Here is a 52537-nt window from a genome sequence, read left to right as displayed (position 1 = left end):
CAGTCTGCTGTGTGTGAGATTCACTCTTTGTCTTAAACAAGTCATCATGTCTTTGTGCTTCTTAAAGCAGACAACCAAAGCGAATCATGGACATGTGTTCACAGAGGAAAAACGTCTGTTTGGTGGTTTTATAGGATTTTATAGTCGTTGCAATCAACAGAAATAACAGGAACTCTTTAAATATTTACATTATATTAACATTTTCTTTAATCAGACGGTGATTTTAACTTGTTTTTAGTTTAAATATAATTATAACAACATGAATTTTGTACACCAAGCACCCTCCAACATTGGTTTGTTGATACTGCCACAAAATGGGCAAGATGTCTCCAGACACACAATCCTGATACTTCAAAGAGGCTTTATTTGATCTTTTGTCGTATCATTCCATCATGATGATGATATTGTTGACGTTGTGGTTAATAATGATGATAACAAAATAAAAAAATCTGCTTTTATAAGCCCTGTGCGTCGCCTCTGTTCACTGTCACAGTGTCCCACCTCACTTGAAGCTGTTTGTTGGCACTTACTGACTTTGTTCCCTCGTGTCCAGATCCTTGCTTGCATTGAACTAACTCTCAGACGTATGCTGCTTTGGACAAAGGCGTCTGCTAAATGAAATTGTCACATTGTAACATGGTAATTGTAACATATCATTATGTCTTTAATGTAAAAACTGATACAGCTATAATGTATGACAATAAGACAAACTCGGCCTGGGAAGGCCTCGGGATCCCCCAGGAGGAGCTGGAAAATGTAGGGAGCGGGACGCCTGGGCTAACTTGCTTAGCCTGCTGCCAACCCAGGATAAAGGGAAGAAAATGGATGGATGGATGGATGGATGGATGGATTTTTAACATATTTGAATTTACAAATGTGTGTATTATAATGGGAATGTAATCAGATTTTACAGTGTTAAAGGAACTGCCATATTACCAAGACTATTGGTGAAATAGTCTCTCTTTGTGAAGCCTCTTTGTACCCCTGAAGCCGTGTGTACAAATCTACAAACTTCATTCAAAGTGTCCACAAGCTACACATCTTTAATGGCTGAGTCTAGATACCTTTCAGTTAAAGGCCAGCATCATCAATTGATCATTCAAGTTGCAATTTAAGGCGGAGAGTTTCATTCAGAGCGAGGCGGTGTGTGTGACCTTGTGTCAGCAGCGAAACATCCACCTGAAGCTCTTCTTCTTCTGTGGTGGTCCAGGATGTGGTTTTGGAGGTGCAGACTCTGAGATATGGGATATGCACTGCTGCCTACAGTGTGTGTGTGTGTGTGTGTGTGTGTGTGTGTTCAGACCTGGGTTGAGAGTGCTGATGGGGCTGATGCTGGGAGAGAGAGGGAGTTGCAGTTTGTTCCACCATTAGACAGACAGAGACAGATGTCAGCACCAGCAGCTGCTTTAGTCAGCACTTTGAATACACACACACTCTCTCTCTCTCCCTCTCTCTCTAACACACTCATTGACAGTGAGGAGGGGGTGCTGTATGTTTTTACATACAGAGAGGAAATAATGACACGCTCTTTCTGCCTCTCGTCGTCCATTCATTTGCTGAAATCAGAATCTGAGTGAAACCCGAGTCTGACAGCCCGATGCACATTCAATCTGCTGCTGGCTCGACTGGTGGAACAAAAGTATCGATCGCCTCTCACCTTCCTGTCAGGGGACAAACCCGAGCTGCTGAGTCTGACCGGGAGGCAGCAGCAGGTGGCAGCAGTCAGTTACACAACACCAGCCTGAGTCGACACAATGTGTGTCTGTGTGTGTGTCAACTTTCTGCTGCAGAAACCTCTGCATCCTCCATCACCTCCATAGATGGAGATTATATAAAACCTGTGGAAAGTAGATCGCTGATTTACACTATGACACATCTTGAGGGCAGCTTTGAAGGCTGCAGACGTAACAAAGAGCTCCTCACCACCTTTCTTTGTTTTCACTGATCTCCCCGTCTAGACGCCCCCTCTTGTCTCGCTCTATGTAATACACAGGTGGCCATGACAACGCTAACTGCATTAAACTGGATTACCTGAGGCCTGCTGAGCCTCAGTGCAAGCCAGGGATTCCTCCTCACCACAGGCCTCACACACGCATGTAGACAAACTCTGGCCTGCTTCTGCACTAATGATCTCCCTGCGTTCATTTATTCAGCTCATTTCTCTGCGGTGAATTGTAATCAATGCTGAAATGAAGACGGACTCATGAATGTGCAGCAGAATGTAGGACTAATACATTGAGAATATTGGACACACATGTCGATACATATTCTCTTGTGGGCCTGGCATGGACGAGAAGGGAAGTACCAGAAGCTGCTCGGCCTCCAAGCCCACAGAGCCCAAAGTTTTCTACCCGCTTTCGTGAGAGATGGATCGGGATGAGAGATAGTTTGGAGACTTCGAGAGGACTAGTAGGACGCGCGAGCTGCCAGACTCCAGGGTTATATAAGGACAAGAGTTTTCCATGGAAAAAAAAGGGCAAGAAATGCTGTTTGGAGTCAGTCATCCTCAGTGACGCGTGGAAAAGTGAGGAATGCTGTGCTGACGCAACTTTGGAGCAGCGGGAGAGTGTAACGAGCGTTTCAGATGAAAGTGAGCAAAAAGGAGCAACACAAGGAGAAGAAGAAGAAGAAGAAGAAGAAAGTGGAGCATGTTGTGGACATGTGTGTGTCTGTGTGTGTACAAGTGGAAAAGCGGGGAGTGAGCGAGCGCTGCACTCTGCTGACGTAACACTTCCTAACTGTTTCCATATAGACGGCCTGCGAGCAGGCGCCAGGCAGCCCCTCAGCATGGATACGTCTGGTACCCATCAGCCCTGTAAGAGGGAGGATACACACACACACAGACGCATGCACACAGTCATTAACATGCAAATGCTGCACACTTCCAGTTTGAGTTAAATTAGCTTTAAAGGCATGAAAAACAACATGCAGATGCAAAACATTCATTACGTCACATACACACACAATGTGAACGCGATGTGAAACACTTCCTTGTTCCAGCTTCCTTATATGAGCCCGGCTGCTTTCCTCTACTTCACATTGAATATCTTTAATGACACAAAACATTTAAAGGCCTCACCCAGACTTTCGGAGGTCATGATGGGCCGTTTCAGACCTTCTGATGGTTTATAGGACATACTATTGATCAAAAAAGTAAGGTAGGCTTATAGATATAAGGGTTTCCTTGTCAGCCATCCACATGCACATGCAACTCATTTGTGTACAAAAAATACATGCAAAAATGTTGTCAAAGGATGCACACATAGAGACGAAGCCACACATACTAACTGTGTGGCCACACAAATGTGCACCCTTTCCTGCAGACTTTCTGGCTTCCTAACCTTCCCATATAATTGCTGGAGACAACAAATGAGAATTGACTTAAGAAGCTGTTACTAAGGTATTAGTATGAACTTAAATAAAGGGGATAACCGTGCAACAGAGAGCTATTTCAGGCCTCTGAAGGACAACAGTTCATTGGCAACAGGAAACCTGCAGAGAAGTGCAGACTTCAGCACAGCGGAGAGGAGACTGTAGACGGCAGGTTACCTGAGATGCAGATCCATATAATACAAGCTGAGGGCACCTTGAAACATTAACACACACACACACACGCTCACACACACACACTTCTAAAGAGGAAGCATATTGTGAAAGGATTATCTGTTATGATCCGGGTGATAAATACACACACCAGCATGCAGCTCATGCTCGAGAGAATGAAAGAGAGAAAGTGGGATTTACTCTGTATTCCGTTACCATGGGGGTCTCGTCAAGGGGGATTCCCATGATGGTCATAAAATACAGAAACACACACACAAACACACACTTACGTGCGTACACACGTAGAAGAGCAGAGGGGCTCAGCTGGAGATGCTGGTAATGCCATTACGTGTGCCTGTCTGCTATTGGTCTTGGTAAAACTCTCATTAAGACAGCATTGTGCTCACTGTAAATGGCTAAGGGCCATCTGGTTTTACACGCATGTGTGTGTGTGTGTGTGTTGGAAGGTTTGCTCCATGTAGTTTGCTGCTCGTCCTGACCTAACTCTTCTATCCCGGAACAACACGCTGGATGTTCTGGCAGGATTAAACCAAATGTTGGTGCTTTGTTGGCGGGAGGATGTTTAAATGTAAGAGGTGAAATTCCAGCATGACGTCATGAAACCAAAACTACCTTTGTAGTCGAGCCACCATTGAGGGGCTTCGATGAACTGGCCCCCCTGCGTTGGATTTGGACACAGTTTTATGGTAACATCGTTACTCTCTGTCCTCTGGGGGCAAATACCTCTCTTTGTCTTCCTCTTTCTCACACACACACCACCACCTCACCTTGTTCTCTCCTCCCCTGGAGGTAAGCTCTGTTCAAACACATCACATCATTGGCAAACAGAGCACCCTCACCACCTGCCCCCACCTGCTCTGTGCCCGCAGACAATCAGGATAAGGAAGAGGTGGAGCAGGCAGACTATAGGAACTGAAAACCAGTCATGTATGTGTGGTGGGTGTTGGAAGATAAAGCAGAGGGATAAAACCAGACATTGAGTCAGTCTGAAAGAAGACAGGAAACAGCAGGGTGGGTGACGTTCCTTAAAGGTGCGGCTCACAGGTCTCTTCTCCAGTCTCAGACGCACATTTATCTATATTGTTTCATATTTGCCTGGGGGTCTTAATACACTGTGGTTTCACTGATGTAGGCACAGGGCAGACGCCAACGTGTTGTATTTTCATATTTCCTTTGGGAGCTAGCTTTAAGCTAGCACTGTCAGAAACCTTTGTATTTCTGGTTTTATAATGTGTTTTTTTAAAACCTTCTGAATCATGATTAAAGCCCTAACTCACTTCTGAATGTCCAACATTTTCAGTGACCATGGAGTAAATTACCATGGTGCAAAATTAAAGTACTTTACTTTAGCATTTTAATTGTTTGTTGCACATTTACTTCACTTCCTGTCTGAGAGAAACATTGCACTTTTATAAAATATAAGCTACTAATTTACTGACTTGCCAAGTTAGACTAGATTGAAACTGCTTTTATGTCTGAAAAGTAAATATGAAGCCTTAGCCAGCTGTTAGCTTAGCTTTAGCTTAATTTAAGGACTGGATACAATGAAACAGCTAGCCTGGCTCTGTTAGCTTCCCCCATAAATTAGATTAGATTAGAAACTCTATGTCATTGTCATAAAAACAAGGGGAAACAGTTTAGCAGCTCTCTTGGCACTAAAGATAAATATGCAAATTTCGCTTTTTCGAACTTAGTTTTGTTACAGATTGATGTGACCGAATATTATGTGTTAATTCATTGGCTCTAGTGGAGCTGGTGGGCAGATTTAGTCACTTGTGGATGGACACTAGAGAGCCAGGCTAGCTGTTTTCAAGTGTTTCAACTCTCTAAGCTAGGCTAAATTAAGCTAACCTTGTCCTTGCTGTGGTTTGAAGTTCATTAAGCTGATAAAAGTTTTGTATTTCTACTGTGGTATATTTTTTAAATGCACAGCTGTTACATGTTACTTTGTTGTATTGCTATTTTTACTGTTAGCACGTGTGTTGAATTGTTGTGAAGTGGTTATCTCAAAGATCTCAGTTTCGTTCTCTTTGGCAGCACCTATGGTGATAAACGGTAATTGTGGAAGCACACTTCCCAGGTATCCAGACAGTGTTGCATGTGTGACGTCCACGGTTGGCTCCGGTTGTAACTCTTGATTTTCCTCGTTGACAGTCTCTTTCCTTTGTAGACTGTTTTCCTTCATCTGAGCGTCACATTTGTTTCTTTTTCTTTGGATTTTCACTTATTTTTGAAGTTGTATCTGTAGTCAGCGATCTTTTCTTTGTTTGTTCAGCCATAGTAGATTACTGTTTACTCACAACACTTGCAGAGACCGGAAAAGCAGCCGCTTAGCTCCGCCTACCCTCTCTGACAGACCAACCACTGCTGGCTGATGGAAACACGTCACTAACTGGGCGCTGCTTGTGATTTTCTGTGATTCATAGGCTCAATCACCATTGTGTTATCTCATTAAGCAATAGTGACTTAACAGACATTTAGTTACAAGAAAATCTTTGAGAATATTACTTTAACAAACTATATTAGCAGTAATTTGGTGTAAAGTTCATAATAAGGCAGGCATTTTAAATTATTCATCGGCCCATCAGCATATGGCAGCATGTGGCTGTCTGAGTAAAAAAATCAATGAAGCTGTGTTGTGTGTGGTCAGAGTGGAGCTGTTTAAACACAAAATCAATGCGAAGACTCCAGGATGTCGTAATGTGTTGTTTTTCTGTTTGGTGGAGTTCCCTCCCCGGCCCCGTTCAGGCACCCACACAAGCACACAAGAAGAAGAAGCAGAAGCAGAGAGGAGTTTGTATTTTGTCATGTCTGTATTTTTGTCTCATTTTCACAAAACATGTACAGGGGAAGGAAAAGCCTTTCAATAGAACCTGAGGTATTTTTGCGTCAAGCAGCCTAAGGTATCAGGATTTTCTTTTAAAAACTCATCTAGTCATCAGTGTTCTCTTAGATGCGTTGCTATTTACACAACATAATAATAATAATAATAATAATATAATAATAGTAATAATAATAATAATTCGATAACAACAATTTAGCAAATGGGACAGCCTGCATCATCTTTGTTACATGTCATAAATAATTCTAACAACATTTCTGAAAAATATAGGGAGGAGGGGGGAGGCTGCTTGAGCCTCGAGGGGGGGATACGGGAATCTATCTGAACTTACTGTAGCTGCAGCAGCCCAAGGTCAAAGGTCAGAAATCACCAGAGAGAAAAGCTAATGGAGGGTCAAAGGAAAAATAAAACACATTTTTTTACATTATAAATAAATAACCATCTCGCACCAGGAGAGCAACGTTTTCATGTCTGTCACCTCAACGTTTGAAGATCCTCTTTTTTTGTCTTTCCGTTTTGTTTCGCTGTTTTTATCAAAGCTTTGGAAAATAAGGAAATAAGAAAAAAAAAAAGACAGAGAGAAAGCGAGGGAGCTTTTCGGACATGCATTGTGCTGATGTACCAGCAGCGGTGTACCCTGCGCCGGGCTTGGCTCACTGAAAGATCCCCTGAGAATGAACAAAAAGATGTGTGTCCGGCCTGTGTTGTGCGTGTGTGGAAGTAAGTGTAAGTGCATACAGTATAGGGGGTGTGTGTCGGTTTGTTTCAGCTTTGGTGGGACGAGGATGATGATGCTGATGGCTCGGAAAAGTCTTTAAATCTCTTGTGCAGGACCCAGCATCTGTTTGCATATAGTTGTTGTTATGCTACTCTCATGAAACAGAGAGATGATGTTTTACTGTATATGAGTGATCAGTGCGTGTGTGACTCCTACACCAACCTTTTTAATTCACACTTGAGTCCTCGATTGTGATAAAACCATGAGATTCTGTACAGCTCTCACTAGCTGGGTGTAGCATTCCTAATTTCAAAATAAAGGCCCTTTATTTGTACTTACTGCACTCACTTGAGTATTATTTTGAAAGGGTGTGAGGGGCAACTGAAAGCAGAAAAGTGCATTTCAAAGGTCATTCATCACTCTCCCCAAAGAAGGAACAGCACATATTGCTTGCTTGAATTTGTTGAATGTGTGTATTTGTTTGTGTGTGTTCATAAATACCATACAGCAAATAATAATAATAATAATAATTCAACAAAAGAAAAAAAAAAGAAATAAATCCACAAAACATTATATTATTTCTCATTACCAGAATGAACCAATACAATAAATTAAAACTATAACTGAACAAAAAAATGTCCATTAGGAGTCCATTAAAATTGCTATATATATTCATATTGTATATATAGTATTTGTCTGTCGTAGTCAGCCTTTCTGGTGCATGCTCAGTGGTGACTGGGAGCAGTGGGAGGGGGTTTAAAGGGGTCTATAAAGGATCCCGAAACCTCAGTCCCATCACGCTGTTAACACTGGAAACAAGGGAGCCAGAGTCAGGAGAGACACGCTGTGCTTTATGAGGGAGGGGGAAGAGACACTGTCCGTCGCTAAGAGTCTTTTCAGCAACAAAACGCTGAGGATCGTTCATCGTGTGACTCAGTACCGCCTTTAATTTAAGTCCGTGGGATCACGAGACAGTGCTGCTGCAGAGCTGGGTGTTGTTGTTGATGCACAGTCTGTATTAGGCAGAGCCACTGGGAAGGGGAGGGGAGGAGGGGACGTAGCCGTGCGAGGTTTGAGGCTTTCCGACACATGTAGAGAGGGGGCTTGGTTCAAATCACAAGCTGTACACCCACTGAAGCACACGACATCTGACCGCAGGCAAGCAGTGTCCAAACTCTGTCAAAATAAGGGTTTGCTATATAGTAAGGATGCAACATGACACTCGCTCTGGGTTGTTTCTTTTTATCTGCGACAGAGCTCAGAGGAATTAACAGTTTCAGTACCTTCAGTCGCCCCCTTCACCCCAGACCTCCCAAAGACTTATATTCTGGTTTGTGCGACAGTTCTGGATGGTCTGCTAAGCACCGTGTCACAGGCTCTGTCCACGTGAACGCTAGCTCGCGGGCTAACTTTTCACATTAGCTCTCTGCTCTTATTTCTATTTGTCCATTTCTCAGTGAGAGTCTTTAACACTGTCTGTGAGGGGAGCACAAAAAAAGCCTCGTCACATGTCCTCTTCTTGCACTCCTTCTAACCAGGTCCATTTAAGGGACAGCTCCGGTCATGTCCATTATCTGTCAGGATACCTCGATGATCTCCATGCTCCCAGAGAAGCTTGACTGTTTCCCGATTTTCCCCAGTTCTTCCCGGGATCGCGTCTCGGAGATGCCGTCCTCGAACTCCATCTGACAGCTGCGTCTCTTGAACTGCTTCTCCGATGCCGGCCCGCTGTTGTTCGCACTGTTGGACGACGACTTGGACTCCCGGTGGTCTCTCTGCGTCTGTGGCACCGAGGGCTTCTCCCTCTGGGATTTTTCTCGTAACCGCACACCTTCGCTGCACCCAAACGCCACATACGCCGAGCTGCTCCCAAACCTCACCGACGACTCCTCTCCTCCTCCGCCCCTTCCTCCTCCCAGCTCCATCCCTCCCTCACCGCCCTCTTCTACCCCGAAGTGCCAGGGGGCGTCTGTGGTGGGGGTGACGGGAGTGACGGGAGTGGTGGCCTGGACAGTGTCTCTGTGTTTGGTCCACATGGCCCCGGACCCCACAGTGGGCAGGGAGGGGAGCGACAGGAGCAGGGAGCCCTTCAGGTTCTCGTCCGGGCTGGAGCTCTTGTGGTCCAGCGACAGGCTGAGGGTCTGTGGAGGTTGGTGCGGTTGGGAGTGGATCGGGGAACTACCGGAGTGCTTGGGTTTCCTCCTGGGTCTGGATGAGGAAGAACCAGAGCGATGGACTCCTTCACTTCCTCCAAGCCCACCAATGCTGCCCCCGCTGCCTGGTGAGGGGAACGGTGAATCTGAGGGGCTGGGGCTGTCGAGGACGGGAGACTGGGAGCAGACACCGTTGGAGGTGCCTGTTCCTGGGCTGTCCAGCTTGCACAGCTTGGGGACGTCTTCAGAGTGTGTGGGCGCCATGCTGGGGCAGCGGGGACTGCTGGGGGAGTAGACGGACTTAATGTCCAAAGAGAAGGAGCGCTTAAGCCGGTTAGTGTCCATGATCCTCTCTGCGGAGAGGTGCAGGCCGTTGAAGCCTTGCTGGAGGGAGGTGGGTGAGGGCAGCTTGGGCTCCTGGGGGATGTGAGGCTCCGGTACAGATGAGTCATAGCCGCTGCGGTGGCCGTTCATCTCGAAACCCGTGCTGATGCCGTTGACCTCCGAGCTTTGCTTTTCAGAGATCTTGTCATCAGTTGTGGAAGTTAAAGCTTGCAGCAATCGCAGACCCTTCTCAAACTCCAGAAGCTGACCCAGGAAGTTGAAGTTGGGGGATATGGACGGTCTTCGGTCCTTTACAAACCTGTAAGGAGGAAAATGTTGGAAAATATTAGTTAAAGGAAAGCAGTTTTAACAGGGACACTCGTGTTAAGGATATGAGTTCTATGTATGGGAAATATTTTTAATGTCAGTGTTGTCCAGGGCAAATCAAAGCCTTTTGTACACTCATTACCATGGCAACAATTAAACAATTTGATTTCCCACGACTGGGGGGCGGCTAAGAAGATCGTCTAGCGTTACATTCAACAGCAACTTTCCTTTTTACTGGTGTGACACCTTAGATCAGCTGGTGCTGAATGGGAGGAGTGAGCGTACCTGTAGGCATCATCTGATGACAAGCCCATTGTCTTCATGATGTATGCGATGGCGATGGTTGCTGAACGCGAGATTCCAGCCAGGCAGTGCACAATGACTCTGCAGTTTGACACCTTAGCTTTGTCTGTCGGGGAGAAACGAGTAGGTGTGAATACACGTCTTAAACACAAAGTCTTTGGAGACAATCAACGTCAAAGTGACATTTCCTGAGCTAGTACTGGGGGTCACCTGAACGGATGTGCTCTACCTGACGCTATTGTTAGCTAAGCTGCACGTGAGCGTTTATAGAACGTGACAATGTGCGGATGTGTCGGATTGAATATCACGGCATTCTTCAACACATAACTTGAGATGAATTCACTTCCTTAAAGAGACACTTCCCTCTGTATCTGTTGTGCTTTCTACTGGTAATGTTCAACTTCAATCCAAACACTTTATGGTTCTTCTTACCAATGAATTCATTAGTTTTGTCCAGCCAGGGAAGCAACTTCTCGCAGTAGTTGTCATTAACTGGGATGCGCATGAAGTGGCTTTCACTGATGAAGTCTGGCTTGGGGCAGGTGTTGCTAGCATTCAGCACGTAGGTGATACCATTCTGCACCATCAGATCCTGCAGAGAAAGAGATCAAGAGGGAACGTCAAGGTTTGGCCACTTATTAATAACAACTTTCCTTATATGATTGTGATAAGGATGAGCTAAAGATGCTGAATAAAATCTACCTTGTTGAGGACGTCTTTCTGTGAGCCCAGGTAGAGGTGTGGCAGGATGCGAGTCGGCCCTACGTTAGCCACAGGCAAGCAGGGCTGGGACAAGCTCATAGGCAGAGCAGTGGCAGGTTTCCCCTCACACAGGCCGGGGAAACAGGAGGAGAAAGCAGCAAAGCCGCCTGCAGAGACATAAAGAAGGAGAGAACTGGTTAGGTACACTAATGGTTTTTCTACAGAGCAGTCAACAAACACACTGGGGATGCTGAAAAGACTCCCATGAACTCATGAGGAGCATTGCATCACCATTAGCCGAGCAGACAGACGCTCCAAAGGCTTTCAGGAGAGAATCTGGGCTACAATGTCTGGGTCCTGTTAGTGCAACAGGGGCAGAATAGAGGCTCTCTGTGCTTCTGTGTGCGAGTTAGGTTAACTGCAGGGCGGCCAGGAATGTGTGCGTCTGGCCCTTTAAGAGGCAGGCGGCTCCACTTTTGGCATATGTGTGTGTGTGGCTCTGTTTCCTGCATGAGCTCATGTCCTGTAGCAGTGCATTGCGTCAGGGTGGGGGAATGAGAGAGGCCACAGGTGCAGGGCCAGGACAGAGGCCCAGTAACATCCCCCCGACAACCGCGCACACACACACACACATGCAGACACACACATTAAGACTTGATCACATAATCTTGCACTCAACATGTGCTCAATATTCACCCTCGCTGTCTTGCCCTCACTCCTTCACACACACACAAATATCCCTGTCATCATTACTCTGCAGTACCGCGGTTGTATAACTACAGGGTGGGGGCCAACGAGAGGAGGGGGGGTTGTGTGTCTGTGTGTGTGTGTGTGTGTTGAGGAGTGGGTAATGACCTCGCTGAGGAGTATGTAGCATAGAGAGGAGTGCTTCAAGGAAACCCTGAGCCCCACAAAGGAGATTAGAGCCTAATCTATGTTCAGCCCTGCCTGACCCAATCTGGGACGAAGCACACACACACTCACGCACACACACACACACACACACACACACACGGTCATTGAGTGAGAGTGAGTGAGACATGACATCACTGGTCTAAAGTAGCACACACAGCACAGTGCAGGCAGGACATTGCCTTCCGTTGTAACACACACCCAGCTGCACTATTCATGTAGCAACGCCTGGCAAACACACACACACACACACACACACACACACACACACACACACACACACACACACACACGCAGAAAGCACACAGTGTCAGCACAATGGACTGTGCACTCGACAGATATGAGACCTTAAAAGCTGCAGAATAAAGTCAGAAGACAGCAGCTTTTGGTGCTCACAGCTCCCGAGGCTGCCTGCAGCCTTGTGACCGAATGCTATTCTGGGTGCACTGTCCCTTTAAGAGCAATGTGAAGAAGGGCTGTCTGTTTCCAGCTATTAATGGCAACCGGCGGAGCAATGACATCAGCGCTCCTCATGGGGGGTGGAGTGGAGGGAAGGGTAGATATGCAGAGAGAGCGATCAGATGACTTACAACATACAGGAAGCAAAGACGGCGAGTGTGAGGGGGTAGCTGCTGCGCTAGCATGTGTGTATGATCCGACCTTTTTGGATCAAACAGCCATTTGTAGTTCAGACTGCCCTCTGTACAGCTTCTTTCTAGTGATCCTATGGGCGGTGCTGCTCTGACACTAATTCATAAAACAGAGGGAGGAAGGGTTGTTCTTTGAAGGGTTTCTTCCTGGTTGCTCAGTTCCCAAGCTGCCTCTACACACACACACACACACACAAAGAAAATAAATGGTGCTACATATAGCCCCCACCGCAGGCTTATATACTGTATCTGTGTGAGGAAGTGGCGTGTTCCTGGAGACCCTTAAATCAACAGGAAGGGCCTCACGTCACGCAGAAACCATTTCCCTTTCTGTGCGAGGACATTGTTGGAGAGTTGTTAGAAGCACAGAAGACAGGACGTTCCACCGCGGAGACTTTGTGTGTTTGTGTGTGTGTGTGTTTAACCCTGAAGAGAAAGTGTGTATGAAGGGAAGTGACCTCATGAATGAAAACACACTTCTAAAAATACTTGCCGTTTGATCTCCTGTGCGTCTGGATTAATAATTACGAGCCTGATTACTGTATCTGACCTCATCGCGTGTAAAACAAACATGAAACCGGCAGGAAGGCCGGCGAGCAGAGTGAGTAAGGGGTTACTGGCATGACGGGAGACTGAAGTCAGAGATAAGAGAGCAGGACTGAGTGTGCCTGCCTGCTTTTTAAGGCCTATTGCATTACAGCGACATTACGTCAACACAATTACAAACACCTTCCATGTAGTCAAAGCTCTACGCGGCCGCCGCTAATGGAGATAGCGTGTTATTGTCACCTCGTCACCTGACCCCACTCTACTTAAGGTTGCCATGAGGAAGGGCAGTGATGTTGATGACAGTTGGCTCGCCGTCATGTCCCCCTGACTGCTGTCAAAGATGGAATAAAAGAGCACACACGCACAACCCCCGAGGAGACATGGCCTCACATTCTCCAAAAGACAGGGATGACACATCCGTCCATTCCAATCTAAGCACACAAGAGATACACACAAACACGCTGTAGACTCACACTGAGGTCACTGAAAATACCCTGTGACACGCACCAGGCCAGCTGTCCGTAAAGATGACATCAGAAAGTCAACAGGGACGGATGAGTTCACCTTCAGCGGGATAATCAGCAGACGCTAACACACGCTACATTAAACCTCATTTTGTATCAACAGGTGGTTTCGTGCGTTCAACAAAACCCTACAGTTTCAGTGTAACCTGAATTGAAACACATTTACCGCAAAGGAAACCCTACATGAAGAGATGAGATCATCAGCCACAAAAAACCCCATCCAACCTTTTCATCCTCGTCTGACTCGATCACCTTTGTCGTAGAGCACTACCTCATGTATCTCTAACTCTTGGAAAAATCGACTTGGACGGGAAGTGACTAACCCAATTCTGAACACATGCTGTAAAAAAAAAAAAAAAAAATGAGAAGAAAAAGAAAATGTTTGGTTGGAAAGAAAACACACACAGCCGGGAAAGAGGGCACTGTGTCGCCATCGGCGCAGCTAGCCAGCGCTGACTTCCTTTTTCCGTTTTCCTCTGCCCACTTCATCACTTATGCAACTGCTTTTTTTCCCTCTCTCGCCCTGTCAGAGCCGAGCACTCAGGCCTCCTTTGTTCGCTGGTTGTGAGTGGCGGTCGTTCATTCTTAAGTCATTTCCTAACTTAATATTCATGTTTGAGTTTAAATCTTCAGGTTTTTATCTAAAGAAGAGGAAAAGTTTGTGTTTTTACAGGATATTTTTAGGACCAAATTCTGTCTTTCTGCGGCGCGAATCGATGCAGAGAGCTGAGAGATGAATGGAAGTGGAATCCCGGAGATATTGAGCGGGCGAGCAGAGACACACAACACCTGCCTGGCTCTTCTGGTTAATGGGGAGCTCTGCTGTTACATCACTGCTGCTGGTACAATTGACTGCCTCGTCAATACAGGCTCACCCCCTCCCGCTAGCCTGTGTGTGTGTGTGCGTTTCAGACTGTGTAGCTTTCAGTTGCCCTCTTTAACTTGTCTGTTAATAGAGAAGGGACGCACACACACACACACACAAGTCAGGCGTGTACATTCACACACACACACACAGCCTGGGGGCATTGATCTGCCTGAATGAGCACTCTGCACCCCTCCATCCCTCCCTCCATCCTCTGTGGTTCATATCGGGGGAGACATGACGCCATCCTCTGTGCCCCTCCAGCTGTCCCCTCCACTATGAGGGGACATTAGCATCTCAATGTGAACCCCCCCCCTACCATCCCTCACCCTCCAAACATGACATCATTGCACACATGTCCCACTCAGATCCACAAAGGCTGAGCTGCAGCCTGGAGAAGCGGTGTGAGTGTGTGTGTGTTTTAGAGCGGGCCACATCTGTCAGAAATGTGTGGATTGACGGACCATTGAAGAGCGATTGGGATGAGGTCATCGCTCTTCATGCAATGGCCTGAGGTTGCCGATGACCTGCATGGAATGACTGTATGATTAACACGTCATCGAGGCTGATGGTGAAACTGTTTATTGTTCCTCTATCTCAGTGGAAAGATAGCGGGATCAAAAGCTGCTTCAGCAGTACAGTGCGATTGCATTAAAGGACCATAAACCCTCCTGTAATTAACACGCTTTCACAAGTCTGTCTCCACAGAGACGTGTTGAAGCACTTCAAAATAACCTGCGACAGACACACTTCTATTTTCACCTACTGACGGAAAAGGTGTGATTTATACTGCTCGCGCTCTCCAAGGAAACCTGTTTGGGGTAAACTGCACATGTGCACACACACAAAGAAACACACCTGACAGTGTGAAGAGGGGCAGGTGTGGAGGGCAGCTGTGCTAACTGCTCTGAACCGGCTCTCTGATAAGCTCTGATACGCACAAAGCATCCACATTTGCATACAAACTTTCCACTCATATTCCCATTCATTTATGGCCCAACGGATCCAACTCCGGATCTGCAGTGCTGAATAGACATTCTGTGCAATAGCAATGTAAGTGTGCTGCTTTAAAGACAGATTCTTCCACAGCAGCACGGCTCTGCATTGCCTCATCGCTCTGTGTGAAAGGTGTTATGTTAAACACCTGCAGTGCACACTGCACACATATTGATAACACAATCTCCACAAGACTCCATTCTGCAGAGGGAGGGAGTGAGCAGGAGGGAGAGAAAAGCCAAGAGCAGAGGAGAAGAAAGAGAAACAGAAAGAGCCTTTGTGACAGTTTTACATCTCAATGACCACAGGCTGAGAGAGCATGAGCACTATGTCATACCGCGGGTCACGGCTCTCATTCTTACCCCCCTGAGCCCTTTTTCTCGCTTCTCTTTCCTCTTCATTGCTTCTCGTTTTCATAATGTCATCCTCTTAATCCTCCTTCTTCCCTTTCTGTGTCTCTAAACACATTAACTGCGCAAACAAAAAGGTGGGAAAACAATTAGCTTTTTTGGCTGGGTGCTAGCGGCGTATTCTTTTAGCCTGTTGTAGCAGCGAATCTCTCCATTGATCCAGTGCACGTCTTTAAAATTCAATTCACATCTATCTTTCATTTGCAGCACGCCTGGACTGGAATACTTCAGTACCTGAGAGCCCACTGTGCCTTTGTACTCATCTGCAGTGCACAACACATCATCAGAGGCTCCCTTATACACAACAGCTAAATGAGCAGCAACTTCTGTCTTCAGCATGTATCACTGTAACATCTGTACACAAAGGCCTACATCCTCAGCATGTTACTACCCAGAGAGGGATGTTCTCATATCCCTTATTTACATGAACACACACACACACACACACACACACTTCTCCTGCTCAGGGTCCAGGTGGATACACACCTCGTAGCTCTCTCCCCTCCTTCATTCGGCGGACCCTGATCTTCAGCCTCATGTCTGTGTCCTGCAGGTCCGGCCAGAAACAGTCCTCCGCTGGGGCAATCACCACATCCAGCGGCATCCCCCAGAACACACTCTTGTCTCACTCTCACACACACACACACACACGGAAATGTTCTGGTGCTCCTTTCTTCAGGGATGGAGCGAGCCCAACGTCAGAACAAACCAACAAGAAGTGTCCTCCTCAGAGGGCTGATTAAGGTGAGTCCACAAGTCTTAAGTGTAAAAATCCAAAGTAGACAAAAAAAACTCCTGCTGGTGCTCAGGTCGAATCTGGTCCAGTCAGCTGTTCCAGAGTCCAGGCGGTGTCCCTCAGGGAGCCGACCTAGTGCCACAAAATAACTAGTCCACAATGTCTGTGAACAGGATCCTCCAGTCCACTTTAATCCAATGCAACGACCACAGAAATTCCTAAAATGCTTCTTCAGTGATTCTGTGGTTTTGTGACGAGCTGTCGCCCACAGAGAGCAAGAGGACAAACTAACGTGAGTCTGTACGTATAGACCAGCTGTAATCTGCCTGCAGCTGGTTACAGAGCGTCTGTGTGTCTCTCTGAGCGCTCTCTCTGTCTCTGTGAGTCCACAGCCAGAAGAGCAGCCCACTATTGTTGTGCTGCTCCGCTCTCCCTGCCTCTCATTCGCTCAGTCGCTGGCTTACACTCCTCCCTCTCCCTCCCTCCTCCTTCTATCTCTCTCTCTCTCTCTCTGCAAAGAGGATGACGGAGCTGCACTCTCTCCTCGAGCTCTGGGGGTGAATGAGCTCACTTGCCGTGAGCTCAGACTCTACCCTCCCTCCCTCCCCCTCTCCCTCCCTCCCTCCCTTCCTCCTCTGCTACCTCCCTTGCTCCCTCCCTCTCTTGTGGAGCCAGAGCTCCGTCATAGCTAATGTCTAAGGCATGTAACCACATTCCTTACTCACCCAGCAAATATGCGGCCACCTCAGGGGCCTAGCTGTACAGCAGAACTCTATCAGGGCAGGATGGAGGCGAAGACGCAGCTATCGGGCTGGTTAGCAGGAACTTACACACGGCGACGAGACTGAATAGACTCTGTTGTTGATTACAGGGAAAGCTTGGCTTACAGAAAGAGGCTTGTGTTGGTGTGCAGGACAATGTGCTTCTGAATATGAGAGATGATGTTTGCATATCTGCTGAGGGATGATGCTTTCCTAATGCCCTTTTTGTCTCCATATTAAATTCCTATTAGATAATAAAGATAATAAAGTAAAGTATCAGTTAGAATCTGATTAGGTTGATTGCCTTAAATGTACTGTAGCTTCACACAGTGCAGGGGGGATTAAGACGGTGTCAGTGTGCTGAAAGCTGACTTGTCTGATGGTGAGGGAATGTGTGAGCCTTCACCGTGTTTCCTGCGCTGGTTCATGTCTAACGCGCCTCTGTTTCGGCACTGTTTGAGGAGGAAGTGAGAGGAGGAGGAAGCTGCAGAGAAGGCAAGAGGAGAGAAAAGAAAAAGAACAAAAGCAGACAAAGACTAGAGGTGATGAGAAGACCAAACAAGCTTGTGGTCGGCAGCCATCATCGGTTTGACAGGCCACAGACTCCTGGTACTTTACTATGGAATGACAAACATGTAGGCCGCAAGTCCGGCTATGGAAACAAAGAGGCTCAGGACTCGATATAACCGCTGGAGGAGACGCGATGTGAACTCAGAGTTAACTCATTTATATGCAAGTAGAGCGCTGCACAACTAAAAACACTAACATTTAAGCGTCTGTCATCCAAACTTTTGTTAGGAATAAGTAGCTCAGATTCATTAAAAGGGCGCCTGGTGTCAGTAGGTCAGTCATACATCTCTCTGACTGTCTGCACAGTCTCAGGTTGAGACAGCACGGCGCTCTGATCACATTCAAACCAGGTCAGAGGGGCCTCAGATACATTAAGTCATCGCCCACTTTCAAAAAAAGGGGCAAATAAGCTTATACAAGATGTGCAGTGAGGGGGGCCAGCTGCATGCTGACTGACTGACCTCATCTCATCACTGCAGACCCCTGAATGATCACACACGGGTGAGAACAGCCTTACGTCACCCTCTGTTCGACCGCGGGTCACTGAGAGAGGGAGCGGAGCAGGAAATAGGTCACTTGGCGATGATGAGCTTTGTGAAAAATGCAGACAGACGTTGGTTTTTGGGAGGATGGCGAACCAAGAGCAACACTTTTCCCCTTATCTGCAGCTGGTCGGAGCAGGTGTGGCACTCCACAGTGGTCAGCTGGGGTCACTACAATTCAAACACAACTCTGAATCCACACCTTTGTTTTTTTTTTCTGGCTGTAAAAGCAGCTTTTGAAACGCACGACTTCCTAACACCTGCGAACCCACAGCGGTGGACGCCAGCAACAACAAGGCAAAGTAGCCGCTGATGTTTTAATGGTCAGCAAACACCCTCCCTCCCCCTCCCTGTACACCCCCCTCCCCCCCCTCCTCCTCAGCAGGGTAACAAGGCTCAGAATAGCAGGTGTGTTAATTAGAGAATAACAGCCAAGTCGCTATAAATGACAGTCAGGCCTTTTTTATTGACGGCACATGTGCCCCGCTGCGACCGAAATAGCCAGGACGGTCACTCTGGGCACCCCCCTCCTCTGACATCTCTTAGATTTAGAGCGTGCTTTTATGGTGGAGGGGTTGTTACCGGGACAACGCTCAGTGTACACACACATACACACACGTAGAGAGCAGCCAAAACAGACAGGAGGAGAAGTGGAGATGAGTGTATAAGATAGCGGTGTAAGTCAGAAGGAGAGAAGGTGTGTAAAGGCCAAAGGGGCCTCAGAGAGCTGAACAACATGCTGCAGCCGCTCTGAACTGGAAACGACGAGGTGTTTGTGAACGCTGCAAACAGGAACTAGATGGTAGATGAACACATGAAAGACTTTATCTGCACCTGATTGATCCAGTTTGTGAATGTAAATACATTATGTGTTTAAAGGCGCAATTCTCCCCTGGAAAAAGCCGCTGTCAGTCAAAGCTGGCGTCCTCTGTAATCGATAGAAGCAATATTACTTGAAAGTTGTACAAACAGCTTGTGTTTTCGCCCATTCTACATTCCTACAACACCCAGCGTGCATTGCGCCCCTCCCTCTGAAAGGAACGGCCCAGCGAGAGACGCTGGAGTGAAATACTACTGTTTTCTAGTCAACGACATTGATCGCTGCAGGCGATGGCTCAGAGCGGTACAGAATCCAAAATTCGACGAGAATATACCGGTGGATCGTCTAGAAAAACTTCAGGTCCGCAGTCTTCATTTCAAACCTGATGATTCTGAACGAGACATGACATCGGAGGCGGGCGACCTAGATTGAGGAAGTGTAGTGTAGCTCCCTGGCCTCCGCCAGATGACATGTTTTACATAGTCTGGAGGAGGTTTTCCAGGACCCACTGGAGAAGCGGATAGCGTCCTCCAAAGGCACAGAGCCAAATTGCATTATTTTCCTACCATAACGGCATTAGCTCCCCATAATAGCATGATAGGACTGAGGTAGAAAATCGGTGAACTGGCCCTTTAAGTAATGGCACAGCAAACTGACAGGTGTGACCTGGAAGTTGTCTTCACTCTGACACTTTGACTGCAGTTCTTACTGCACTTTATTTCATATCAAGTATTTGTACATTATTAACCAATTTTTTCCTCTATATTGTGTGTTTTTCTGTCCTGGATCACTTTCTTTATTTTCTCTTAAATATAATATTATGCAGACTTTTGCAGACTTCAACTCATATCTGTTTTTATATTTATTTATTTTTCTATTGATTTCTTTATTTAATTATTTAACGTTTCTGTTTCACTGCTGTGAGTTGTGTAACTATAATTCCTTTGGTTACAAACTAAGTTAATGATTGCTATCTGTGAAATGTTGTTTCTAAAAATAAAAACTCTACAGGTTTTAAAAAACTGACCTAATTTTCACTAAATGTGACTCTAAAATGACCGATGAAGACCATTATTCCATTTAGATTTATATTCTATGTAAAACATCTATCATCAAAGATTGTTCTAACTACTAACATCATAATATAAATACAATATTTTTCATTTATCTTGTCAGCGCCTGTGCCCACTCCTCTCCGCGCTGAGACAGGCAGCGACAGGAGCGCCATCTTACACCTCAGATCATCTGTCAGGATATCATGGGAAAGAGAGACGTCATCTTCCGGATAGGGCAGGTTAGGGTGATGAAGGCTGTGAGTTAACGTGTTTCTGAGTTCATCTTCGTGTGTGTGTGTGTGTGTGTGTGTGTGAACAAGTGTTAGGGGGATGAACAGAGCAAGGTGAAAGGAAGACAGAGAGGACATAGCTGCAGGGGTGAGGGACAGAGTGGACAGTTATTGGCTCTGATATGTGTAAACACAAGCATATGTGCCTGTGCACAAGTGTGTGTGTGTGTGCGTGCGTGCATGTGTGTAGTGGTGTGTGTATGTGTGTTGATAGTGCTGGTTGTCAGGGGATCAGTAACAAGACTGCTCTTGCAGTGATGTAATGCCTTACAGGAGAACACAGCTGCCATGCCTGGGGGGTGAGGTAGTCACCAAGGGAGGAGAGAGGGGAGGATGGATGGAGCAATTGAGGGTGAGGGAGGTGCAGGAGGAGGGGGGGGGGGGGTGTAGGTAGGTGGGGGTGCTGGAAGTAATTGGGAGGGGGTGTTTGAATCCATAGGGAGATGGTAGCTGAAATAATGCGGTCATATCGCAAAGGGGCATTAGTGGTGCAGTGGGTCGTGTGTGTGTGTGTGTGTGTGTGTGTGTGTGTGTTAGAGATTCTGTATTGGACTGAAATTTCTTTTTTGTTTTATAGACAGAAAAAAAATCTTATATACGCTAATATTTCAAAAGTAAGGAATGAAAAAAGTATTGAATAAGAATTTCATAAAGTACAGTCCCACCCCCTTTTATTATCCCGACAGATAGCGAGCGCTGATGACATCATCGAGAAACGCTGAGGAGGTAAGAACGAGGAAGGAACCAGAGGAAGATGAAGGGGAAGTGCGTCTTACATGTTAAGAGCAGGCCTGCATGTGTGTGCTCATGCATGAGGTAGTTTCATCTCTATCTGTGCAGCCCGCAGGGGGGGAGGCCTGCACGCATCAGTCATGCTGCAGACCCCCTGCCCTCCACACAACTTAACCCCCTGGAGGAGCTCAGCACCCGGAGCTACTGCACCAGTAAATCTATCTCGCTGGCTGGAAATTAGTTTACACAAACGCACACACACACACACAAAACAGAGACGAGGGTAAGCTATCAAACACACCGAGGGGGGCTTTCAGGACCAGACGGGCCCTCATAAACCAGATGAACTACTTAAAATTCCCAGTAGGAGACGCTCAGCGAAGTGTGTGTGTGTGGAGAGAAAAGGGGTACAGTAAGCCTCAGTATATGCCTCTGCAGGCATGTGCTTACAGTATGCATACAAAGGTGCATTGGCTTTGTGTGAAGTGTGAGTGTGTAAAATGAATGTTAATTTTAGCCGAGAGTGAGACGGCTAACAGCTGTTTTCAGAGGTTGCATATAGATCAGTGATGCATGAGTGTGTGTGTGAGGATAAAGGCTAAATATGTGCAGGGAGCATCCACATCAGTCTGCAGGAATGAGAAGATAAGGAACGTGTGTGTGCGTGCGGGCTCTGATCTCGTCTGATTTCCCAAGAGGTGAGTTTGTCTACACAGGTTCACTTGAGCATTACGGATGGTTATTTCATTCTAAATGCTAATGTGCTGAGCTGGGATGCACAGGGTTTCCTTGCAGCACTTGGAGGCAATCACACACACACACACACACACACACAAACACACACACACACACACACACACACGAGGTGGCAGCGTAATAACTGTGGTGCTCCGACAGACAGAGGCTGGCAGCGGATCAGTTTGTTTTTAATTAGCTGGTACTGCGACTACATGCAGATTGACAGGCAGGTTTCAGATCAGTTCAGTGTTAATTAGCTCCTCTCAGCGCAGCAGGCAGGGCTGACAGACTCACTGTCCTGACACCAGCGCTGGAAGCCACGCCATCTGGTTCCTCACACACACACACACACACACACGCACGCACGCCTTTGTGTCTACAAGCCTCTTGTCTACCTGTCTCACCATTAGCTCAGTGTCGGAGTGTAAAGAGTGTCTGATTTTGAGTTGTATAATAAGTTTGCTCTTACAAGAAACTCCGATTATCTCATCAGCACACGCAGCATGACTCACAGTGAAAAGCGTGACATGATTGAAAAATACACATCAGGGGAAAAAACTTTTTCTGAACGGAAATGGAAACTTCTGCTGATGTTCCAGAGAGATAACACACTTAACGAGTCACTGAGTTTGGGAGTAGAATATAACATACAACTCTGCACATTAATTCCAACAAAGTGCGCACATTAATCACTCGGCAGTGCCCTCTTACACACAGACGTGCATATAAGGCGTTGCACCCTGGAGACTGAGTTAGGGCGTACAGGACGTGGTGACAACAGCAGGCTATCGCAACACCCGCGGTAAGGCCTGGCTTTCCTGCCATTACAAGGCCTGGAGACTGCGTGTGGGTGTGTGTGTCACATCCACAGCGCTGCAGTGACATCACTCCACCAGCTCCAGAGGAACAATAGAGAAGGAATGACGCCATGCCGTGAGAGGAACTGGGCAAGCTGTTTCAACTTGCGCCCTGCCAACGCCTTAATGAAGCCTCAAAATTATTTATAAAGCTGATGATTGGAGCTTTTTTAAAACACTAATGACACATATTTGTATATATACATGCCTGGGCGTCTCCATCTGACACCCCGGGGAGCCCTGATGTCACTTTATCAGAAACAGGAAATAGTTATACAACAGAAGGGGAAGTGGCCTCTCTGTAGGCTGTGTGTGTTTATGTGTGTGTTTGTGCGAGCAGAGATGGGAGTTATCAGGAGGAACGGGAATGATCACAAACTGCAGCATTCCTCAATCTGGAGCCTGACTGGAACGCCAAAATTAGCCTGTTTCCATGGCAATGGGAAAATCTCAAGCCTCTATCAGGAAGCAGCAGCAGCAGCCCCAGAGGTTGAGCAGAAAGTTTGTGTGTGGTCAGCACGTATTTACAGTAATAACCCCTCTGGTACACGTCTGTGTACATACCAGGAAAAGTGTCAAACCGCCGAGAAGTTAAACTCTCCGCTCTGCTACAAACAACCAGTCTAATCCTGCTCCGATGAGCCTGGAAAGAAAAATCTTTTTTGGGAAATTATTAGCAAACTGCACATTTAAAGCAGGTTTTCTTATACTGTAACACACATGAAAGGCTGCCAAGGAATACAACGTTATCCAAAAGGCGGAGGTGTAGTCTAAATTTGTTAAAAACTGCTGGAAGAAAACACGGCAACCAATAAGGTAAATAAGGAAGCAGCGCTGCGGCATGCCAGAGATAAAGAGCATCAAAGTCAGCACGGTGATAAACAGGAATCCACCATTGTTCCAGGGTATGACGCTACGACAGGACCGGCAGTGGGCAGTCCGAGCATGAATGGAATCTGGTGGATGCAGGCCAGCTAGGGGTCGGATAAACTAGCATCATTCTTAGCCACTCCTTTCCTTTTTCTTCTGTCTTTGGAAATTTCCACTCCACATGTGTGCCAGTCATCAGAATGAAAGCTGCAGTGGTGAACTGATGGCGCAGCAACCAAACTTTGCCGAACTTGGCCTGGATTCACGGTGAGGTCGGAGTTATGAGGTGCTGATGGGGGCGTAGCGCGGAGACAACCGGCCTGGGTTAGCGCGCTGTTCAGCTTCAGCTCCTGTTGACCTGATGTGTTGACACTGCCTAGGTAACAGTTTAAACAAACTATTTTTATTCCATGCTGGATGAAGGCATTACAGGGCCGGGCTGGGATGTTCAAAAGGCCTCGAGATAGATTTGAAATGCAGCAGGAGGCAGAAGGTATGCACTGTGAATGGACTGTATACACAAAGCAGTTTAAACAACCACGGTACAAGTATTTAGGGCATTGTGGTACAAACACTGTCCCACAGGCTTCTTCACAGGCTTTACACATTATAAAACAGGCAGAGTGCATTCTGTGAGGGGAAAAACAAAGGTTTCAATTGAAGGTAATCAATGTCTGCAAGTGCCCGCGAGACACCATCTATGTTTGTATACTGATATAACAGGCAGTGCATAAATCATGAGCTCTACCACACAGAATTAAACTTTTATCTTTATCTTTTTCAAAGTTTTTCTTAAAACTTTATTTAAAACAATGCACATACAATGCCTTTTCAGGGAATTATGCAACATAATTAAGACTTTCTTTTCTTCTTTAAAGAGAATTTAAAGATAAAATCTCCAAGATTTCAGTTTTGTTCTCTTTAGCGGCACCTTATGGCAATAAACGGCAATTGCGGGAGTACACCTTCCACATATTCAGACGTCTGTGGTTGGCTCCGGATGTCACAGTTGTAACACTTGATTTTCTTTCCTTTTTAGACTGTTTGCCTTCATCTGAGCTTCGATTTTGTTACTTATTTTTGAAGTTGTATCTGTAGTCATCGATTTCTTCTTTGTTTGTTCAGCCATAGTAGATTACTGTTTACTCACAACACTTGCAGAGAGCGGAAAAACAGCCGCTTAGTTCCGCCTACCCTCTCTGACAGACCAACCACTGCTTAGTGATGGAAAACGCGTCACTAACTGGGCGCTGCTTGTGATTTTTTCTGTGAATGTCGACACAGACACCCAGTGTGTAATACTGCAAATGCAAAGGCTTTCATCAGTGGGCCATAGGCTCAATCACCATTGTGTTACCTCATTCGCCGATAGATAGTGACTTAACAGACATTTATTTACATGAAAATCTTTGAGATTATTACTTTTATGTTATGGTCAAATGTATATGCAAGTTTGAGGACATAATACTACATGTTGTTTATCATGTTTGCCTATAATAAAGAGATGAACATAAACATTTGTTTGTGTGTGCTGACGTCTTACGCTCTAATCTTTATCTGCGCTTCTTAGAATATATATGCACATCTCCTATGCATGCATGTGGGAGAACATGTCTCTCTTCTACTTTGCACACTACATTACATACATAGAAGTATGTGTGTGTGTATGTGTGCATGTGTGTGTGTGTGGCCCCTCTGAGCCAGCGAGGGACTCTGAGTGATGGAGGAGAAAGGGGAAGAGGAGCAGGAGGCGAGCAGAGCAGTGAGATCACGTCATGGTGGAAACATTTTGGCAACGGCTCACATAAACACACACACATAAACACACACACACCATCGTGCGTGCACACACACACAAACGCTGGCCTGTTTTTGTTCTCCGGTTTTGAGGGAAAGAAGGGGAAAATGACATCAAGCTCATCATGTGAGGCCAATGAGACGGACGAGGGAGGGGGTGAGAACACTGGCAGAAACAGAACATTGTTACATAAAACTCGACTCGGCACAGGCCTCCTCTGGGCCCTGTTACCGTATTATGTGTGTGTGAGTCTGACCATATGTGCATGCATTCGCTCTCTTACAGGGGTGTGAGCGAGTTAAGCATTTGCACAAAACCTCTTCAAGGTGTGAGCCTAAAAAAAGGAGCTCATTACATACCTGCAGAGTGACGCTGTGCAGAAAACAGAGCATTATGTCACATGTGTGCAGCTCCATAGTCTGCAATGCTTTTCAGAGCACAGAGGTGATGTCATAGATATTTTTGTAGGCCATTTTCTTTGACCTTTGTGCTCTCTTGGTGCTGGCTGGGGTGGGGTTAATGGGTGTGTGTGTATGTGTGTGTGCGTGCCCCTGTGTGTTTGTGTATCTACAGGCCGGGGTGAGAGCACTGAGGCCACTGGCGCCAGATGTGACGACCGCAGGAGTCTGGGCCTAAAAATAGAGCTCTGTTCTCAGCACTGTGAAACAGAAGAGAGGAGAGAGGGAAGAGGAGGAGGAGGGGAGAAATAGAAGGGGGGAAGGTAAAGGGGTTCAAGGAGAGAAGGAAGGAGGGATGGAGAGGAAGGCGAGGTCATTGAGAATAATGTGTCGGATCTCCCCGGGGAAGGTGAGCTCACCTCCTAATGGCACCTCTGGCTGCTTCTCAATGAAATCATTGATCTGCTGGAGCTCCCAACGGCGTAATGGAGAGGGGTCAGATGGAGGGAGAGAGAGGGGCAAGAAGGTGCAGAGAGGGCAGGTTAGGAGGTTAAGAGAAGGGGGAGAGAGGAAAGACGAAGGATGGAGGAGGGGAAAACACAGACCTCAGGCACACATTAAATATGCAACCTCTCTGACCTGCACTGCGGCCAATCACAACACACCTGCAGGCACCAGGTGGTAAATAAATGCCACTTAAACATCGTCTTCCTGTTTGACCATAAAAGGACTTGAGATGGCGCTGTTGGCAGCGACTGCAGATGCAAGCTGCACCTTAGAGCCACCTTTTGTGAAAAAAGAACAGCAACAAAATGATACTTTCTTTGTTGCAGGTCCTCATCACATAAAATGATGATCCGTGCGTGTTGGAGCATCCTGCACACACTTGCACTTTAATGCAGGTGTGCATGCAGGTATGCATGTGAGTGTGCTTGTTTTGGACTCTGCATCAGAGGATGTGGAGACTTCCTGCTGGGCTCCAGGAGAAGAAGAAAAAAACCATAAAGCAAGACTTTCAGCAAAGGTCAGCATGACGGCCTGTCTCGCTGAATGAGCTCACGACCACACACACACTATGACTGACACACACATGAATGCACATAAATGTAGCCATCCAAACACTTGCACACACACTGGACCTACATGAAGACCCACATTCAGGATGAAATGAGGAGTATTACCTCATCTCCTCAAAAGCCCTCTCCTCCTTCTGTTTTGTCTTTCTCCTTTCTCACACGCGCACTCTCAAACATTGCCTCATGCTCGTGCACGCTGCGCACTACTTCATATGCACATATTCATGCAGACGTGCGCACGCAGACACACACAAACACACGGACACACTGACACAAACAGCCCTCCTTATGTAGCTCTTTGGAATGTCTCTGTGAACGGCTGCATTGTGAGATCAGGCCTCCCACGATTACCTCACTTCTTCAGCTTCTCTCTGATGAACACGCGCACACACACGCAGACACACACACACACATGCAGGAGCCTCCACCCCATTGTATAACTGCACAGGAGAATGACACATAACTGAGTTGACCTTTGTACCTCTGTCTGTGCAGTCACACCCTAACCTGATCTCATCAAAGCCCCGGGCTACACAGCAGCTCCTGTGTGTGTGTGTGTGTGTGTTTTTAGTGTGTGCAGGGGAGAAAGAGAGAGCGAGCAAAAAGAAAATAAGAGAGAGGCACCTTTTCATCTCCTAATACCTCTCATCAGTGTGTCATCGCCGTGTCTCGTCCTGTGTGCTTTCGCATTGAGCTGGCAGGCTGACAGCGTGGGAGTCAGCATGCTAACCTCTAACAGTCAAACTGTCCCAGTTACATGCTATGTGCTATTATTACCATATTAGTCATCATGGTGAGCTATAGTTCAGTTATACCAGAAATAATATAACAATCAAACTTTGGAGAATTGAGAGAGCTGCTGCCAACAAGTACTGACAAAGAGTTGCAGGTGTGAGCATTTAGAGGAAACCTTTAAGAGCACGCTGATCTCAGAAATAAAGTGGGTTAGTATGCAAGTACACTTTAAATTAAGTATACTTAGTTTGTTGCTTTTAATCATGACAGGCAGAGCTGCCTGTTTAAAACCTGGTTGGTTAGTATGTAGTCTGGAATGTGACTAAGGTTAAATCTCACCCTGCATGTTAAACTGATGGAGGGCAGGTGGAGGTCAGAGGTCAGATCCACATACCTATCTGGATTATATCGTATGGACAAATCACCTTGACTGGTGAATAGGTGGTTCTGCAACCAACACCACTTTCATTAGAGTTTCATTTTTGAATGAAAATTGATAAATGATTTATTCTACAAGTGTAGGAAAACAGATGTCTTTAAATTGTCTTTAAAACGCTAATTACAATCAAAAAAACATACAAATGCAGGAAATTCTCATATTTCACAAAAAGCAAGCTTTCGTGCCCGGGTGTGTTTAGTGCAGGTGAAGAGACGGGACTTCGGGACAGGACACACAAGCACCTACTAAGCAAAGTATGAGGAAACTGTCATCGCTCTCTCTCCCTCTCTGTCTCTCACACAACGCTGTGGCACCGTAAAACGTAGCGCGGATTTGCTGTTATAGAAGGTAAATACAACTGATACAAGCTCGCCCATTAGCAACTGTAATGGGTAAGTATTCATGCTCCCACTGGCTACAACTCGTTATCTGTTATAGCCTTTGGTATGCTCACTCATCACGACACCTGCCCAGTTCTCCACTGGTTCTCGCTGCACTACAGCTCAATGTCACTCCTGTGGCTGTTATTTCTCCTCATGCTGACCTGTTCCTGGTCTCTTTGATGCCTAACAGGCTCATAATTATAGGCCTGTTGTGCGTCGTATGCATATGAATGAACAATTTCTTCATCTTCAATGACAAGGCAGGCATTTAGATGCATATTTATTAATGTTAAACCCGTCATTAAGCGGCGGAACTCCCTTCTGTTACGTCACATCCGGTAATAAAACGTACAAAAACAATGTTCCAATATCTAGCTTCCCTAAGATTAAGCTATGCTTGTATGTCAGGTACTCGCTACCCTCTGAGTCTCCCCTGTGCAGAGAATTGAGACACATCCGGCACGTGCCCTCATCCTTTTGTGTCCCTTTTCTCTCCTTTCGCTCCCTCTCTTTGACCCGGTCGTGTGACGCTTTAGTAATCCCACGAAAAACACTGGCAGATGGTGCTAGGGAAGATTAGGAGCAGACTTGCACATCTGCAAACCTCTCACACACACACACACACACATACATACATATACACGTTAGATGGATTAAAACATGCACCTGCAAATCTGCATCCCTGTCTGTACACCTTCATTTCCTCTTTCATGACCTGTCTCTCTGTTTCCTGTCAGCTCTTTCTATCACTTCTCTGTGTTGCACTAGGAATAAAATGCATTGTCATTTTTATCACCGCCTCTCATCCTCTTGAAATCATCCTCCAATTCATCTGTAGAACAGGAGTGCACTCTCTGGTTTCCTTTTCTGAGTATTGTTCTCTCTCTGTTCTCTCTTTCTCTGCAGCCTCTTGTGCTAAAACTAGAACATGAGGTTCACAGGCCGACATCAAAACATTTCATCCTGGCAGGCCTACATCAGAGCCGATGTGATGCATGACACAGCTACGCAGTTGGCATCTCCTAACATACCACCTAGCTACACACTAGCTGGCGGTGTTGTCTTTGGTTTGGCCGTGTGCTGCAGATTGGTGGGAAACACGCAAACTTTAGACCCGCTGGGGAGGCAGCTGGCTCCAACGGAGCGATCCTCTCCTCTTCTATAACACACACGCACAAAGTCAGAACTCTGAAAAAGGCAACACACATCAGCATGAGCTCCAACCGGATGAGATCATTGCTGTGGTAAAAATACGGCAGTCCTCAGAGAGACGTGTTTCTCACAAACATGTTCGCACAGTCGATGAGGTAATAACGCAAACATACACACGGACACGCGAACGCAGGCGTTCACATAAATATTATCCAACATCCTGCGTAAATATATATTTCAATCTAAACACAGGGGAAGTGTCCTTTGCTCCCCGGATTACTCGTCTCATTCACAAACACAATGGCCCTATTGGGACACAGCTTGCTCCATGACATCACCCTCATGTAGGAAGTGGTGTGCGTTCTGACCCTGAGTTATTGATTATTTAGCGAACGACAGAAACAGAAGAGGGATCAATAGCCTCCCTGTACGTGCACTTTGGTTGCGTAACATGTCATTCAAGCACGCAGCATAGATGCCAAATCTTTCCCGCAATCAATTCCCTTCGATTATGGAAAAAATGTAGCTTTATAATATGAAAAAAATAATCCCACTTTAGATACGTGTGCTTCTACAAGACTGTGCCCTAATCTCCCTCTGGCAAGCTTCTGCATAAGTAACAGTTAAGGCAGAAAATCCTCTTCCCCCCAGACATCAGGCTCAGTAATTATACTTTTATTCACCCTGTCCATCCCATTTATGGATTCTTCTTCTGCCTTTCATCTCGCTTATCTGACCATCCCACCCACATTACCCCTCGCTTCATTTGCAGCAATGTTACGGTGTGTACAGTGTGTGTGTGTGTGCATACTGCACGTGAGGCTGAAAGTAAGTCACCGATCAGATATGAGGTCATCGTTGAATTTATAAGCATCATATATCAGAGGTTCAGTAGAGGGGCAGGAGGGGGTAGGTGAAGGAATTAGGGGGAGAGAGAGAGAGAGAGAGAGAGGATTACACCTTGTATCTACGTGCATGTGAGGGGGGGAGAAAAGATCCCCCAATGACGTCTTTAAACTGCCAATAAAACCCTGAAACTCAAATATATCAAATTTACAACAATAGAAAACAGACAAAAGCAGCAAATCCTCTGATTTTAGAATCTGGAAGAACAAACTGTTCCGACATTTTTGGCCCGAACTTCTACGATAAATCAGCTGAAGCTAATACAATTCAGAAGCTGCCTGAATGTTTCAGCAGCTAAATGCTACAAATACTGTCCTCGTGTGCTTGAGATGGCTGGTGTGTGGAGTAGGGCTGCACCTAAACATTATTTTTTTATCGATTAATCTATCGACTAATTTATCAATTGATTTAAAGATGAAGATTTTTTTTGAGATTACTTTTTTTGTCTCCAATTCCCATTTCACTGTGTGAGGATTTTAATAATGATAAAATTAATAGATCATAATAAATAATAGAAATAATAGACTATTTGCCAGGTCAGAAAAATGCTGGACCTCAAATTCAAAAGGATTGCTCTGACACAGATTAATTTAATCGCTGTATGTCATTGGAACTCTTTCCCTGAACTGGAGAATCACTATTTTTACCTAGGTACTTACTCGAAACAAGTAGGGTGAGCTAATGAAACAACAGTCATCAACATAAATCAACAATATTTGAGAAGGTACTGCAGAGGCCTTTATCCCCCGCTCTCTATTAAAAGATCGAGTTTGAGTTTTTCCCAACTGGACCTGAACGCATCTCTCCTCTCCTCTTGTTGTAACTTGTGTCGTGAAGTGGCTTTGAGTGAGTGGTCGAGCAAGTACGAGAGAGAGAGCGGCAGAGTGAGCAGAGAGAAAGTAAAGCTTATATTTAACATCGAACCAGGGCTTAGTTCAATACGTTTGAGGCTCGATTACGTCGACGAGTCGCCCCAGCCCTAGTAAGGAGACCCTAAGAGCATGACCCTGTGACCTTTGAGCTTGCTTGGTACCTGTGTCCCTGCTGTCAACATACACTGACACACAGGCTGCACAAAGAACTGAAACTCATGATCTTTTTCATCGGTTTTCAAATAAGCATAATATCTTGGTAATTTAAGAAGCAGCATTCAAAAAGCCTTTACAAATTCCCATGGCAACCGTTTCCCCATATTAGTCTCTCATGTATCTCTCTCATGCAATCTCTGCAGCTTCCTTTGCCACACACATACACACACTCACACACACACACATCCTGCAGAGTTCACATGATATAATGCAAGTAAGCATACGTGTTCACCCAACGCCCCCCTGCACGCACACACACGTAAACATCAAGTATGCACAGACATAGGCTGCTAGCTCCACTGACCCCGATATTACGTGCACCCAAACAACAGCCAACGCCATTGGCTGAGCCCTTCTGGGGAATATTCTCTGCCACTGTTGTCGTGGAAACAGCAGAAAAGCAGAGGGGACAGAAATGGTAGAAGTGAGATTTCTCTTTTTTTCTCTCTCCTGAAGAAATATATCGAGAGGGAGCCGAGGAGACGGATAAAGAGGACGAGGAGGGAGTCGCTGACAGGGGGTCTTTCGTTAAGACGGGGGTATGATGTGTGATCAAAAAAGCTGAGGAGGAAAATCCTGGCTTTGTGTGTGAAATCAAACATGGCTGTGTGTGTGTGTGTGCATACAGTCTTTATGTGGATGTGCCCATCCTAAGCATGTGCTCCGTACATCTCTGTGACTAATTATGGAGCCCGGGTGCTTTCAGGCAATCCTCAGCATCTATGAATGACTCATGAAAAAGCGCTTATCTCCCAGCGGAGCGAGAGAGCTGAGTGAGGAGGAGAAGAAGAATGGGGATGAAGGGATGTAAAGAGGAGAGCGGAGATTTAACCGAGCGGTGCGCCTCTGCCGTCTCATTCCCAATCCTGACTGAGGCAGATTACACTCTCCTTTCTGCACTGACACATTTGGGACGGGCTCGTAAGCCTCTGCTGGTGGATGTGTGCGTAATGTCGTCTGTTAAAAAGCTGCAGCCACCGCAATCGAGAGGTTATTAACTCAACGAGGCTATTAACAGTCTTGCCGGGGCTCAATTATAAGTCTTAGTGTGCTTAGTGGACACTATGACAGGATAATAACTGCAGTAAATAAGGCCAGAGGATTGAAGTTAAGCTTCAGCTTTATTTCAGTGATGCTGGGTGGGAGAATGACTGCAGGGGAGCTTAAACATCAAAGAGTCATCAGAGGGGGGTTTTATACACCCTCCTCCTGTTTCTAGCTGCACAGTTACCTGTAAAAGTCTGAGCACTACCAGTAAAGAAAAGAGGAACAACTGGTGTAATGTGAGGAGTTGTTGTGCTCATGAGTGACATCTGCTGACCAAACTGTGCAACTACACTGAAAACTGTCAGGGGAGTATGATGAGGCTCACCTGTCTGCTGTACAACAAGAAGTAGATGATGCATTTTAGAAATAATAATAAAATCAATACAATTATAACAGATCAATAAAAACTTATTTTGTTCATACATAAATAAAAAGAGCCCTCATCACTCTCCACACACGCTCATACCTGTGAGCAGGGAGACTTTGTGGAAGGTGCCCTCCAGCTTCCCCATGAGAATGTGCACGAAGCCGTCTTTGGACAGGTGCCCCGCCTCTTTGGAACTCTGGTCGTAAACCACCACTTCCTGCTTCCTGCCCAGCTCCACCTGCACAAAGAGTAAACAACAAGGAAGAGAGAGGAGAGTTAATTTACAGAGCTGCAGTGGGAAAGAATGAGACGCATCCTGTGCCAACAAGGAAGAAAGGATTAATATGACGGGAATTATACGAACGTAAAAGTCATACTGGATGGTGTAATTGAGAACACATAACAGTTTTGTACATTAAAAAAGAAGGAGTATTTCCTTTCTACTTTCTTGGCCACTCTGCTGCCCTCATACACACCAGGAAGCAGCAATAAGCAAACCAAATTGAACTCACGCACACACCTCTAGGAGTTATGCTTCTCTATGCCACTGTCTGCACAGTAAGCAGGATGAACTACAGGTGATTGTGGAGTTAGTTATGAAGTTATGAGGATGCAGCATTATGAATAATGCACGAGGGCTGAGTGTTGCATTGTGCAGCTGTGACTGTATTTACGGTGCAGAGACTGCTGAGAGGGTTGTTTGCTGTAATGGGAGGCAATATCAGTAAAATCATAAAAGCTGGGTATGTTGCGAAGGGTGCGGACATCCATAAATGCATCAGCGAGATGCTGTGAGAATGATGAGAGGTGACTGTGTGTGAGAGTGTGTCTGTGTGTGTTTGTATAGAGAGAGTGAGCATGGGACCGCGCACACACACAGCAGCCAGGCTGTGTTGTTCCCCATGTTGTCAGGCAGGCTTTGGTCACATGACCATCAGGCAGCGCCTACTGCAGCTATGAATCACTGCATCATTGAACTGCTACTGGACAGGAGAGGAGAGGGGGAGGAGGATGGAGGGCGAGTGGATGGGAGGGGTAGTGGAGTGGTGGGGGGAGAGGAGGATGGAGACGAGATGGAGAAAGATGCAGGAGGAAAAGGAAGGGAAAAAGAGGAAACTGAGGCGAGAGAAAAGGGAGGGTGATGAAGGAGAAACAAGACAGAGGGGGGGCGAGGATTAACAGTGACAACCCACCGCATTTCTTTTGTTTACCACAACACACACACACACACACACAACATCCTCTGTTGAAATGTTACATTGAATAGCTGCTAGCCAACAGGCAAAACTGCACTCTAAGTGTGCCTACAGTTCCCTTCTTCACTCCTTGTATGCTAAAAGGCTGGTGCTCATGGTATACACAGCTACACAGTGTGCATAGAGTGTGCCTGATGATGTTTCTGCAGTTGTAGCACAGTGCCGGGCTGACCTGGTTATACGTAACTCTAGTCCAGTGAAACCCGAATCAGCACCGCCCGATGCACCAACGCTGACATAACAGCATTAAAGAAAGTCTGATCTGTCGCTTGGATCATAAGTGATGCACAGAGATTTTGGATGTTCACTGTTTAGGTTAAGTTTAACGTAGGTGTGCTGGTTTGAATCTTTGCTGCACATCATTCTCTATCTGTTTCCCATTGTTCCGGTCACATCTCTATTCTCAACCAGAGCTGCCACCAAGGATTATTTGCAGGTTATTTATCCATTAATCACGCCCTTCAGAAGTTTACTAAAGCTCAAATTGAAAAATTTAAGAAGCTAAAACCAACAAATGTTTAACAATTTTGGCGTGAAAAATGAGAGAATCATCAAAATAGATGTCAACTAATTTTAAAACGATTACAGTTCTTCCGTCGACTGTACAATAAAGCATATAACAAGTTTTTTTAATAGGAACATTTACTGCAGTGTTATTTGTTCACATAAAAAACCCTATATCAAGAGTTACAGCTGCTTAAAATAGAATAATGCATCAATGCAGTGCTAGAAATTAAAACACTGCCCAATGCTTAAACAGAGTCTTTCCTGCCCATAGCAGGCATTTATTTATTTTCCTCCTAACATATTCATCTTTACGCCACTCCTTCTTTGTCTTAAATCCCCCCCACCGTCCATCTTTACTAACCCTGGATAATTTTGGCTAATAATCCTAAGTGGATCAGGTCTAATTTGGGAGCCTGATCTCAACACTTGAGGATTACCAGCGTTTAACTATGCATACATGAACAGCACAAATACACACACTCACACACGCTGTGCAGGAAACTCTTGAACTTGTTTTTCCGCTGTGCAGGGACAAAAGTTTCAGTACTGGGGCGAAAACATGAAATGAGCGCTGCAGTAAAAATAGAATCAGTCTGTTAGTCACTGTTGGAGAAGCATCGGATGATGCATTGAGGTTTAAAGAAAACAATCAGTCATTTATCCAACTTCTTGATTTCTTAACTGACATCAAATGTGGCGAACAGTCTGTCCTCAGTGTGCAGACAGAGCGGCCATCTTCCTCCAGAACTAACCAGAACTTCTTCCAGTGAGTTAGGGGGGGAAAGCTCCTTCTCTATTTAAAACAGGTATATGAATGAAATTATAAATACCACAGTATTAATATATGCCTTAGATTCAGCGTAAAGCTCCATCTCCTGCTCAGCGTGTGCTTTGCATAGAGTTTGCTGCAGTGCTAGAGGTCAACGACCCGAGGGAGCGAGAGGCTGGCTGTCAGACTGCAGCAGCACTACAGATCTCTCATCCCTCTGCAGTGCTACGGCATCACTATTACTACTGTGCTGCTGGCCCCGGCGCTCTGACGCATGCACACTGCAGGTAAACAGGGAATGCCACTCACAGGCGGGGAGACGGAAAAAGGAGAGGGATGAAGACTGGGGGGGAGAAAGAGGAGGATAATGGGAAAAATGGGGGAAAGGAAGCCTGAGAAGGGAATCAGAGGGGAAAATGAGGAAGGAAGACGATAAAAAGAGGGTGCAGAGAGGGACAGAGAGTGCCACAGGCAAACCAAATGCTACGATTTTGCTGCACTCAAGCATCCGCAAAAGCATCTAAAGGCTGGCATCACAGCAGGATTGGTCACAAGGGAAGAGGTTGAGGGTGAAAGGACAGAGCGGAGGAAAGCCAGTTGGACAAGTGTACGTTTGTATTAATTACGTGATAAAAAGATGTTGAGCAAGAGACAGAAGCCTCTGCATGTGTCTTACAGACCCTGTGTTATGAAATATACAAGGAGTGGGAGAAAACTAAGGTCGGACACAAGGCTGCGAGTCAAGGTTCGGCCTTACTGTCAATGCCCCAGAGTAGAAACAGCCTGCGCGCACACGCACACACATGAAACATAGATGACGAGTAACAAAGTTATCTGTGGAATTGTGGAAACAGTCCCAGCGAGCAAGCAAGGGCACGTACGTACGGTAAGTGCTTGTGTGAGATAGTGAAACATGACTTCCCCCTGACCTCAGCAGTGTTACTGACCGGTGACAAGGTCAGTGCTGAGTGGGACAGTATGTGTGTTTGTGTGTGAACCGGCCTGTGACACAACATCAGCACAAACAGTCTAAAAATGGCCCCACATTCCTGAATCCTCTCAGCGTGTCCTCTCTGGGATGTCCCACAGAAAATACAAGTGGACTGCAGTACGAACTTCAGCTCCAACTTACAGCGACTTCAGCCTGGACTGAATCGGTATGGTGGCTGAGATTGGACACAAGAGGAATAAAAACATGCATTTTAAGGTCAAAATTCTTTTTATCTCAGAGCAATTGACCAACTGCAGAAAATACTTCCCTTCATTCACTTATTATTGCTCGATTTATCGGCACATTTTTGCTCGTTTTGTCAATTAGGCTACAAACTGACTTCCCTTCCAGAGTCCCTAAACACCCGACACTACATACAGTACATTACTTACTAATAGAGGACCTGCTGCAGCAGGCAGTGACCTCTCCGAGCTGTGGATCTGTCAGTTTAAGAGTCCGCCACACAGGGTGCGACATATAGCACCCGTAGCTGTAAAGATATCACCCTGGGGCCAGATGATGTCATTGACTGGCACTGGCAGCTGCCACTTCCATGTGTGCTTGTGTTGGTGTAAAGTGTGTGTCACAGTGTTTCTGCTGTACTATTTGGAGTTACATGTTCAGGTAACACGTTAAAGTTTTGAGTTTAGAATTATGTTGAGGTTTTAGATCAAAGTTTAAGGGTTATTAATTACCATAAAATTCGGTGTATAGAACGCACTTTTTCATTTTCAACATCTGAAAACAATTTGAAATAGTGTTGAAATAACTTGTAAACATGTTATTAATTAATATATAGCTACAGAAAACCTTTTTCCCTAAGGGATCGCCCCAAAAACAGACAAAGTACAGGATTTAACCGTGTGTGTGTTTCAAACAAGGATGTGGAGATGTGGAGAGGGTGGTGAAAGTCCTTGATGCCTCTGTCCATGTGCAGTGTGAGGTCATCACTGGTCATTTCAGAGATGTCACCTGATCTGGTCACACCCTCGCACCACGTAATATGAGAGCACATTTAACATACACTTAGAGACACACACACACACACACACACATTCAAAAGCATATAAAGATGCAAGTGATCGGTAAGATATTTACATATGAGCATTGCATTTCTCTGTCCATCTCCCCCGACAGACTTGTTGCTGTTATATAAAGAGCACATGCATGCTGCAGATCCGGTTATACGACGTCATCCTCCACACTCTGTTTATAATGAAAGCCATATTTCATATCCACAAATCATCTATGAATCATTCCCTCCGTCTCTCATCTACATCCATAAATTAAAAGTGCAGTTTAACATAAACCTGCCTCACAGTGCGGTCGGTTGTGTCTGAAACTAAATACAGTGTGTGAGTGTGTGTCTGTGTCAAACAGTAGGATCTTTAAAGCAAACAGTGATTCATGCCATGACCTCATCAAGGCAAACACATGACATATCCGGCTCTGAAGAAAAACCACCGCCGGCTACAGCGTCTTTGTTTTAACTTGGCAAGAGGAAAAATGTGAATGAAACACACAGAAAAATCCCTGAGTTTGCCCTCTGGGTGATCTGGGAAACAATCCACGCTGTGAGTCATCAGCTAAGTCCTCAGTGCTGTTACTGTCAAGGCAGATGACACAGGAAACACTCATGTGTTGCCCTTCATGTTGAAATAATGTAATGTTACTGGAAACTTCTGTGTCCAGAACAATGAAAACTGTTCGGTGTTTTCCAAAGACATGATTAACTGTGTCTTACTTACACTTTAACAGCAGGCAAAAATCACCTTGCCTTCATTAATATTTACACAACTTCAGGAATACACACAAAATTTTACAGGAATTACCCGCCATGTATCATAATATCCCTCCGAGCAGGATAAACAGCATGTGGTGCGTCATGAGTGGAATTGATGGGGATCTTCTTCATTGCATAAATGCATTAACTGGTCACGTGCAGTCTCCCCCTGTGCTACGCAGCGGGGCACTCAGCCAGTCCGACCAATTAAGATCACAGACAAGATCACAGAGCCAGGGCCTGGATCTCTCTGCTGCTATATGGTCTTTACACAGCACCAAACGACACTAACGTAGCTACTATTCATAAACAGGACTAATATGATGAATATTATTATTATACGGGATTGCAGCTGCAGCGCTGAAACTGGATAAGTGCTATTTAGGTGTCACAGAGAGATAGTACAAGTGAGAAAAATAATTGTCATCTATTAAAGGAGCAATTCTCCCCTTGAAAAAGCCACTGTCAGTCGAAGCTGGTGTTCTCTGTAATCGATAGAAGCAATAATATTTTAAATTGGCGCCATAGCTGTTGAGAGAGTTGTACAATTAGTCTGTGGTTTCGCCCATTCTACATTCCTACAACACCCAGCGTGCATTGCGCCCCTCCCTCTGAAAGGAACAGCCCAGCAAAGTACGCTGGAGTGAAATACTACCGTTTTCCAGTCGAAGACATTGATCGGCATTAGCTCCACATAATAGCATGATAGGACTGAGGTTGAAAATTAGCGAACTGGCCCTTTAATCTTCTGATTATTGATTCTATTTTACTTAACACAACAACAGAACAATGTCCATCACAATTTCCCTTAGACGGTTATAGAGAGGAGCAGTAAATCCAAAATCAGTCCCAAATCGATTTGAATTTTGTCATTTGGTCAGCGGAAACATGATATCTACAAGGACAGAGAAAAAAAAATAAAGTTTCTAATGTGGGTTCGGCTGAAAACCACTTATTTTCATGTCAGTAAGCTGGTCCCTCAGTTTTTTTAGTTCACTTCAAATATGCCAAAACACAGGCAAATTTATGGCTCTATTTGTGTCCTCTCCACATAAAAAAACAGAAAACTAAAACTTCTAGGACTTGAACCAAGATTGTGGTTATAAATATTTAAGTTCAACTGACAGCTTGTAAGAGTAACGTCAGTTTCTAGGCTGCTGGGTCCCATTCATCAGAGGTCTGGCCTCAATACAGGAGGGATGGTGCTTCCCCAGGCTGGCTTCTGGTAGTGAAAACCTCTGGTCCATCTGTCAGGCCTCCCCGGCCGGCTGTCCCAGCCGCAGCAGCGGGGATTAGCCGGGCTTAAGCCAAGAAACCAGCCGCCTGCCCTCCAGCCTGTCAGAAAAGGCACGAGGAAGTCCTGTTTCCCAACTAAGCCTGTGCTGTCCCTCTCCCAGCAGAGGTCGACCACCACCTAACCTACTGTATCCAGCTCCATCTGACCTACATTGATGGAGAGCATTAATAAAGAGGTTATGAAGGGATGGGATGTGAAAGGGAGAAGAAAGAGGACACCATTTCGGTCGGTGCTGCGTTGGTCATGGATGTTCATTGAGCTCGGTTAACTGAAGCGTTAGGAGCTTCTATGAAAGAGGGTGAGTGCAGCGCCTTGGGGGATGCAGGCTATTAGTGCTCAATGGGATGTGAGGCGGGAGGCAGCCAGGGAGGAGGCGGAGGCAGCAGCCCATCCATGAATACCCTCAGTGCTGCTCTCCCGCTTCCTGCATTCACTTCCCCAACAAAGAGCCACAATGGTGTCCTTTGCTGTCTTGGCCGGCTGAGGCAGCTCCTGGCGATGCTCAGAGCCATGTGGGGGGTAGAGAGGCTAGTGTGTGTGTGTGTGTGTGTGTGTGTGTGTGTGTGTGGAGGGTGGGGTGGAGGGGGTTAGTTGGGAGCCGGCTTTAACGCCACACAGCCAGTCTGCACGTGCCCAGCCCGCGGCCTGCCAGTGGCCGCACAAAAGGGATGATGTCATGCTTAGCCAATAACAAAAGAGTCTGGGTCCGTCGGGCCCTCCTCTCTCACACGGCTAGCTTTATCCAGCCTAGCATTAATCGCAAGCCTTATCCTCTTTACTGGGGGTGGGGAATGGATAATAACAAACCAGCCATGGGGCAACACCAGATAGGGAGAGGAAGAGGAATAAATGATAAAGGAACTGGTCGGTAGTGGAAAGCTGGAGGCGTTGGTTGTGGGAGACAGACCGGTAGAAGGACAGACAGAGCTGTCATGAGATAGAAACTGAGAGGAATCAGGAGGAAACACGACTCTATGGGGTGCCACAGTGTGAGACCTGCCAGCCTCAGGACCCCACACTGAGATGGATCCAATAAACCCGGCACTGAAACACACTCAGGCTGCCGGCACTGACTCAAGTAATGAAACTCAAAGCCTGACTAGATCCAAAACTTCACAGCTCTCCAGCTCCAGCTTCTCAACCTCTCCAGCTTGTATTTTGTCATTACTTTCCCTGTCTAAATCAAGAGACTGCAAGACTGGGTCATGCATCATCATCACCGCCAAAAATAAAACCATTATCTGTGAAAAACTGGATCTTTTGGTCGAGATGAGTCATGGGATGCAGGATCTCCTGCGTGGCCTTCAGGCTGGCAGAATGCACTGATACAAGAGGTGTTATGCAAGATACTTGTGCAGTTAATAGTAATTAATTTTGAGTGAGAAGAAAGGCATGTGGGTTTGACTGCCAGAGGTCCTTAAAATAAGGCTGAATTTAAACTAATTGGTGTAACAGAGAGTCGGTGAGAAACAGCAGAAGCATAGAGACTCGCAGCCAACTATGCAATTATACAGCCGCTATTAGCTGAACTGAAGGTCACTTGACTTGTGAAGGTAACAATCATACACAGTTCTCCTTCATTTACCATCTGACCATAAGGAAAGTGTCAGGCACCTACAACTGTAATGATCCAACAGGAGCAGCAAAGCAATAATCCAAAGTAATGATGTGTAATTATTTGCAATTTGGTAGGTAGGGTGTGAGTTCTCGAGCTGTGTAGAAAATGGAAATATAGAGTCATACTGTTCCACACAACTCCAGGACTATAATCTACAGTGCATACAAAGGAAGCAGGAAGAAAATCCCATTCATACGTGGAGGTTCAACAGACTGAGATGTGTCACAGGTCAGACCGTGACAAGGAAGTAAAACAACAAAAACAAAAGCATTTTATGGACTGGAAGTCAAAGCCAATGTGTCACACCTATGAAAAACATTTAAATCACCTGCTGCGTGTCATCGGCCTCTGTGAATCAGCGTTTTAGTGCCCTGGGTGTTCCTTGGCTAAAAGTTAAATCAAGACCAAAAATAACATTCTGAGAACTAGTGCAACCAGGAAGAGGAATTTCATGTGTCATCTACACCGCTTTGTTAATGTGTCACTGTTATGTGATGCATGCACGCACAAACTGCAGTACATGAGGGCACAAAACTACTCCCACACATTAAACACACAACCCCCTCCTCCTCCTCTGCTTAGGTTTTCCCTCTCAGAGTTCCTACGGTTTCACACGGCGACTAAAAATACAGGAGTCAGCGTGCCACGGGTGGACAGGCCATGGAAAAAAGGCTGTCATATTCGCAGGAGAAGTCATGGAAAACGCGAGGATCCGATTTCAGGGCCACTGATAAGCAACAAACCTACAGTACGCCCGCCCGCCTGCCCGCCAAATATAGCACCCGCTGATGGGCCGCAGGGATCGGGCTAGCACTGAGGAGACCAATGGTGGTGATTAGTGGTGCACGGGTCAGGCTGTTGGAAGTGTTCTGGGAAACCCGTGGAGATGTGAGGGAGTAAGTGCTTTGCTTGAGGACACTTCAGAGAGGTGAAAAACTGTTGACATAGATACTTGATTCTGAGATCTTGAGTTTGAGTATTTGGTACAACTTGCTTCATCTCCTGGTTTAATACCATACTTAAGAGTACACTCCTCAACAGGATGTTCTGTCACAAAAAGTCCCTGATTTTTTGCACTGCTTTGCTGATTCTGCAGAAACAAGTAAGACTATGCTGAACTATGCCACAACACTGGAGTGAAAAGGCACCATTTCAATTCACGACCCAAGTGTCGCATGCATAGTTAAAATCAAATAAGCAGATATTTAACTGCAGCTTTTGGTCTGTTGATGAGGAAACTTACTAAATACAAAAAGTGCTGCATTAAAAAACATCAACCATCTAAATAATGCTGCTGAACCTCAAAAGAAACTGTTTTAGGAACATCTAGGACAGATTACATGAGTGTAACTCTCATGTATGTAGAGAAGGTATAAGGCCATTACCAGAAGCAAGTTTGCTTAGCTGACCTGAACACCAAAAAACAAAGTTTAAAATTAGCTGTGTACAAGGATTATGTGACAGATTTCAAGCAAGTAGGGATCAAGGGACTGATTCACGAAAGGATTGTGCGGCTTTTGCGTCCGCAGAATCTGTGCAAATTGCACAAAAAGACTCCGTCTAATTCTCCAAGCGCAGAGGGTTGAATGCACCCCAAAGTGCGCTGCAGAGCAAACAGTGTCTCTGTGCTCTGGTGCCGTTTGCACTTATTGAAATGAGCTATTATACAAGCATTCGGAGCAAATTTGACCCCTTTCTATGCAAATGAGCCTCGTGGCAAAAAGCAGCCTATTCACAAACACCAGCGCTAACAGCACCGCGCAGTTAGAGTGAAGATATTACCGTAGAGCAGAGAGCTAGCGGTAACTGCGGCGCAGTTTTATAAGGGCTGTCACGCTCTGAGTTTTCACTGATCTTGACAACAATTTCCGGTGCAATCAGCGGCCACAATTCATTCTTAGTGAATTTACCTCCTGGTGTCTTGTCTTTATCAGCCAGGTGGACGCATGCCACTCAGACACTTTGAATCAAGTCTGGCACTCAAATCAAACGCTCTCTAATCTCTGGCATCCCATCCCACCACTTAAAAAGCATCACCTTACAGATCTGCTGAGCTTCCACTCACCTTCACCTTGCCATTGGGTTGCAGCAGCTCAGTGACGGACACTTTGTCCTGCTGCAGGCGCCTCTTCACCAGCTTGGAGCAGCAGACGTTGACCGCACCTTGCACGTGCGACGCATTGTACTCAGAGAAGGTCCGGCTGTCGATCACCAGCAAACGTCCGGTTCCTCTCTGGATGAGGCTCGCCAGGCGCTTGATGTCCATGGCGCTCCGCTTAGTCGGCCCTTTTTCCCCTGCCATGATGTAGGAGGGGTGGAGTGGTCACAGACGTGAGGTAGAAAGCGATGGGGGTGTGGAGGAAGAGGGGAAGCTGAGAGGGGAAAGGTGGAGGAAGAGATGGGGAGGAGGAGGAGGTGAGGTCAGTGGAGGAGGGCTAACACCGGAGCGGGCGCTAAGAGATTCATGGTGCCTGAAAAAAGGAGAATAAATTACAGTTAGAATGATATTTGTGTCAGAAAGCAGCATTCAAAAGTGCAACTTTAGATGCTGACGATCAGACATTGAGGACATGAGCACCTCTTGTCCTGAGCTTCAGGCCACTCAAGCTAGTGCAAACAAATCAATACAAATAAAATAAAAACATTCAATCCCCACTGCTGCAAAGCAACAATGATGGATTCATTTCGCAATATTTTCCAAACAACAGTCAGGTGCACGGTGTATTTATATGCACCTGTATCATCTTTTATTGGCAGGCTTTGAGCACCTTACGGTTAAAAATAGCCACAATGCTAAACATGAATATAAAAGTTATTTAAAGGCTTAAAAGCCAGCTGGATGATCCACCGGGATTTATCACTCCCGAGATCTGAAGCAATGTCACACATCCAAATACAGAGCCAAAGACTTAAGCCCGACATGCACAACAATAAAATGTGTGTGCGTGTCTGCGTTAAGTGTATGTGAAGGTTGGTTGTTGTTGATCGAGGGTCTCTTGTGGGGTAGCTCATGAAACAGGAAACTGAGGGCGTGAGATAAATTAAGCCGGGGGAATTCAGAGAGCAGGTCTGGACACAGGCAAACAGCCCCTGTGACATCCTGTGTATGTGTGTGTGTGTGTGTGTGTGTGCGTGTGTTACAGAGACCCATCCATAAACTTGATGAACTGCCTCCTCCGATCTATCACAACTAATCACTCTGATCTCCTCAATGCTCACGTTCACCGCAGCGCTTGTAAGTTTAACGTGAGACGCACACACATGTGATCATTTATCGGTGTTGAGAGATCGATGACGTGTGTGAGAGAAAAGTGTGCAAGGCAATCTGACCGTTACAAAAACCACAGTGCCTCTTGTTTTAGAGACTTAACAGTATGAATAAAAACCCTGCGTAGGTGGAGGACTTGATGAGTTCTTTGGTCAGCCAGGTGTCATGCGACAAGTGAGAAGGTCAGAATGTGAATGCAGTCGTGTTGTTTTATTCATCTACAGGCACGTGGTGTCATGAAAAATAAATGGGCCTCCTCTCATTTACCCCAAAGCCTAAATGGAGGTTTTAAGCTCCATTGAAAAGGGAGAGTAGGACAGACAGAGGTGTAGAAACAGATAGTGCAGGGAGATAGTTTAACAGCAGGAATACACAATCAGATTTATCATACCAGCGTGATCCTGAGTATGCCCTAGTCTAGTATCAATTTATGTGGGCTGTAAGAAACTGCAATTAATTATCTATAATGAAAAAAATTGAAATGAGCAGTGGTGGAAAGGTGGATCAGATGTTCAGGAGGCTCTGCAACTTCTCACCTCTGCTCTCTGACACTGACGGTGTGGAGAGAGGAGGGGTGAGGTTTTAAAGGATGTTATTCAGTGAGGATCTCTCCAGCCTTGCAACTCATCCAGCTCAAGGTAAGGGAGGGGACAGTCGTGAAGAACAGAGGGAGGAAGAAAAATATGTAGAGAAAGGAGGGATGGGCTGAGAAAAAGAAATCGCACAGCACCAAACTAAAGACCTGGATGTTGAGAAGCTTATTACACAAGCTGTGACAATCATGGTCATCACAGTCATGCATCATCCCTCTCTGGATCTACAAAATAATCATCTCCCGTCAGATTCTATAAGCTGCCGGCCGAGCCTGAACGTAGATGTACACATGCTGTTGCTGCCTGGCAACCTGCCTGATGCAAGAGCAGCAGCACAGGAACATGGAGGATCATCTACATATAGACAGTAGCAACTGTCTGCACTGTAAACACAGCCAGCCTGCTGCTGTATCAGAGGATGGGCAGACACAAGGGATTCATTTTGATTAAGTGAAATGTATAAGATAGACACTTAGAGAAGATTGAAGGTAGTGCAAACATAATGCAGCATATAGTAAAAAAGCAACACTGACACATAAATCTAATGCAGTAATCTAATCTAATCTGTCTGTCACTGTAGATCTCTGCATTAAGCACATTTAAGTGACCTGCGGCGACACAACAACACATACGTTTACTGACAGGGTGACATTTCCCCACTTTTCCCATGGTGTGCACCCCTGCAGCCATTCTGCAGAAATACTCAGCGTAGCTGCAATGCCAGCGCCCCCCTCCCACAAACAGCCCCCCGCCACATTACGACCTGCCCCATCACCTGTTATACCATACCTTATTTGGCGCGGAGCCCTTTAGCCGAGCAGCTAACAACACAGCTTCCAGGGGTGTGAATCCTTCTCTCTCTTTTCTTGTTTCCTTGCTGCTGTGCAGAACATCTGACGCTAATGTCTAATGGCGACCGCTCTCCCACCCGCCCAGCTCTCTCTCACTTTTTCACTCTGAATCCCTCCTTCGTCCTCTATCACTCTCTTTCTTGCTCTTGTGCAGTGAACGGGGACGGGGAGGGGAGGAGTGTGCAGGTTTACATGTGTGGCGGTGGTGGTGGTGAGAGGGAGAGACTGGGTGCTGTGCATCTTTCAACGCCGCTAGACAATCATCCTATGGTAACCTCGCTCTCACTGGACCCTGTTTGTGTGGACAAGAGGGGGGATGAAGAAAGGAGACAATAAAGCTAATTAAGAGGAAGAGAGGGAAATATCAGAATATGGGAGGGGAGAGAAATAAGATGATGAGTGACACAGAGAGGGAGCTCAAACTCACTATGCTTACTCAGCACAACAACCACAACCCTGCCTTATGCAAAACCCTCTTTCTTCCTCCATCTTGCATCCAGCCGGGGACAATAGGGAGCAAAAACACAAACAAGCTCCTCGGACTAAAATAGGCAGCAGCCAGGAGCTCGCTGCGAGGCTGTGGCTGAACGGAGCAAAACAAGCCGAGAGGAGAGGAAGCGAGGAGACAGAGGCAGCGTGCACAGGCCCGGAGCAGATTCTGTTGTTGCCATAGAAACAGCCCGGCTGGGGTGAGCAGGGGGCACGGGGAGGGTGATGGTGATGGGATGCTACTGGTGCTGACGCTGGATCAGGATACAAGAGAGGAGAGGGCTAAAACTGACAGAGCTACACTGAACATACTCGTTAAATAGATTCAAACTTTAGCTGCTCATCTACATTGAACTCACTGGGTGAGATTTTAGCACAACTTTGTTTCTGTGTCCTCAGCTGGTTGGACAACAACATCCTTCTCAGCACATTTCCACAAACGTAATCAAAGGAAGTTGGCGAACAAGTACCTTAATGTTGCAGCTTTGCAGTTACACCTTGACTGCAGGCTGGAGGCAGAAGAACCAGATAAACTGGTCCATTCTGAAAGATTTTCTTTTATCTTAACTGGGAATTTAAATATCTTAATGTGTCTACAGTGCCTCTGAAGTCTTGAAACTGTGAGTTTTGTGCATCATTAAAAGTATGTGTATTTTTCAAAAACACTTACACATACATGTAAAGTATTAACCCTAAACACAGCAAAAGTATGAAGAAAAAGTTAAACTGTCATATCTAATCTCTTCAAACTCATACAAAACAAGGGTTCTTATTACAGCTGTAACTGGTAATCGATTAATAGACAGAAAGAAAACTAATATATTTCTAAGTTTTTTACCTTTTGATAAATTGTTTGGGTTTTTTTCCAAGAAAAAAATGTTCTCTTTGACGGCACCTAAGGCGATAAACGGTAATTGCGGGAGCACACTTCCCAGATATCCAGACAGTGTCACATGTGTGACGACCATGTTTAGCTCCGGTTGTAACTCTTGATTTTCCTCGCTGACGGTCGGTTCCTTTTTAGACTGTTTGCCTTCATCTGAGCGTCAAATTTGTTTTTTTTTTCTTTGGATTTTCACTTATTTTTGAAGTTGTATCTGTAGTCATCGATCTTTTCTTTGTTTGTTCAGCCATAGTAGATTACTGTTTACTCACCACACTTGCAGAGACCGGAAAAGCAGCAGCTTAGCTCCGCCTACCCTCTCTGACAGACCAACCACTGCTGGGTGATGGAAAACACGTCACTAACTGGGCGCTGATTGTGATTTTTTGTGCGCAAATGTGGCCACAGACAGTCCATAATAATACTATATACTGCAAATGCAAAGGCTTTCACTAGTAGGCCAAAGGCTCAGTCACCATTGTGTTACCTCATTCGGCCATAGATATAGATGACTTAACAGACATTTATTTACATGAAAATCTTTGAGATTATCACTTTAAATTTAAGGAATTGCTGCTTTTGTGATTTTGTAAATGAAATGTCTTTTGGTTTTAAACGGTTGGTTTTACGAAATAAGTAATTAAAAACTTCACTTCGGGCTCTGGAAATTGCAATGACCGTTTTCATACTTCCCAACATTTTATAGACTAAATGATTAATTAAATTGTAAAAACATCGGCAGAATAATCTATAACAAAAATAAGCATTACTTGCCGCCCTTGTTCTTATTTACTTTTTGTAACACTTACTGGTTAAATTATTAATTATACCAGTAGTGTATAATTAATAATGATCAAATGAGATTTCAATTCATACATGTTAAAAAATAACTGCAAGTTTTCCAACTAGACATAACAGGAAAGAGGAAATTCTAAAGAGCCACAAATTCCCCATCGCTTGTAAAGTTGAATCCTGTCACACAAATCATCAACCGACTTTACTGTCACTCTCTTTACAGCTGATAACAAAGAATGATAATAAAGAAGTCACTTCTTTCTTTAAGGTCAATTAACAAAATTGAGGAAGTAACTTAATCCCTCTATAATGGTTAATCCATGCAGGCATATCCATACAAAAGCATGAGCTGAGCATGATGGCTCAATAATGTCATATCAGACATCAGGGAGAGACAAACACAAAGAGAGCAACTGGAGGGCAACCAGCACTGAGGTAACACCATCCAGGTTATTCATTAACTGCCTGCATAACGTCACCTGTGGCCAGAGCCTTGACTACACTGACATAAAGCTGCTCATACAAATACAGACATGACTTGTTTGTTTTGACCACAAACAATGACATCATCAGAGAGCCTCACAGCCTGAACTCTCACGGCCACAGGCGCTCTCATGCACTAAAAGTTTGCATCCAACTCTTTGTAGTGTTTGTGTCAGAGATGTGACCACAAAAAAGGGAGGACACTATCAACTATGAGCTGCTGGAGGATTACAGGGTCACCAATTCATACTGGAGAATTCAGCACCAAGATTTATGTTTCATGTTTGGGAAAGCTGACATGCACACTGCTGGGTTTGTAGTTACTCAATAACCAGTCAGATAAGAGTATTTCTGACCTATTTCCTGAGTGTTTTTGTTCATTTAGTTTATTTTAAAGACTTTTTCTTTAAAATTAAGGAAAGTAAAATTAGATTTTTTTGGTAGTTTGATCATTATTTTCTTAACAAACAGAGCTTGCTAGTCGATGTCAGAAAATATCAGTCTTAATTTCCTGTTTCAAATTTCCGATTGCTATCTATACATATACATAATGTGTCTGTTATCATATAAGACAAGCAGCAAAACCTACAAAACCTAGCAAGTGGGATATTGAATAATATAATAACCATAGGCTACTGCTACAATAATCACATATAAACAAATCCCTTGCCACACTGGGACTAATCTAAAAGGTATTTTAAAAAACGTATTCATGGATGCCTACATATCTCAATGATAGTAATACAAGTCAGCAAATAAATGAAAGTGAAATATGATAAATGTGTTCATCATGAATGGGGTCAGTAGAGTGACAAGCCTGGCCTTTGCATACAGAAATAGCACACATGGAAAATGATACAACATGAGTGGTGCTGTTACAGTGAACATGTAATTTGGAAAAATCAATTTCTGGTTGGCCCTGGTGGAGCAGAAGCATCATCATACTGTAAACAACATAACCAGGTTCAAAGCCTTCTGGTGCCCTTTAATCAATACCCTCCCTGTTGGCTGCTGCAAATTGCGGGGTCGAATAACAAAGTGGGGCTACCCCGGAGTGTACCACAACAATCATCACGACATGGATACTGAGGGGAATAATACCAAAAATACCTGAATTAAAAATACACTGCAGGCCCTATAAATAGTGAATAAATAATACTGCAGGGAATCGTTCATCAATACCTGTATCTCTTTATCGTGAAAAACAGGGAGATGGGGCGCACAAAGAAACAAATAGGACATTGTGTGTTTGATAACGTTAATAACAATGATGGAGGGTGAGCGCTCGTAGCGCACTATAATAAACCGACCTACATAAGCAATAACACGAGAACACAAAGCAGACAGCGGTCATTATCTTTAAAGTGTAGTATTAAAGGCATAAAATAATGTTTAATGAAAGGTTCACTGCGCGTTGTTCGAGTGGGAAACCTGCCCCGTGTTGTTATGACGCGTGGATATGTCCGCATGCGAAAATGAACCACTCCATTGATCGCACAGGCTGTGATGATTAAATGCAGCAGCGCGCACAATAAACACAAAATAGACACAAAGACGTGTTTTACATACCTTCAATTGCCGGGCAGTAAATGTTCAGAGGTTTTTCAAAATAATAGCATCGGTAACATCAGCATGTACGGGTTTAATTTCCATTATAAGACGGGCGCGCACATAGAGAGGAGGGGGGAGCGCGCGCTGACAGACTAGCCGCAGCAGCGGGGGGGCACGAGCGCAGTTAGCAAGCAACCGCTGCTATCCTAAGCTAGCTCTGTAGATACCAACGCACTTTATAACATCATATCTCGTTTAATACAAACACACAACACTCACCTCTGGCTCCACGCGGCTCCTGTGTGTTATTCAGCTGTTTGTCCTCCATGTGTGAGGGGACAGCCGCGGTGTCTTCATGGGGCTGGCCGGTGTTTACCTGTCTGTGTTGCGGGGGACAGGACAGCTGACACAGGGTGACAGCGCCAGGAACAAACGAGACATGAAAGCGCGGTGATAGGCTGTAAAACCGCTCCTTCAGCCGTTTATCTACGTTGTTGGCTCGTGGAGGGATAGATTAGCTTTGCTAGGCTAGGTTAAAGCTAAAACGAGTAGTATGTGAGTGTGTTTTGGGGAGGGGAGGGGGGGTTAGTTACAGAAGGTGCACTTTAGCACTGACTTGAACTAAAGCGATGAGGTCATGGTTCAGCAGGGAGAAGAGAAAAAAAAGAAAAACATATATGGGGTTGACGTCACCTCCAGCCAATCAGCACAGACGGCTCAGGGGATGGGTGACGTCGGCGGTCTGATCCGCGGATTAAAGGGACAGTCCGGCTTTTTAAAGGAGACGCACGTATGAAGCGTGCAGTCATTGGGCTTCCGTAGCCACTAACAAGTGTCAGTGATACATAAATCAAGATGAGATTATAGTGAAAAACAGGACAATAAAAACAAACGCAACCGTAAATATATTTTCAAGCAAATCAGCGTGATATTGATTTTAGAACTATATTATTTTATGATAATAAGTTACTCTAATGTTGCTCTAAGTTAGGTTATTTATTTGTTTTCTAAAATTGCCAAAATTCCATGACAAACCAAATATTTTTTTTCTCAGTGATATTGAAAAGTGTAAAATAGAGATGTCTGTGAAATTCAGGAACAATCATACAGTAATATTGATAAGCTGACCTTGAGCTCCATGGTGATGTAGTGTGGAAGTGTAGTGTGCCCACTAGTGCATGTACGTTTATCAAAAGCTGCAGAGTTAAAATTCTGATAACACATTTTATCCTTGCTTTATTTAATCTATCCTCAGCCTTTCCTTTGTCTGCTGGTACAGGTCCTTTACCCTTAAAAGCAAAAACTGATTGCAGGTATCAGCAAGGTGTGCAGTTAAACTTAACTGATCTCTCACACCAGTATAAAGTTGGAGCTTGAAGAAAGCCCAGCCCGTCCTGGCTGATCGTCGTCATCCTCAGTGTAAGACATTCATGTTTCCTCCAACTGGCCGCAGATACAGTTTTCAAAGATTCAAGACAAATAGACCTAAAGACTTGACTGTCCTTGCTGCAATTTGCCATTTAAATAACTTAATGTGATTTCTATGCATTACATTTTTTCTTCATTGTATACCTTTTATTCATGTCATCAGTGCTGTCTGTTCTTAAAAATATCTCTGACCATCGCTGTTTTTGACACAGGACTAGTTCAATGCTGCTTTCATTCCACCACCAACATGTCTATGATGAAAACAACTCAGTTTGTTGTTGATTTATTGTCAGCCCCACAACTGTTTATCAGCACTTCTGTGTTTTCCCAGGTCTAAATGCTGAGGTGTACAGTAGCCTATATTAAAGTCTCTTTTATGGAATAATTGCCCCTTCCCAAATCACCAACCAGCTGAAACCAACAAACTAAAAACACAAATTCAACTAATGACCACATGCATAGAAGCGGGAAATTAGGTTTGGAGGCCCTGATTTGTAATTTTTTCATTTTTTTGTAATTGCTTTTTTACTGTCAATAAACAGTGATATAGTCTTTTTTTAAATAATCACATCCTCTCTTATTACACCAAGATACAAGACCCTTACATCAGTAGAAACTCCATATCCCCAAATCAAATCTTTCTCAGAGCTAAATATGTGTTTTCCATAATGTTTTTTATTTGCACATGTCTAAAACATGTTGTGACTCAGATTGCTGACTTTGAACATGGGGTGCAAAAAATGAAAAAAGATTCCAGCCATATTCTCTCCACTTCT

The 52537-nt window shown here is 45.3% G+C and overlaps 1 protein-coding gene across 5 annotated transcripts; it reads right to left on the bottom strand.

Moving 5' to 3' along the window:
- Nucleotides 1-6354: 6354 nt before the first annotated feature.
- On the bottom strand, nucleotides 6355-50788 carry dusp8a (dual specificity phosphatase 8a). Of its 5 annotated transcripts, none has more exons than XM_069685692.1 (7): nucleotides 50613-50788; nucleotides 43486-43891; nucleotides 33299-33437; nucleotides 10934-11100; nucleotides 10664-10823; nucleotides 10214-10337; nucleotides 6355-9920 (listed from the first exon to the last, which is right to left on the bottom strand). In XM_069685692.1, exons 2-7 carry the CDS (start codon nucleotides 43720-43722, stop codon nucleotides 8702-8704), a joined length of 2046 nt encoding a protein of 681 aa, XP_069541793.1. In that variant the 5' UTR covers nucleotides 43723-43891; nucleotides 50613-50788; the 3' UTR covers nucleotides 6355-8701. The 5 variants fall into 5 exon arrangements, with proteins under 5 accessions (XP_069541793.1, XP_069541795.1, XP_069541796.1 ...); XM_069685694.1 differs by lacking the exon at nucleotides 50613-50788 and adding an exon at nucleotides 50352-50434; XM_069685695.1 differs by lacking the exon at nucleotides 50613-50788 and adding an exon at nucleotides 46071-46260.
- Nucleotides 50789-52537: the final 1749 nt, after the last annotated feature.

Source organism: Semicossyphus pulcher, unplaced genomic scaffold (assembly GCF_022749685.1).
Source record: "Semicossyphus pulcher isolate SPU_LCO1_2020_fin unplaced genomic scaffold, fSemPul1.0.p SCAF_8, whole genome shotgun sequence".
Taxonomy (NCBI): Eukaryota; Metazoa; Chordata; class Actinopteri; order Labriformes; family Labridae; genus Semicossyphus; species Semicossyphus pulcher.
This window is presented reverse-complemented; position numbering and strand designations above follow the sequence as displayed.

What these genes read in the sequence shown, in the direction of transcription:
- dusp8a (XM_069685692.1), bottom strand. Translation starts at nt 43,722, where the DNA reads ATGGCAGGGGAAAAAGGGCCGACTAAGCGGAGCGCCATGGACATCAAG. An exon ending in CAAAACTAATGAATTCATTG is followed by an intron (nt 10,338 to 10,663) that starts GTAAGAAGAACC and finishes TCTCCCCGACAG; the next exon opens with ACAAAGCTAAGGTGTCAAAC. An exon ending in TCATCAGATGATGCCTACAG is followed by an intron (nt 9,921 to 10,213) that starts GTACGCTCACTC and finishes TCCTCCTTACAG; the next exon opens with GTTTGTAAAGGACCGAAGAC.